This window comes from Coregonus clupeaformis, chromosome 15 (assembly GCF_020615455.1).
Source record: "Coregonus clupeaformis isolate EN_2021a chromosome 15, ASM2061545v1, whole genome shotgun sequence".
Classification (NCBI taxonomy): domain Eukaryota; kingdom Metazoa; phylum Chordata; class Actinopteri; order Salmoniformes; family Salmonidae; genus Coregonus; species Coregonus clupeaformis.
The window spans coordinates 39,320,273-39,392,361 of record NC_059206.1 but is presented as its reverse complement, the minus strand read 5'-3'; the positions used below and the strand labels follow the sequence as shown (position 1 = coordinate 39,392,361).

General features: G+C 44.4%; 2 protein-coding genes across 3 annotated transcripts in view; both read left to right on the top strand.

Annotated features, from left to right (window-relative positions):
- LOC121583311 (glutamine synthetase) overlaps positions 1–10,803 on the top strand; it is a 17,507-nt gene extending 6,704 nt beyond the window's left edge. Inside the window, exons 2-7 of the mRNA XM_041899493.2 lie at positions 608–791; positions 9,104–9,265; positions 9,436–9,582; positions 9,758–9,885; positions 9,989–10,188; positions 10,289–10,803. Coding sequence (XP_041755427.1) covers positions 623–791; positions 9,104–9,265; positions 9,436–9,582; positions 9,758–9,885; positions 9,989–10,188; positions 10,289–10,598 — 1,116 coding nt within the window. The 5' untranslated portion in view covers positions 608–622 and the 3' untranslated portion in view covers positions 10,599–10,803. The remainder of the gene's footprint in view (positions 1–607; positions 792–9,103; positions 9,266–9,435; positions 9,583–9,757; positions 9,886–9,988; positions 10,189–10,288) is intronic.
- A 5,252-nt stretch (positions 10,804–16,055) lies between these two features.
- LOC121582462 (arrestin domain-containing protein 1-like) lies at positions 16,056–71,436 on the top strand. Of its 2 annotated transcripts, XM_041898263.2 has the most exons (8): positions 16,056–16,234; positions 44,444–44,554; positions 50,041–50,091; positions 58,286–58,440; positions 58,795–58,977; positions 59,181–59,357; positions 68,695–69,160; positions 69,355–71,436. In XM_041898263.2, exons 1-8 carry the CDS (start codon positions 16,117–16,119, stop codon positions 69,420–69,422), a joined length of 1,329 nt encoding a protein of 442 aa, XP_041754197.1. In that variant the 5' UTR covers positions 16,056–16,116; the 3' UTR covers positions 69,423–71,436. The 2 variants fall into 2 exon arrangements, with proteins under 2 accessions (XP_041754197.1, XP_041754198.1); XM_041898264.2 differs by lacking the exons at positions 16,056–16,234; positions 44,444–44,554 and adding an exon at positions 47,692–48,100.
- Positions 71,437–72,089: the final 653 nt, after the last annotated feature.

Sequence of the window (72,089 nt, the reverse complement as noted above, 5' to 3'; positions counted from 1 at the left end):
TTTGTTAAAGTGATTTTTGATGAAGACCCATTGACAAAACATTTGTATTTTTATGCCTTTACTTTTTGTACTCTACTGTATGTGTATCCATCACGGCATTCAGATTACTTCAGATTATTCTAATATTTTTAGGGGCTGTGCATTTAGGCTTTTCCTTGTTGTTTGGTTTTGCCACTGATTATCCCCCCCTTTGGCTTTAGTGGTTTGTTTACACAAAGGTAGAGGTGGAAAGGTGACCTATAGTCTTACTGAGACTGTTGTTTTGCCACTGCTGTTTCAGACCAACACACAGCCCTGTATGGTTGAAATGTTGTTGAAAGCATCAGAAATCCACCAGGCTTGGGTGGATCAAAGCATTTATCCGATTAAAGGATTGGAATGAAAATACATTTTGTAAAATAGGAATGTGTTCATGTTCATATGGAATGTGTTGCTCAATTCTAATTTACACAGGGGACAAGTGAATGGAATGGTACATGAACTTGTTCAACACTTGCTGATGACACCGGTTGATGAAACAACCATGAAGAATTACCTGTTGAACTATGTGTCCCTATACAGTGTGTGTTCTCGAGTGTCTGTTTCTCTGTCACTTTGACCCCCTCAGACTCAACACTTAGCCATGGCATCTGTGTCAGTCAGCTCTCGTCTAAACAAGGCCATCCATCAGCACTACATGTCCCTCCCTCAGGGGGACTTGTGTCAGGTCACCTACATCTGGATCGATGGCTCCGGGGAGGCCCTGAGGAACAAGACTCGCACCCTGGACAGAGAGCCCCAGGGAATAGAAGGTAACACATTAAATCAAATGTTATTTGTCACATGCTTCATAAACAACAGGTGTAGACTAGCAGTGAAATGCTTACGGGTCCTTCCCAACAATGCAGAGAGAAAAAAAGAGAAATACTAGAAAAATAATACGAGGAATAAATACACACAGAGTATCGATAACTTGGCTATATAAACAGGGTAAGTACCGAGTCGATGTGCAGGGGTACGAGGTAATTGAGGTAGATATGTTCATATACAGTGAGGGAAAAAAGTATTTGATCCCCTGCTGATTTTGTACGTTATCCCACTGACAAAGACATGATCAGTCTATAATTTTAATGGTAGGTTTACTTGAACATTGAGAGACAGAATAACAACAAAAAAATCCAGAAAACGCATGTCAAAAATGTTATAAATTCATTTGCATTTTAATGAGGGAAATAAGTATTTGACCCCTCTGCAAAACATGACTTAGTACTTGGTGGCAAAACCCTTGTTGGCAATCACAGAGGTCAGACGTTTCTTGTAGTTGGCCACCAGGTTTGCACACATCTCAGGAGGAATTTTGTCCCACTCCTCTTGGCAGATCTTCTCCAAGTCATTAAGGTTTTGAGCCTGACGTTTGGCAACTCGGACCTTCAGCTCCCTCCACAGCTTTTCTATGGGATTAAGGTCTGGAGACTGGCTAGGCCAATCCAGGACCTTAATGTGCTTCTTCTTGAGCCACTCCTTTGTTGCCTTGGCCGTGTGTTTTGGGTCATTGTCATGCTGGAATACCCATCCACGATCCATTTTCAATGCCCTGGCTGAGGGAAGGAGGTTCTCACCCAAGATTTGACGGTACATGGCTCCGTCCATCGTCCCTTTGATGCGGTGAAGTTGTCCTGTCCCCTTAGCAGAAAAACACCCCCAAAGCATAATGTTTCCACCTCCATGTTTGACGGTGGGGATGGTGTTCTTGGGGTCATAGGCAGCATTCCTCCTCCTCCAAACACGACGAGTTGAGTTGATGCCAAAGAGCTCGATTTTGGTCTCATCTGACCACAACACTTTCACCCAGTTCTCCTCTGAATCATTCAGATGTTCATTGGCAAACTTCAGATGGCCTCTATATGTGCTTTCTTGAGCAGGGGGACCTTGCGGGCGCTGCAGGATTTCAGTCCTTCACGGCATAGTGTGTTACCAATTGTTTTCTTGGTGACTAAGGTCCCAGCTGCCTTGAGATCATTGACAAGATCCTCCCGTGTAGTTCTGGGCTGATTCCTCACCATTCTCATGATCATTGCAACTCCACAAGGTGAGATCTTGCATGGAGCCCCAGGCCGAGGGAGATTGACAGTTATTTTGTGTTTCTTCCATTTGCGAATAATCACACCAACTGTTGTCACCTTCTCACCAAGCTGCTTGGCGATGGTCTTGTAGCCCATTCCAGCGTTGTGTAGGTCTAAAATCTTGTCCCTGACATCCTTGGAGAGCTATTTGGTCTTGGCCATGGTGGAGAGTTTGGAATCTGATTGATTGATTGCTTCTGTGGACAGGTGTCTTTTATACAGGTAACAAGCTGAGATTAGGAGCACTGGAGTGTGCTCCTAATCTCAGCTCGTTACCTGTATAAAATACACCTGGGAGCCAGAAATCTTTCTGATTGAGAGGGGGTCAAATACTTATTTCCCTCATTAAAATGCAAATCAATTTATAACATTTTTGACATGCGTTTTTCTGGATTTGTTGTTGTTGTTATTCTGTCTCTCACTGTTCAAATAAACCTACCATTAAAATTATAGACTGATCATTTCTTTGTCAGTGGGCAAACATACAAAATCAGCAGGGGATCAAATACTTTTTTCCCTCACTGTAGGTAGAGATAAAGTGAATAGGCAACAGGATAGATAATAAACAGTAGCAGCAGCGTACAGTATGTGACTAGTCAAAAGAGTGCAAAAAAAGCGTCAATGCAGATAGTCTGGGTAGCTATTTAACTAACTATTTAGCAGTCTTATGGTTTGGGGATAGAAGCTGTTCAGGGTCCTGTTGGTTCCAGATGGTGCATCGGTACCGCTTGCCATGTGGTAGCAGAGAGAACAGTCTATGACTTGGGTGGCTGGAGTCTTTGACAATTTTTAGGGCCTTCCTCTGACAAAAAAGTATGTGGACACCTGCTCGTCGAACATCTCATTCTAAAATCATGAGCGTTAATATGGAGTTGGTCCCGTCTTTACTGCTATAACAGCCTCCACTCTTCTGGGAAGGCTTTAGCGTTAAGATTTCCCTTCACTGGAACTAGCCCGAACCATAAAAACAGCCCCAGACCATTATTCCTCCTCCACCAAACTTTACAGTTGGCAATATGCATTCGGGCAGGTAGCGTTCTCCTGGCATCCACCAAACCCAGATTAGTCAGTTGGACTGCCAGATGGTGAAGGGGGATTGATCACTCCAGAGAACAAGTTTCCACTGCTCCAAAGTCCAATGGCGGCGAGCTTTACACCACTCCAGCCGACACTTAGCATTGCGCATGGATATCTTAGGCTTGTGTGCGGCTGTTTGGCCATGGAAACCCATTTTATGAAGCTCCGGACGAACAGTTATTGTGCTGACGTTGCTTCCAGAGGCAGTTTGGAACTCGGTATTGAATGTTGCAACCGAGAACTATTTTTACGCGTTATGCGCTTCAGCACTTAGCGGTCCCATTCTGTGAGCTTGTGTGAACTACCACTTCACAGCTGAGCCGTTGTTGCTCCTAGACGTTTCCAATTCACAATAACAGCACTTACAGTTGACTCGGGCAGCTCTAGCAGGGCAGACATTTGATGAACTGACTTGTTGGAAAGGTGGCATCTTATGACGGTGCACCATTGAAAGTCACTGAACTCTTCAGTAAGGCCATTCTACTGCCAATGTTTGTCTTTGTAGATTGCATGGCTGTGTGCTCGATTTTATAAATCTGTCAGCAAAGGGTGTGGCTGAAATAGCCGAATCCACTAATTTGAAGGGGTGTCCACATACTTTTGTATATATAGTATAGGTCCTGGATGGCAGGGAGCTCGGCCCCAGTGATGTATTGGGCCTTACGCACTACCCTCTGTAGCACCTTGCGGTCGGATGCCAAGCAGTTGCCATACCAAGCGGTGATGCAGCTGTATAACTTTTTGAGGATCTGAGGGCCCATGCCAAATCTTTTCAGCCTCCTGAGGGGGAAGAGGCTTTGTGTGCCTTCTTCACAACTGTGTTGGTGTGTGTGGACAATCATAGTTCCTTAGTGATGTGGACACCGAGGAACTTGAAGCTCTCAACCCCCTCCACTACAGCCCAGTCGATGTGGATGGGGACATACTCGGCCCTTCGTTGCTTGTAGTCCACGATCAGCCCCTTTGTGTTCATCACGTTAAGGGAGAGGTTGTTGTCCTGGCACCACAATGCCAGGTCACTGACTTCCTCCCTATAGGCTGTCTCATCATCGTCGGTGAACAGCAAACTTAATGATGGTGTTGTAGTCGTGCGCTGCCAGGCAGTCGTGGGTGAACACGGAGTACAGGAGGGGACTAAGCACACACCCCTGAAGGGCCCCCGTGTTGAGTGTCAGCGTGGCGGATGTGTTGTTGCCCCTCACCACTTGGGGGCTGCCCGTCAGGAAGTCCAAGATCCAGTTGCAGAGGGAGGTGTACAGTCCCAGGGTCCTGAGCTTAGTGATGAGCTTGGAGGGCACTATGGTGTTGAACGCTGAGCTATAGTCAATGAACATAATTCTCACAAAGGTGTTCCTCTTGTCCAGGTGGGAGAGGGCAGTGTGGAGTGCAATAGAGATTGCTGAATCCATTGCTCTGTTGGGATGGTATGCAAATTGGAGTGGGTCCAGGGTTTCTGGGATGATGCTGCTGATGTGAGCCATGACCAGCCTTTCAAAGCATTTCATGGCTACAGATGTGAGTGATACAGGGCAATAGTCATTTAGACAGGTTACCTTATCGTTCTTGGGCATAGGGACTATGGTGGTCTGCTTGAAACATGTAGGTATTACAGACTGGGTCAGGGAGAGGTGCTTGCCAGCTGGTCAGCGCATGCTCTGAGTACGCGTCCTGATAATCTGTCTGGCCCTGCGTCCTTATGAATGTTAACCTGTTTAAAGGTCTCAAACCTCGTTCACATTACAAATAAGCATGTTGTGCCGGATATCATGCATTTCAATGGGGACGACCACAACAGAGTGGAAACGCAACGCCCCCCCTTGCGGTTGAAGGCTGCATACTTTGACATTTTTCAAACTTTACGTCGTCTTCAGTTCAGCCAGAGTCCGTCAAAGAACAGGAAGTTACCAAACAACAGAAGAAGATGAAAATATTTGGTTTTCAGTGATGGCTTTATGGGATAGCTAGCAACTTGTAAACAATTACCCATTCCTCCTGGCTGTTAAGCCAATTATATTATATGAATGTTGCCTCCCGTTTAAGTTTATTGTGAAGGTAATGACATTTGGTTTTTGATGATAATTGTTAGGTGGAGGTTGCTAGCTACAATGGTATCTTCAACCTAGCCTAGCTTTTAGCTAGCTAGCTAGCTAGCTGCTCTGCAGTGTAAGCTAGCTTGACATGCTATAACATTAGAGAAACAAGTTGAGGAAAAAGTTACTAAACAAAGCATGTTTTATTATCACCTGAAACAATATATTTATCCTGTCTTGAATGAAAAGGTCATGTTTTGCAATCTCCCAAAATAAATGCGATCTCTGATGAGAGACAGGTTCTTCTCCATCTTGCATTACAAACACTACACTTGTCCATTCAGTAGCGGGACAAGACTCCATGAAGATGACGTATGGCGTAATGAAATACGTCACGATGTAAATTGGGTCATTACATCAGTTACGGAGAGCGAGATTACATAGTCGTCCGGAACAGCTGGTGCTCTCATGCATGGTTCAGAGTTGCTTGCCTCAAAGCTTGAAGATGAATGTCCCCCTCCTTGAAAGCAGCAGCTCTTTAGCTCAGTGCTGATGTTGCCTGTAATCAATGGCTTCTGGTTGGGATATGTACATGTGGTCACTGTGGGGACGACGTTGTCAATGCTTGTAAGAAGGAATCAGGAGGATAGAGTTATGGTCAGATTTGCCAAATGGAGGGCGAGGGAGTGCTTTGTATGCGTTTCTGTGCACATGTGACATGCTGGTAAAAATTAGGTAAGACCGATTTTAGTTTCCCTGCATTCAAAATTCAAAAGGCACTTGCACATCTGAGCTATCTTTGTTGCAGGTGCATGGTAACAATTGAATAACATGAGAGAAATAAGAAACCAGCACTGCTCTTACTAGTATCACTGTTCTTTATTAATCTTTACTCATAAGCCTCAATGACTTCGTCAGAGCTTTTGTGAGTGTTCAGTGCATCGAATGGGGTTGGAGTCAAGGAAAAATAAACGTGTTACCAAATATAACAACGTGCATTTCAGAAATATTCTAATAAAGTATGTACATAAAACGTATTAAACATGTCTGTAAAACCACAATGAGGACATCGACCTATCAAGTAAGTTTTCATAAATCATTGGGTACAGTGCACGATAAAAACTTCAGAGTAGGCTGAAGTGGTTTTAACTACAAGGCATTAGTTCATGTTCACATTTACAACATAACATGCATGGACATTTCATCATTAAGACCTTTTGGGAATAATGTCTGGAGGGTGTATTGCTCAGAAGATTATTTATATCCCCTCCTCTGTCTGATATCTTGACTTTCTCTATGCCACAACATCTAAATGTAGAAATGTCATGTTTTTGGTCATTAAAATGTATTTAATCCCTGTCGTTTCTCCTGATTTAACCTTTATGTTCACTAATTCTCTGTTTGTGAGAACGACAGGTTTTTCCTATATAAAACAACCCACATAGACATTTAATCATGTAGATAACATGGGTGGAGGAGCATGTAATAATGTAATTTATTTGGAACCGTTTTCCTGTATGTGGGTGGCAGAAAAATTGACACTTCATCATATTGTTGCACAGTGCGCAGCCTCTGCATTTATAGCTACCATTCAGAAGAGGGCGTAAAAGAGCCTGGCTCATTTTTCTTTTGTGGCTGGCAGTTGGTATAGACCAGGGTTCTTCAATTCCGGTCCTGGAGGGCCGAAACACTTCTGTTTTTTTATTTCTACCTGGTAGTTAATTGCACTCACCTGGTGTCCCAGGTCTGAATTAGCCCCTGATTAGAAGGAGAGAATGAAAAACAGAGGTGTTTCGGCCCTCCAGGACCGGAATTGAAGAACCCTGGTATAGACCAATTTGCTGCGTAAATTGCGACCTCTCCTAGATACAATAAGTGGTGAGTTCTTAAATTCCGCTGACAAAGCTGGGTCCGATGATAAAACATGCCAGTATTTCTTGACAGCATCTCACACTTTGCGCGAGCTCAAAGTATATGTGGTGGTGAACATTACTGAGTGTTCTTTAGCGCTAGTGGGTATTTTTTGTAGAAGTTCATCTCGTGTTTTCCCTGGTGCCATATTAAGATCTTCAGCCACGCATTGTGGAGGGTAGCCTCTTATTAGAAACCTATTGCGTATTTCCACTGCTTTTTCTAGATAGTCCTCTGTGGAGTGGCATATATGGCGCAGGCTGAAAAACGGGCTTCTTGGAAGTCTATGTAATAGACTATGTAATAGAGAATTTATGTCCCTTTCTTTTCTGTACATAGTTGTAAATAGGGTTCCATTTGATTTCTCAATCCACATATCGAGGTAATGAACAGGTTTAGTGTCACATTCAATTGTGAATTTTAGATTAGGGTCAATGTCATTGAGTAACGTCATAAAGTCTGACAGCTCTTCTCCCGTTCCTCCCCATATGCAAAAAAAAAATTAATATATCGATATCACTTCAGGATTTTATTCAAGAATGGATTTTCATTTTCATTGAAATTTTCTTCAAATAGACCCACATAAAGGTTAGCATAGCTTGGAGCGAATGTGGAGCCCATCGATGTTCCATTCGTTTGGAGACAGTATACATAATCAAACCTGAAATAGTTATGTCAGAACATATTCAGCCAGCTCTAGAAAAAAGTTTGTTAGTGGGTATTTGTTGCTATTTCGGTCTCAGGTAGTGTCGGTCTTCCCCCCGTGTGGGGAATGCTGGTGTACAGACTTTCGACATCTAATGTAAGCAAAAAACAGTCTTCTGTTAATCCCGTTATTGGTGAGATCTTGTTTGTAAAATCTATAGCGTCTTTCACATATGATGGCAAAGTTTGCACATGAGATTTGATAAAGGAGTCTACAAAGTTCGACAATGGTTCTAGCATTGAGCCTATTCCTGCGACCACTGGTCTGCTTGGATAATTGCCTTGTGTTTTTAGATGTATGTAATTTAGGCAAAAGGTACAGGCATGTATGACACATTTGCAGAAAAGGTAGTCATATTCAGGTTTTGAGATAAGGTTGTTTAATGGGGCTTGCTCCAGATTTGAGTTAATATCCCTTTGGAACACCAGTGTGGGATCAACACTCAGTTTTCTATAGAAACGTTAATTACTGAATTGAATCTCTGAATCTCTTTGTATTTTTCATAGTCTAAAACGACCACAGCACCCCCCTTGGCTGCAGGTTTGATAACCAAAGATGAGTCTTTCATTAGTTCATTGAGTGCCTGTTCTTCTGTCCTGGTGAGATTCTTCTGAATATGGTTTGTTTTTCTCATTTACACGGATATGGCTTCTTGTTCGACTAACCTACAATGGGTATTAATCGAGGAGGAGTTAACCATAGGACAGAATGTACTTTTGGGCTTAAAATGAGTAACAGTTCTTTGTTGTCAGTTACCCTGCATTAAAATCCCCCGGCCACTAGCAGTGCTGCCGCTGGATGTGCATTTTCTTGTTTGTTTATGGCCCTATACAGCTTGTTGAGTGCAGTCTTACTGCCAGCATCGGTTTTTGATGGTAAATAGACAGCTACGGAAAACTCCCTTGGTAAATAGTATGGTCTGCAGCTTATCATGAGGTATTCTAACTCAGGCGAGCAAAACATCAAGACTTCCTTAACATTAGAGTTTGCGCATTAGCTGTTGTTAACAAAGAGACACACACCTCCCCCTTAACCTTACCCGCAGCTGCCGTTCGGTCTTGACGATGCATAGAGAAACCAGCTAGATGTATATTATCCATGTCCTTGTTCAGCCACGACTTCGAGAAATATAGGATATTACAGTTCTTCAGGTCCCGTTGATAGAATAGACCAGAACACTGTCAAGCCCAAAACACTAGGCCCATCTCACAGAACATTATATCTCTAGGACAGTGCATTATATTCCATCATGTTAATGTTGGTATTGCTATTGGCAGATATTCCAGAGTGGAACTTTGATGGCTCCAGCACCTACCAGGCCGAGGGATCCAACAGTGACATGTACCTGATCCCAGTGGCAATGTTTAGGGACCCTTTCACACTGGGATCCAACAAACTGGTTATGTGTGAGGTCCTCAAGTACAACCGCTTGCCTGCAGGTAATTGTAAACATAGCAAGAGATTCCTTTCCTACTTCAGTTGACAGACACAGAGACCAACTGGTTTTGGTCTATGATAGACAGCATCTAACTAATTGACTGCTTTGACTGTCTCATATTCCCGTCAGTCAAACTAACCCTACAATATACACCTATTCCCTCCTGTACAGAGAGTAACCTGCGATCAGGTTGTAAGAAGGTGATGGAGGAAGTGAAGCACTATATCCTCTGGTTTGGAATGGAGCAGGAGTACACTCTCCAGGGGATGGATGGTCGCCCCTATGGCTGGCCCCAAAATGGATTCCCAGGACCCCAAGGTGACTGACCCTACTATATTTTACCATGTGTCCTTTAGTAATGTAAATGGTCTTAAGCACTTGGAAAAGCACTACATATATGAAATATATCTCTGTCTATATAAGTCCTAATGTTATCAAATAGGCCTTTGATTTTGGTCCCATCTATCTCTCTCTCTTTCTCTCTCTCTCTCAGGTCCATACTACTGTGGGGTTGGTGCCGACAACACCTATGGAAGAGACATTATGGAGTGTCACTACAAGGCATGTCTCTATTCTGGGGTCAAAATCTGTGGCACCAATGCTGAGGTCATGCCATCTCAGGTAAACTTTGACCTTTTGCTACAATGCTGTAGTCTTTCAGGAAGGTTCTACAGATGGCTATATAATATTTCCTAACTCTCATTCTTTTATCTCCCTCTCTCAGTGGGAGTTCCAGGTGGGTCCGTGTGAGGGGATAGAGATGGGAGACCACCTGTGGATGGCACGCTTCCTGCTGCACCGTGTGTGTGAGGACTTTGGAGTTGTAGCCACTCTGGACCCCAAACCAATGAAGGGGAACTGGAACGGGGCGGGTTGCCACACCAACGTTAGCACCAAGGAGATGAGGGAAGAAGGGGGGCTGCAGTGAGTATTACTGTAAAAACATTATTGCACTGTAAGGTTCTGAAAGGCTGTGTAACTACGAGATTCAGTCCAACACCTAACCTCTCCCCTCTTCTATCAGACATATTGAGCAGGCCATTGAGAAGCTGAGCAAGCGACATGCCCAGCACATACGTGTGTACGACCCTCACGGAGGCCAGGACAACATCAGACGCCTCACAGGCTTACATGAAACCTCCAGCATCCATGACTTCTTTGTCGGGGTGGCCAACCGCGGGGCCAGCATCCGGATCCCACGGCAGGTGGGCGAGGAGGGGAAGGGATACTTTGAAGACCGCCGGCCCTCCGCCAACTGTGACCCTTATGCCGTGACGGGTGCCATCGCAAGCACCTGCCTGCTCGGGGTGGAGGAGGAAGAGGAGAGTACTTAAGAGAGTGACCAGACTCATAGACACATATAATACTGTAGCTGCTGGTTGGGGGAAACTGGCCCTTAGGGTTTACATGATTGTGGGATAGAACTATATTGTAGCCAAATAAATCTATACTTAAGACTGGTTGGGGGCCTCCCGAGTGGTGCAGTGGTCTAAGGCACTGCATTGCAGTGCTAGAGGCGTCACTACAGACCCGGGTTCGATCCCAGGCTGTATCACAACCAGCCGTGATCGGGAGTCCCATAGGGCGGCGCACAATTGGCCCAGTGTCGTCCGGGTTAGGGGAGGGGTTGGCCGGGGGGCTTTACTTGGCTCATCACATTCTAGCGACTCCTTGTGGAGGGCCGGGCACCTGCAGGCTGACCTCTGTCGTCAGTTGAACGGTGTTTCCTCGAACACATTGGTATGGCTGGCTTCCGGGTTAAGCGGGCGGGTGTTAAGAAGCACTGTTTGGCGGGTCATGTTTCGGAGGACGATGTTTTTGAGGACGCATGACTCGATCTTTACCTCCCGAGCCCATTGGAGAGTTGCAGTGATGAGACAAGATTGAAATTGGGGAGAAAAAGAGGGTAAAATACAGAAGAAAATATATATATAATACATTTTTTTAAAGACTACTGGTTGGATGTTTTTTGATTTGCTGACTTTGAAGATTTATTACTTGAATGTAGGTTGAATGTTTATGAAGGTCAATTATAGTTTTCCATCTTTCAGATTGCAGCTGGTCCAATTGGCATATTATTCAGTTTGTTTAATGTTTGAAGTTGAGATTGAATAAAGAGATGCTGAATTGAATACGAGCCGTATGTTCTTTAAATTCACTACTAGGTGGAATCATGATGCAAGTTTTAATTGTCACCCCTCAAACTGGACATGAATGACAATAAATTGAGTATCACAATGAACTAACCTTTGATTGTAAATTATTTGAATATATTGACAACACATGACAACCAGTCAAATAAGACTGTAAATGCATTCATTTAAGTTAGCTATTTCATTACCAACAATTCAGCTATGGTTAAAAAGAACCACAACACATCAGTCCGTACTGTATCTCATCCATTGGCAAAAAAATGAATGGTCATGGAATGGAATGGTATTACTTTAGTTAGGCATCATGAATTTGTCACTATCAGGGCTTGAATTGGGAATTTTGAGGTGGAGGAGCCCTGCTCACTGTCATCTGCCATGTCTCTCCACACTTTCCTCTTGTCCTATGTTGACACCCTGGCTCAACCCTAACCGTAGTTTCATGTTCACACCATTGCTCAGCCTTAATCTTAACCCTAACCCTAGCTTCATGTCCACACCCTGGCTCAACCCTAGCTCTAGCTTCATGTCCACACACCCTGGCACAACCTAACCCTAGCCATAACCCTAACCCTAGCTTCATGTCTACACCCTGTTTCAACCCTTACCATAGCCATAACCCTAACTCTAACCCTGCTGTTTACATATTAGTGTAAACACTATGTCTGTGCTGAATAACATAGCTGAATCTGGGACCAATTTAACAACCGTCATCATGCAGACCATGATGTAAAAACAAAAACTGTGTTATTTTGAATGCAGTTGAACTGACTTTCATAAAACTGAAATTTTATGGGAAAACACTTTTACAGCAGTTTCATTACTGCAGTAAAAGTGTAGTTATTCTATTGCTGTAGTACTGCAGTCAAACTGCAATAAACTGTTATGTTACTGCAGTACTGCTACTGTAGTACAACTGCACATTAAATGCATATAAAATGTGTCACTAGTACTAGTAACGCACAGAATCAAAACATGTGTAGTGTATCTTCTTAAATGCAATATACAAAAGAAAAATAATCGGAAATGTGAAATTCAATAATTACTTTATTCTTAAAATTCCAAGGTCAATTGTAATGACATAAATAAAACATTTAAATGAACATTTTACATTACCTTAAATAACTAATTAAGACAAAGCCGAAAAAAGAGAGATATGAGAGAAAGAGAGAAAAGCAGAGAGAGAGAGAGAGATAGTGTGTTTGTGCGCGCATACATGAGAGAAAGAGAGTTACGGCCTCTGCTTCAAATCCTTGATTTCCTTAACAATAGGACACAGCAGGTCAAGGTGGGACAGTGGATGTCAGACAAGCGCACCACTAGCGTGGAATCTCCTCGAGGCTGTGCGCTTTCTCCGCTGTTGTACATCTTGTACACTAATGACTTTAAAAGCACCTACCCTGGTAGACACCTGATAAAGTTTGCAGACGACACAGCACTTGTCAGTCTATTCCAGGGTGACGAGGAGGAGCACGGGCCAGTCTTGGAGGTATTTTTCACGTGGTGTGACGACTCTCACTTAGTGCTCAATACAACAAAGACCAAAGTGATGCACATCGATTTTAGGAAAAATGTAACACCTTCCCCACCGACTGTTGTTAAGGGACAAGACATAGATGTAGTGGAGCAGTATAAATACCTACTTGACCACAAGATACAATGGGAAATGTGTACTAAGCAGATTTAAAAGAAAGGACAGCAAAGGAAACTTAGCTATTTTAATGTTGATTGTGTTCTATTGTCACTGTTTTACAAGTCATTCATTGAAAGTATCTTAACATATTAACATAATTTGCTGCTACGGAAATGCTAGTGTCTCTCAGAGAAATATGTTAAGAAAAATTGGTAGCTCTGCTAGTAAGGTGCTAGGGGTCAAGCAGACAGGTCTGGAGGTCATTTCTGATATAAGAGCCTTAACAAAAGCCCACTGATGGACCCCAGACATCCTCTTTACCAGGAGTTTGAGCTACTCCCCACTGGGCGACGTTACAGGGTACCAGAGCACAAAAGAAATAGGGCCAAATGATCCTTTGTCCCAGCAGCAGTAAGGCTCCTGAACATTGTGGTTGATAGAGGCCTACAGCTAACATTGTGGTTGATAGAGTGTTCTGTTGTGTATACTGTACAGATGAACCATTGATCGCTCATGAATTACACTTTTTCTACTTGTATTTACTGTCTGTATATGTCCTTTGTCTATTGTATCTCTGATTATGTGTTATGTATGCACAGAGCCGCAACCAAAATTTCCCCACGGGGATAATAAAGTAATGATCTTATCTTATCTTTACACCCTGCCCTCATTGTTCAGCTATGTCCGGATCACTGCCTTCACTTGTCCGAAGTCCACCCCAAATTTCTGAATGACGTGATCTGTAGTGAAACATAATACACACAAAGAACCGCATTAGTAAGCAATCAAAACACTTCTGATTTTTTCTGGTCCACACTATATAGCACAATTAAGGCCAGCATCAAGACAAATTGGATTAATTCATCTTGTGTGAGCTACTGCTGTCTTTTTAAACCTGTGTCAATGATCAGAAATCAAACAGGTCATCAGATAGGGCGTGATGGCTGATATGCTATAGATGCTAGGATTAGGTTTAGGTATTGAGCTGAGGTTAGGGTTAGGGTTCTGGATAGTAAGTAAGAAATGTGTTGATAGTTAGTTGAACATTTAGGCACATTCCAAATAGTGTAAATAACCTTTGTCAGTGTTTAAGCCTTCGTATGTCTACATAGAGCTAAGCCTTTGTCTGTGTATGATCCCATCCCCCTGTGCATTGCTAATGATGACAATGACATACCAATTAAATGCTGTACTTCTCTTTTGGGTAGGGATTCCTTCACAACATCCTTGTCGCATTGGATGCCCTCCTCCCATTCAGCAAATGTGTTGCCAACATTTGGACCAGTGGTTACATTATAAATGGGTTAACCTGATTTGGACCTAGTAGGTGTCTGGATGAGGACGTTCAGTGTAATGTGACGTGGGCTACTGATTTCAAGTCCTGATAGCTGAATGCCTCTATATGCTGATGTTAGTACTTCCATCTACAGTACACCTTCAGTTGCCGTATCATGTGACTATGGACTGCTGCTGGCATCACGTTTACATGGATTGATTTATCCTATGTAGTTGAAAATGGCGCACATTTTGCAAATGGCTCATAAATTCAGTAATAGAGGTGGATTGACTGTCAAAGAAGAGGATTATTTCAGCTGCTTCTACAGGCATCTGAACCTATCTGACTCAGCAACCTGGAGGATATACAGTATACAGTACAACATGCTGCTTCAAAACTGAACACTTATTCAGACAGGTTCAGAGCCATTTCCATGGATACTGGCAGTAACTTAGCAACGACCGTGTCTGTCTGTTGTCATGGAAGCATATGTCTCATTACATGTGATGTACTCTGCTCTCTCTCTCACACACATATGCATGCACGCATGAGCGAGTGTGTGTGTGTGTGCATGAGCGTGTACATGCATGTGTGTGTGTCAATACAATACATGCATCTTTCACCAGCTTGCACTTTAATATATGACCTATTGCAGTACATGCACTATTAAAGCAGTAAAGGATAGATGATGTACCTTAGCTTAATGTGGCACAACCAGCTCCTCATCTGGGAACAAAGTCCCATTCCCACTTTAGCTTGGGAGCTCACTCTCTCCAGTACACTTTCATTATTTTCTCTAAGAGCTGAGAGCTATAAACATCACATTCCTCTGCTCAGAAGCTTAATGGAATCTGGGCTGAATAGGACAAATTGCAGATGTCAGCAGCATGTAGCTACAGGAGATGGGGATTTCCCTGCTGTGTCTCCTTTCTAGTGATGTGGGTGTGGGGATGGATGGATGGATGGATGGATGGATGGATGGATGGATGGATGGATGGATGGATGGATGGATGGATGGATGGAGAGGGGTATCCCACCATCCAGTGTTTGACATATCCTTAGGCTACTACTGAGTGGATGTGGTCTGGGAGCTCAACTCAATCAATGACTGGATGTCTGAGAAAGAGCATGTTGTAGCAGTGGTCTAAGGCACTGCATTGCAGTGCTAGCTGTGCCACTAGAGATCCTGGTTCGAATCCAGGCTCTGTTGTAGCCGGCCGTGACCGGGAGACCCATGGGGCGGCGCACAATTGGCCCAGCGTCGTCCAGGGTAGGGGAGGGAATGGCCGGCAGGGATGTAGCTCAGTTGGTAGAGCATGGTGTTTGCAACGCCAGGGTTGTGGGTTTGATTCCCACAGGGGGACTCACTAAACTGTAAGTCGCTCTGGATAAGAGCGTCTGCTAAATGACGTAAATGTAAATGTAGCAATATAGAATAATGCAAAAAAGTTCAATGTAAACCTGGCTACTACTGTAGTTATAGTGTTACTATAATATATACACTGGAATATGTACTGTGAACACGGCAAGATGACCTAAACACAAATATTTACATTATGTGGTCAGTTATGAAAGAGTACCAACCTTGAATAAATTCAATGTATCCGCATAGAATTGTTTAATAATGGATCAAATATTGTCGTAATGACGTCACTCCTCTTGGAAACTGGGTGGAGAGCGTGCTGCAGGTGGGACTAGAGAGCTCTGTCTTCTCAGCTTCCATTCGGCGGTAGACCGTTACCTCTCGCACAACTAACCGCTTTTTGTTGTGAGACGCGGAGGGTTGCGGAGTCATGGGCAAGCTTAAGGAATTCGATATTACTTTCACCAACAACAAAGTGGTCTACAGCCCTGGCGAATCCATAAGTGGAACTGTGAAAATTACAACTGGTACCTCAATGCAATATAAGGGTAAGATCACATTTGTTTTGTTTTGTGTAGCACTGGCTCAATGAAGCGCATCAGGGTTCGATTTCGGTGGACGAACTGAACGAGAGGGGAGGAACTTTTCCTCTATTTACATGACCTAAACAAAAGATAACGTCCTTAAAGTTTTCTATTGTCCGTTCTATTTGTCTTTTGTCATGCAAAATAGTATTGAAGTAGCCTACATTTATGTTGGATACATATTGCGCATTGGTTCTGGAAAAGTGGGCATGCCTGTTCTTGACTGTGACAGCCGCTGATTTCAGATGTTTACTGCAGTTTTGGTAAGAGATCAAATCAGACAGTAGGCTACATCCTGTAACGTTACCGCATCCTGTTTATTTCTAGTTTAGTATGATCTGTAGCTTAGTGTTCATTGTTTCATATCTGTTGCTAGTTATAATGGAATGTCGTGGAGCAAAACCACAAGCATAGAAAGTCAACAGGTGTGGTTGTGTAGTGATTTTCTCATTTTAATCTGGTCAATTGTTACTAAAAAATGACCGAATATTTTAGGTTTTGCATAGATATGCTGTTTTAGATATGGTAGATGTGGACTAACACTGGATGAACAGTTCTAGAGAAGGTAGGTTAGGTAAAGTGGAGGGCAGCTTGTAAGATTTCCATGGAGGTACACAAAGAATCCATTGTTTATATTGTGTGTGTAGAAGTGATTTTAGACTGGATTAATGTCAGATAATAGGGGAATGCAATCAGTCTATAGCCAGAGACAACTTTCACATAAGGTCTATGTAAATGGAGAACCTGAAGGAATTACCCTTATTCCCAAAGGTAATTCACCTTCCCCTCTTTCACATGATATATGACCATTACATAACATTATTAAACAGTTCCTTGCTTGCAACCAAATTCTGTATACTGTATAGAGTTTTCAGATTTGTGAGATGAAAGTCTCATCTCACTGGCAGATGAGGCTAGTGAGATATCAAGCATATATTAGGAATTGAGACTTTGTCCCTCCACGTTGGCAAGTGTGGTTACTTGAAATGCAAACCCTTCCCAGAATCCCCATTAATGTAGTCTGACTAATGCAAAGTATTTTGCAAGCCTCCATCATCTGACTTCCCAAGTTCCTCTTCAATGTATGTTTGCTTTCTTGGTGAATACTTGCACATGGATCTGATCCAAATTTGAAATCACATTATTCTACATGTGTTATTCCGGTAGCTATTGTTATTAAGTTTGAATAATAATGTTTTCCTGTCTGAATCATGTTGTGTGACATGGTGAATTCAAGCCAACATTTCTTATTGTCCTTGACCGTCTGAGTCTGACACACCTTGGCATGTCTATGTATGTATTAGTGGATTAAGCACCATCCTATGTTTGCAGACCTGTGACAGATTATGTTACAAGAGTTGTACAAGATTTTCTCTGATATGTTACACTTTGAGGTCATATTGGACCTGACTGCGCACTTGACACCAGGCAGGCACTCACCAGGCTCCGGCCCGGTGAGCACACATCCCTATGGTGACTGATGGGACTAGTAAGGGCGAGCTCTGAGGACACAGACACTTGGGGGGTAGTGTTAGTAGGGAGGTGTTGTCATCAGCCTAGCACCCTAACACCCTCATGGCACCCAGCAGTTGTGCTGGCCTAATGACCTACATATCAACAAGGTGAAGATACCTCGTTGCTTCGGCAGTTTTAAGTAGATCGTCTATGAATACACACAAAGCACTCACATTAGACTTCTACTGTGAAACACGTGACCAGACCATGGTATCGCCTCAGTGTGATATATGGTACTTCCTTGCTGAATGAAGACACTTTAGGGTAAGATATTCTGGCCCCATTTCAGGCTCTTTCTCAGCCAAGACATCATACTTTAATGTACAGTTGAAGTCGCAAGTTTACATACACTTAGGTTGGAGTCATTAAAACTCGTTTTTCAACCACTCCATAAATTCCTTGTTAACAAACTATAGTTTTGGCAAGTCGGTTAGGACATCTACTTTGTGCATGACAATTTTTCCAACAATTGTTTACAGACAGATTATTCCACTTATAATTCACTGTATCACAATTCCAGTGGGTCAGAAGTTTACATACACTAAGTTGACTGTGCCTTTAAACAGCTTGGAAAATTCCAGAAAATTATGTCATGGCTTTAGAAGCTTCTGATAGGCTAATTGACATCATTTGAGTCAATTGGAGGTGTACCTGTGGATGTATTTCAAGGCCTACCTTCAAACTCAGTGCCTCTTTGATTGACATCATGGGAAAATCAAAAGAAATCAGCCAAAAATAAAGTAGACCTCCAGAAGTCTGGTTCATCCTTGGGAGCAATTTCCAAACGCCTGTAGGTACCACGTTCATCTGTACAAACAATAGTACGCAAGTATAAACACCATGGGACCATGCAGCTGTCATACCGCTCAGGAAGGAGACATGTTCGGTCTCCTAGAGATGAACGTACTTTGGTGCAAAAAGTGCAAATCAATCCCAGAACAACAGCAAAGGACCCTGTGAAGATGCTGGAGGAAACAGGTACAAAAGTATCTATATCCACAGTAAAACGAGTCCTATATCGACATAACCTGAAAGGTCGCTCAGCAAGGAAGAAGCCACTGCTCCAAAACCGCCATAAAAAAGCCAGACTACGGTTTGCAACTGCACATGGGGACAAAGATCATACTTTTTGGAGAAATGTCCACTGGTCTGATGAAACAAAAATATAACTGTTTGGCCATAATGACCATCGTTATGTTTGGAGGTAAAAGGGGGTAACTTGCAAGCCGAAGAACACCATCCCAACCGTGAAGCACGGGGGTGGCAGCATCATGCTGTGGGGGTGCTTTGCTGCAGGAGGGACTGGTGCACTTCACAAAATAGATGGCATCATGAGGAAGGAAAATTATGTGGATATATTGAAGCAACATCTCAAGACATCAGTCAGGAAGTTAAAGCTTGGTCGCAAATGGGTCTTCCAAATGAACAATGACCCCAAGCGTACTTCCAAAGTTGTGGCAAAATGGCTTAAGGACAACAAAGTCAAGGTATTGGAGTGGCCATCACAAAGCCCTGACCTCAATCCTATCGGAAATTTGTGGGCAGAACTGAAAAAGCGTGTGCGAGCAAGGAGGCCTTCAAACCTGACTCAGTTACACCAGCTCTGTCAGGAGGAATGGGCCAAAATTCACCCAACTTATTGTGGGAAGCTTGTGGAAGGCTACCCGAAACGTTGACCCAAGTTAAAGAATTTAAAAGCAACGCTACCAAATACTAATTGAGTGTATGTAAACTTTTGACCCACTTGGAATATGATGAAAGAAATAGAAGCTGAAATAAGTCATTCTCTCTACTATTATTCTGACATTTCACATTCTTAAAATAAAGAGGTGATCCTAACTGACCTAAGACAGGGAATATTTACTAGGATTAAATGTCAGGAATTGTGAAAAACTGAGTTTAAATGTATTTGCTAAGGTGTATGTAAACTTCCGACTTCAACTGTAAATGCCTGGCTATGTGATCAATGAAATCATCCTTTTAAATGCAATGGCTGCCCTATTTGATTTATGGCATCATCATCCATGAAATGCCTTGGCTCTAAATCCGATCAATGACAGAATGTTTTAAATGCCCTGGCTGTGACCTGAGAAATTGTCTTGATTTGCTTCCAGTAGTAATGCCAGCCATGTTTTTCTAGACAGTGATTGGTGAAACATTACGACCTGATGAATAGGGTCCAGGAGTACTCTGTGTTCCTATCAGAGGCTGTACATTCAGAAGAGTCATATTCCAATCCCCTCACTGTCCCTCTCAAAACACCAGACACATAAACCTTTTTTTTGGGAATCCAACCAAAATCCATTTAGATTAGTGAGAGCAGAAAATGCATGATGTTTTCCTGTGTCCAACCTTAACATTGAGATTCACATTAGGAATGCCAGTGTTAAAATGTATGACAAATGTATCCCATCTTCTCTTGATATGGTTGCTGCTGCCCCACTCTAAAGCAATGATAATACCTCCACTGTCCTTTGTGACAAATGTCAGCACTCTTATCTTATCTCTCCCTCTGAGTTTTTTTCCACAATGGATGTTGCCTATAGAAGCTTGATGCCTCAGAGCGAGAGGAGGGAAAATTGGGTGAAATTATTATCTTTCTTCTTGCCGCACCATTGTCCGTGAGCTGCCTAGTTTCTACACAATCAGCCTGGTCTCCTCTCATTTAGTCAGTCTGCATGAAGTCTGTGAGGCCCTAGGAGACAGTGGGTCCTCAAGAGCTTTTTTAAATTATTCTGCTGATGTGTAGCCAAGTCTATTTCGCTAGCCAGCCCTAGCAAGCCCTGAATCCTGTTGAGGAACATCAGACACTGCATTAACACCAGGTTCTTGTATTTCATTATGTCATCGTCACTATAGGCAACAGAACTGCTGTGAGGATATTTTAGTAAAGGAGATCGATCTGATTGACGTCAAAGGGGTGTGTCTTTTCTGTGGGTAAATATGTGTATGTGTGTGTATCTGGCACTACAGTGTATGCTATATGTGTACCATTATTACATGCATTTCTTCATCATATGAGCTATATGGATTTGCTCCATAGCTGCCTTGTATTTACATTGTGGTCTTAGTGAGGTGTATACAGTTACCCAGTATTGTACTGCAATAAATAGAATAGTAAGTACAGTGGCGTCTGCAGCCCCTGGTGTGTCTGCTATGGTTAGTATGTAGAGCTGGACCTTGGATGATGAGGGAGATTCACTGGCCCACTGTATAATTGATGAAGAGTAGACCCTTAGTCTGTATTTCCATTGATTAGCTAGCAGAGGAAGACAAAACAGAAATAAACACACACAAATAATGCACCTGTTATTACGATTTGTTATTATTTTGTTGTGCATTTCTAGCCATATCCCAAAAATGTTAGGTCTGATTCTTTGCAATTAATTCAGCACAGGTACACATACAGGCTAGCGCAGGTACACCAAGGCTTTAAATTTTTTGTGTGTATTAAACTTAGCATTCATTCAGTGGCAGGGAAACCCGCAGAGTCAATAATAAGAGTGTGACCTTCCCTTTATAGATCTGACGTGGTGGCTGTGAGAGTCAGGGTGTCTATTCTATTCACTGTGCTGTTCTGTGTTGACTGACTGTCTGTCTCTCCTGTAGCTTCCCCTGGGTGAGCAGCATAGTGGGCCCCAGTCTGAATATAGACATCTGATACAGTAAGGTAACACCACTGATGCTGCTGGTATCAACAGAAAACAGGTTGTGGTCAGAATATATCATTGGCTCTTGCAGCTGATCCATCTGACGAGGCCTGAAATCTGCACTTTCAATGTGATGTTAGTAGTGGGGCACTAGCGAGAGTAATACTTAAAACACAGATACAGTTGAAGTTGGAAGTTTACATACACCTTAGCCAAATACATTTAAACTCAGTTTTTCACAATTCCTGACATTTAATCCTAGTAAAAATGTCCTGTCTTAGGTCAGTTAGGATCACCACTTTATTTTAAGAATGTGAAATGTCAGAATAATAGTAGAGAGAATGACTTATTTCATATTTTATTTATTTCATCACATTCCCAGTGGGTCAGAAGTTTACATGCACTCAATTAGTATTTGGTAGCATTGCCTTTAAATTGTTTAACTTGGGTCAAACGTTTCGGGTAGCCTTCCACAAGCTTCCCACAATAAGTTGGGTGCATTTTGGCCCATTCCTCCTGACAGAGCTGGTGTAACTGAGTCAGGTTTGTAGGCCTACTTGCTCACACACGCTTTTTCAGTTCTGCCCACACATTTTCGATAGGATTGAGGTCAGGGCTTTGTGATGGCCACTCCAATACCTTGACTTTGTTGTCCTTAAGCCATTTTGCCACAACTTTGGAAGTATGCTTGGGGTCATTGTCCATTTGGAAGACCCATTTGCGTCCAAGCTTTAACTTCCTGACTGATGTCTTGAGATAATTTTCCTTCCTCATGATACCATCTATTTTGTGAAGTGCACCAGTCCCTCCTGCAGCAAAGCACCCCCACAGCATGATGCTGCCACCCCCGTGCTTCACGGTTGGGATGGTGTTTTTCTGCTTGCAAGCACCCCCTTTTCCCTCCAAACATAACGATGGTCATTATGGCCAAACAGTTCTATTTTTGTTTCATCAGACCAGAGGACATTTCTCCAAAAAGTACGATATTTGTCCCCATGTGCAGTTGCACACCGTAGTCTGGCTTTTTTATGGCGGTTTTGGAGCAGTGGCTTCTTCCTTGATAAGCGGCCTTTCAGGTTATGTCGATATAGGACTTGTTTTACTGTGGATATAGATACTTTTGTACCTGTTTCTTCCATTATCTCCACAAGGTCCTTTGCTGTTGTTCTGGGATTGATTTGCACTTTTCGCACCAAAGTACGTTCATCTCTAGGTGGGGAAATCAGACCTGGACCTATTCAGCCTGTTTGTTTGTAGCTGGCTGATAATGGATCTTGGTTGAGCTTGTAGCAAACAGAAACAGACAAACATTTACTGTAACCCAACACTCATGAACCGTAACAGGAACCACTGCTCTCACTATAGACACTCTTTACCTTTCCATGTCATGTGGCTCAATTGGTAGAGCATGGCACCTGCAATGCCAGGGTTGTGGGTTCGATTCCCACGGGGGACCAGTATAAAAATGTATGAACTCACTACTGTAAGTCGCTCTGGATAAGAGTGTCTGCTGAAATGTAATGACTGACTGGCTTGGTTTAGTTTGCCCTGCAAGACCCACAAGGCTTTCAAACGTGTGTCATTGGGATGGTGAGGTCATGTAATGAGTTTAAACTTTTATGGTTCATTCCCTGGTGAGGAGTGGTTGGCTGGGTAACCACTAACCAGCATTAACCTTGATGACTCCTGTCTCAATCCCACTTCAGCAAACACTCTGGCACCTGTCCCTGCATTCCTGGCTGTAAATTGTAGTGAGTCACAAAGAAGACTTTTCCCCACAGGGCCTGGGTCTCAGTTTCTCCCTGGTCTGTCTAGACTGAGTAGTTTAACTAAATCATGATATAATCATAGATAGGGCTTGCACAATTACGTATAATCATGTAATTTAAGATTATGGATGAAGACCGTCATGAAAATAAAATAACCTCCATAACCATAAAAAAACGAAGCAGCCGGGCATTCGTGCAGTTGAGTCAGTTTCCGCAGTAACATGGAGTCTTTACAACGTGATGAAACTTTGTTGCGCCTGGCTGAGTTTTCATCTATATTTTCCATAGCTGTCTATTTACCACCACAAACCAATGCTGGCATTAAGATTGCACTCAATGAGCTGTATGAGGCCATAACTAAACAGGAAAACGCTCATCCAGAGGCAGCGCTCCTAGTGGCCGGGGACTTTAATGCAGGGAAACTTAAATCCGTTCTACCTCATTTCTACCAGCATGTTAAATGTGCAACCAGAGGAAAAAAAACTCTAGACCACCTTTACTCCACACACAGAGACGCATACAAAGCTCTCCCTCGCCCTCCATTTGGCAAATCTGACCATAACTCTATCCTCCTGATTCCTGCTTATAAGCAAAAACTAAAGCAGGAAGCACCAGTGACTCGGTTAATAAAAAAGTGGTCAGATGACGCAGATGCTAAACTACAGGACTGTTTTGCTAGCACAGACTGGAACATGTTCCGGGATTCTTCAGATAGCTTTGAGGAGTATACCACATCAGTCACTGGCTTCATCAATAAGTGCATCGATGACGTCGTTCCCACAGTGACCGTACGTACATACCCCAACCAGAAGCCATGGATTACAGGCAACATCCGCACTGAGCTAAAGGGTAGAGCTGCCGCTTTCAAGGAGCGGGACTCTAACCCGGACGCTTATAAGAAATCGCGCTATGCCCTCCGACGAACCATCAAACAGGTAAAGAGTCAATACAGGACTAAGATTGAATCGTACTACACCGGCTCTGACGCTTGTTGGATGTGGCAGGGCTTGAAAACTATTACAGACTACAAAGTGAAGCACAGCCGCGAGCTGCCCAGTGACACAAGCCTACCAGACGAGCTAAACCACTTCTATGCTCGCTTCGAGGCAAGCAACACTGAAGCATTCATGAGAGCACCAGCTGTTCCGGATTACTATATGATCACGCTCTCCGTAGCCGATGTGAGTAAGACTTTTAAGCAGGTCAACATTCACAAGGCCGCAGGGCCAGACGGATTACCAGGACGTGTATTCCGAGCATGTGCTGACCAACTGGCAAGTGTCTTCACTGACATTTTCAACATGTCCCTGACTGAGTCTGTAATACCAACATGTTTCAAGCAGACCACCATAGTCCCCGTGCCCAAGGACACTAAGATAACCTGCCTAAATGACTACCGACCCATAGCACTGACAGCTGTAGCCATTAAGTGCTTTGAAAGTCATGGCTCACATCAACACCATTATCCCAGAAACCCTAGACCCACTCCAATTTGCATACCGCCCGAACAGATCCACAGATGATGCAATCTCTATTGCATGCCACTCTGCCCTTTCCCACCTGGACAAGAGGAACACCTACGTGAGAATGCTATTCATTGACTACAGCTCAGCGTTCAACATCATAGTGCCCTCAAAGCTCATCACTAAGCTAAGGATCCTGGGACTAAACACCTCCCTCTGCAACTGGATCCTGCACTTCCTGACGGGCCGCCCCCAGGTGGTAAGGGTAGGTAACAACACATCTGCCACGCTGATCCTCAACACAGGGGCCCCTCAGGGGTGCGTGCTCAGTCTCCCTCCTGTACTCCCTGTTCACCCATGACTGCATGGCCAGGCACGACTCCAACACCATCATTAAGTTTGCCGACGACACAACAGTGGTAGGCCTGATCACCGACAACGATGAGACAGCCTATAGGGAGGAGGTCAGAGACCTGGCTGTGTGGTGCCAGGACAACAACCTCTCCCTCAACGTGACCAAGACAAAGGAGATGATTGTGGACTACAGGAAAAAAGAAGAGGACTGAGCACGCCCCCATTCTCATCAACGGGGCTGTAGTGGAACAGGTTGAGAGCTTCAAGTTCCTTGGTGTCCACATCACCAACGAACTATCATGGTCCAAACACACCAAGACAGTCATGAAGAGGGCACGACAAAGCCTATTCCCCCCTCAGGAGACTGAAAAGATTTGGCATGGGTCCTCAGATCCTCAAAAGGTTCTACAGCTGCACCATCGAGCATCCTGACTGGTTGCATCACCGCCTGGTATGGCAACTGCTCGGCCTCCGACCGCAAGGCACTACAGAGGGTAGTGCGTACAGCCCAGTACATCACTGGGGCCAAGCTTCCTGCCATCCAGGACCTCTATACCAGGCGGTGTCAGAGGAAGGCCCTCAAAATTGTCAAATACTCCAGCCACCCTAGTCATAGACTGTTCTCTCTGCTACCGCACGGCAAGCGGTAACGGAGCGCCAAGTCTAGGTCCAAAAGGCTTCTCAACAGCTTCTACCCACAAGCCATAAGACTCATGAACAGCTAATCATGGCTACCCAGACTATTTGCACTGCCCCCCCCACCCCACCCCATCTTTTTACGCTGCTGCTACTCTGTTAATTATTTATGCATAGTCACTTTAACTTTACCCACATGTACATATTACCTCAACTACCTCAACTAGCCGGTGCCCCCACACATTCACTCTGCACCGCTACCCCCCTGTATATAGCCTCCCTACTGTTATTTTATTTTACTTCTGCTCTTTTTTTCTCAACACTTTTTTGTTGTTGTTGTTTTATTTTACTTTATAATTAAAAAGAAATGCATTGATGGTTAAGGGCTGTAAGTAAGCATAATGTCTACACCTGTTGTATTCGGCGCATATGGCAAATATAATTTGATTTGATTTGAAACAAGCAAGGTGTTGTAGCGAACCTCCCACTACCTCCCCCTTTGGCTTAGACATATGATTGGACCTTTTCTGACCTGCGTACCCCAACTGCCTCATAAACCCCTACTCTATCAGAAGCCCTCGGTGGAAGCCCACCCCTTCCTCACCTGCCACGTTCCTCTCTTTTCTCATCTTCCCTTCGTCTCTTCCGCTCTAAGTTAACTTAGTTCCCTAAAGTTATATTTGCATGGCTAGTCTACTTGGCTGCACTGGAGACATTGGTTTTTAGTTGATTTCCTTTCCCTGTGTCTCTCTTCTGCAATGATCTGACAGACTTAGTGTTAGCAATAAGCTGATGCCCATCATTTGACTGGGTTTAACTTGTTAAATTGTTACAGATCAGTGCAGACAGGTAGCTAGTCTAAAGATCAGACTCTTCCTGGGTGGGGATGGATGAGCCACCTACCACTGATACACTGCGACAGGAACATTGGTATCCTGCTTTGAGATACAGATTACATTTTTATTGTCATTATCTACCCACCAGCTAGAGTTTCCAGTTAGGGTGTGCTGTTATCTGTTGACACAATGTCACAGGCGATAGCCTGTTTTATTGTTTATTAGTACTGTATAAGCTCACGAAACTAACTGATTTCCTCGAACTGATTTCCTTTAACCCTCATGATGACAAGGATGCAAACATTGATCAAGCATTGGAATTATTATCTTGAAAGGTCAGGGTTCAAGTGAACCCAGCCTTGGAGACAGAGGCCCTTGTAGACAGAAGGTGTGGGCTGGAGACTAGAAAGGTTGTGTTGTGGGTGGTGGGAGGCTGGAAGCACCTATGGAATGTCACACATTCCACAGTACCACTCTCTACTGCTGGACACAGAATGGAAGGTTTGATGGGTCTGAGCTGACTACCCAACACACAAGTCCACTGAGTGTACAACCTCTATCACCTGAGACAGGTCAGCAAGCCAGCAGCTGTGTGTGTGTGTGTGTGTGAAGGGAATGTGTTGGTTACCATGCCACTAACGCTTAAGATCAGTGGCCACTGGAGAGAGGGGGTTTCTACCCTCCTTCCTTGCCTCTCCACCTGTAATAGTCTAGGTTCGTTCCCAGGTGCCCTTTCTCACTTTAACCCTCCCCCTCTCCTCTCAAAACAAAGGCTCCTCTGGCCTCTGGAGTTTTTCCATGTCCCTCTAGTTTACATCATCTCACACAACAGTTTATGCTACTCGTATTCAGTTGTTTGGTAATGGAATCATGTTGGAAATACATTTATCAGGTCACAGATGTCTCTATTTGACCTAGTTTGCTGTATGTCAGATCAAGTGGAAACAGTATTTAAGGATTTATCACAAAATCACCCAAACTGACCTGGTTATTTCCTATTTGTGCACATGGGTAAGTAACAACATTCATTTCACCCGTGTTTGAACTGCTCAGGATGCTAAGAAATGTTCTGAAGTAGATAAACAAATGACTTCGATGAGTCTTTGAAAACAGCCCTTAACATAGAAACACATTGATGTGCATAGATTTCACAGATTTTCACAAATTACAATCTAATCCTTCCACACAAATTCAGCAGATCCTCCAACTCAATAATGTGTACTATAATTAGGATTTGATTGAATCCAATTTTTTGCATGTGGTCATTTCCATGTAAAAGGACCCATGAGCACAAACATGTGAAGTTCAAATTGGGTGTCGAATGATAGCTAAGTGTTTATATTTTTGAGAAATCTATGCTAAAAATCCAAAAAATATGGTGTGATGTCACGAGAGGCTGTGTCCTGGAGGGACGTTACATCCCCCTGAGGTGGCTGCAAACCCAGACAGCTATGGCTCCATCTGCTGGTATGGTTGGGAACTCCACCCCTCTATGGCCAATCTTCCCACGCAGCTGAAACCAATCAGGAGCTGATGAGCTGAAGGTTTGGGAAGGGAAGAGACACAGTCTCCAACCTGGGCTCTCTGGAGGACAAGAGTGCTGCACGTCCACTTCCATGAGGAATATAAGGATTTGGAGATACTTACCTTTGGGAAATACTCACCTTTGGATATATGCACCTGTGGAAATACGTGTGGGACATTTGGAAGGCGTTTTGCTGGGTTGGCCACTAGCTGCAACGTGGACTACAGTAAGGCTGGGGAAAAGTTATTTGAGCGAGGGAGAGTTATGATTTTGGATGTGGAAGAGACATCCCTGAACTGTTAACCCTTGAAGAGCCACCAGGAGAACAGAGTTGTGTTATACTTTCGTTAGTTTCCCAAGACTTAATAAAATCCTTGTTTTGGTTGAACCTGGTCTCCTTGCACTACTTGAGCAATCCCGCTGAAAGCTGTGTAGCCTCTCGTGGCGTCACAGATGGTGGAGAATACAGGCACGCTCAAGCGTTAATAGTGCATGTCAGAGGAGGATACCGAAGGTTTGATCACCCAGTTTTCCAAGTTGGCCGTAGGCTCCCCGCCCGACTGAAATGGAGGACATATTGAAAGCCCCTTGTTGCTGGCCAGCAAGCCCAGATGCAAGCAACGTGGCTCTCTTGGAGGAGCAAAAGAAAGCCAACCTTCTGAAGGCAGAGGAATTGCAGTTGCAGAGAGACAGAGGTGGTCCAAAATACCCGCCCAATAAAGGCAAGTGACTTTATATCTAAGATGGGAGCTACCGATGACATTGAGGCATACCTGCATGCATTTTGAGGCCCACGGCCACTAGGGAAGCCTGGCCCAAGCAACAGTGGGTTGGTCTGTTAGCCCCCTTTCTAACCGGGGAATCGCTGAATGCTGTCCGGGACCTGGGCCCTGACCAGGTTACTGACCTATGATGCCCTGAAGTCTGAGAGTCCTCAGCAGATATGGACTCACGAAGTTTGGTATGGCCCAGCGCTTTCACAGCTGGACCTTCCAACCAGACCAACCTCCTCGGGCGCAGATGCATGAACTTGTCCGAATCGCAAGGGGAAATGGCTGGATCCGCAGAGGAATACAGCAGCGGCGGTGGTGGAGGCCGTTGTGGTGGATCGTTACCTCACGCGCCCTGCCTTATGAGGCAAAAGCGGTTCATCAGTCAACAGGCCTTGACCACGGCTGATCTGACCGTGGAAGCTGTGGAAAAGTTCCAGGCCACAGCGGAGATGCTGAATGCTTCCCGAAAAGACCCCAGGAGTGCGGCCCCACCACAAATGGGAAGAACCCGTCCAAAGGACCCCAAGGTCTCGAACCCAGCCACGTCAGGACTTATCCCGGCTCCGGGGGAGCCAGAAACCAGGCGGGTCCAAGAAGAGTACACCAGGAGGGGGAAACTCGACAGTGTTACCGGTGTGGGGAGATGGGACATATCTCCTGGCAGTGTGGGAAACCAGCCGAGTGAACCTATGCCCACTGCGGAGTCCTCCAGCTCAGCACCCACACACCGTTTTGCCTCGCTCTTGGGAGAGTCGTAGATGGCGGCCCAGATCGACCCCCCCACCTGCCCGGTAACTGTGAATCACCATGATGTGGAGGGCCTTACTGGATTCTGGTAGCCGGGCCACCCTGGTGCGTAAGGATTTGGTGGGCCCAACGTGTCTGACCCCGGGAAAGTCCTCCCAGTTTCCTGTGTCCATGGGGACACCAGAGAATACCCCATTACTGAACTTACAATGACCAGCACACGGGGAACCATACACACGACGGCGTGGGGGTGGTTGATTCCCTCCCCGTCCCTGTCCTAATTGGACGCCGAGACTGCCCAGCCTTTTACCCACTCTGGAGAGAGTCTCAGGAGAGGATAACCCGAGTACCTCGGAAGCGGAGAGGCAAGACTCATCCTGGGAAGGCTCCGGTGCAATCCTCCGAGTTACTCACTCCCGCCCGGACTCTGATAGGGATGGCAGGTGCCCAGACCGACACAGAGACGGAGCTACAGAATCTGGACAAAAGAACTGTCTGGTCTGAAGGGGACCGCTGAGAGGTATCGTTTGTTAAAGCAACAGTTAGACATGAAGACAGAAGAGTTAGATATCCTCCAGGCTAAACTCCAACAGAGCTCCTTCCCTAAGCAACAGGAGGAGCTGGAGAGAGCTGCGCAGGACCATCGAGGAGTGTGAGGAGACCCTGCGCAGTAGTAAGGAGGTCCAGAAGAAGGCAGAGGAGAAGTACAAGGTGTTGGAGAGACAAGATGCAAGAATGCGGAGGCAGAGAGAGAGAAGGAACTGAAAGCTGCTCGACAGAAGCTAAACTCTGCTAAACAAGGCTGATGCGTTCAGTAAGAAACTCAAGGAGAGACAACAGGAGGCTGAGTCCCTGGTCCTAGAGTGGAGGAGTTGAAGAGAGAGCAGGCTGGCAAGCACCACGGCAATGCGGACGCCCTCTCCGGCGTGATGCCTTCTTCGCTGCCTTTACCCGACGAGGACGTCGGTCCCGAGGAGGGGGATGTGTGATGTCACGAGAGGCTGTGTCCTGGAGGGCGTTACATCCCCTGAGGTGGCTGCAAACCCAGACAGCTATGGCTCCATCTGCTGGTATGGTTGGGAACTCCCACCCCTCTATGGCCAATCTTCCCACGAGCTGAAACCAATCAGGAGCTGATGAGCTGAAGGTTTGGGAAGGGAAGAGACACAGTCTCCAACCTGGGCTCTCTGGAGGACAAGAGTGCTGCACGTCCACTTCCATGAGGAATATAAGGATTTGGAGATACTTACCTTTGGGAAATACTCACCTTTGGATATATGCACCTGTGGAAATACGTGTGGGACATTTGGAAGGACGTTTGCTGGGTTGGCCACTAGCTGCAACGTGGACTACAGTAAGGCTGGGAAAAGTTATTTGAGCGAGGAGAGTTATGATTTTGGATGTGGAAGAGACATCCCTGAACTGTTAACCCTTAAAGAGCCACCAGAGAACAGAGTTGTGTTATACTTTTTTAGTTTCCCAAGACCTTTAATAAAATCCTTGTTTTGGTTGAACCTGGTCTCCTTGCACTACTTGAGCATCCCCCAATAAGCAAAAGCTCTGATTTCTGGTCTAACAGATGGAAAAGGGGTCTTAGAAAACATCTACCAGAAAAAGTCTTAAAATATATTAGAAATACATCAAAACACAATAATGTTGAAGTAAAGACTCCTGCCAACTAATATTAACACTTATATTTAGTTTTTGAAACATTTTTCTGCCTTCTGTAAGTTTAAGAAACATTGCCTTGTGCCTTGAAATTCCGTTACCAAAAACCCACATATCTTTATAATATCATATATAATATCAAAACCCACATACATTTAATTTCTCTCCCTCATGAGGGAGAATAATGAAAGTTCACAGAAGTAAGAAGTAAAGGTAGACCTATACATTAGTTAGTGTTTTTATTGATATCAATTTTGTTTATGAATTATTAATGGAATTGAATTGGCTACAATGGGAAATCATAGTCACAAACCACAGTTGGGTTCACAAATTTGGACAGCACAGTAGAGTGCAGTACAGAAAAGTAGAGTTCAGTAGTACTGTATAGTAGTGTACAGTACAGTACACAGTAGAGCACACTAGAGTTGAGTACACTATAATATACTGTACTGAACTCTACTGTACTTTGATTGGTTCAGATTTGGTCCGTCTTGTTTGGGGGCAGAGCTCATTAAAATCGCTAGTGTGTAGAACAATACCCAAATATCCAAAGGAGAATATTGCATATTTGTACTTTGTGTACCTATTTAGCATACAACACCATGAAGAGAATGGCATTCATATCCATAATTATGTATTTCTGTATAGTACAGATTAGGGACCCATGATGAAATTCCATTAACACAATTCTATTACTGGTTGTAAATCCATTTCACTTACTGTAGTTCAATAATCAAAGCAGATTTTTTCAAAGTCAATGTGTCATGTCATAGCTGACACCCCATTATTTCTGCAGACATTGTTGCATCTTTAATTCAGAGCAGATATGTAACAGGCTTTTTGGAAAACGTGGACACAAAGCTGAGGGAGATTTTACCTAAATTCTGTTACCGAACTTTGCATCTGCACAGTTCTTCCAGTAAATGTGTTTTTGTAAAATGTTCAGTGTAAATTGTTAGAAGTTGTAACATATACACCGGTAGTCAGAAAGCAGGTGCAGAAGGTGAGTTTAATATGGAACAGATACAAAATAACAAACATGGGACGCGTACTGAACGTGAGAGAAAACCAATAACACCTCATGACAACTGAGGGCTAAATAAAGGGGGAGTAATCAGGGTAGTGATGAAGTCCAAGTGTGTCTAATAATGGGGTGCAGGTGTGCGTAATGATGGGTTGCCAGGACCAGTAGTTAATAGACCGGTGACGTTGAGCACCGGAGCGGGAGTAGACGTGACAGAAGTAGTCCTTGTGCATAGAGTTGTATGGTTTGTTAAACTTTGAAATCAATTTTTTTTTTGGCATACATCTTAAGTGAAAAATCTGATTCTCTAACTTCATTCATACTGGACACAGGGACATAAAAATGGTATCCACAAGTTTATCTGACTCTGGGGAAGTACAGTTGAAGTCGGAAGTTTACATACACCTTAGCCAAATGCATTTAAACTCAGTTTTTCACAATTCCTGACATTTAATCCTAGTAAAAATTCCCTGTCTTAGGTCAGTTAGGATCACCATTTTATTTTAAGAATGTGAAATGTCAGAATAATAGTAGAGAGAATTATTTATTTCAGCTTTTATTTATTTCATCACATTCCCAGTGGGTCAGAAGTTTACATGCACTCAATTAGTATTTGGTAGCATTGCCTTTAAATTGTTTCACTTGGGTTAAACGTTTCGGGTTTCTGTTGTTCTGGGATTGATTTGCACTTTTCGCATCAAAGTACGTTCATCTCTAGGAGACAGAATGCGTCGCCTTCCTGAGCAGTATGACGGCTGCGTGGTCCCATGGTGTTTATACTTGTGTACTATTGTTTGTACAGATGAACGTGGTACCTTCAGGCGTTTGGAAATTGCTCCCAAGGATGAACCAGACTTCTGGAGGTCTACAATTTTGTTTCTGAGGTCTTGGCTGATTTATTTTGAGTTTCCCATGATGTCAAGCAAAGAGGCACTGAGTTTGAAGGTAGATCTTGAAATACATCCACAGGTACACCTCCAATTGACTCAAATTATGTCAATTAGCCGATCAGAAGCTTCTAAAGCCATGACATCATTTTCTGGAATTTTCCAAGCTGTTTAAAGGCACAGTCAACTTAGTGTATGTAAACTTCTGACCCACTGGAATTGTGATACAGTGAATTATAAGTGAAATAATCTGTCTGTAAACAGTTGTTGGAAAAATGACTTGTGTCATGCACAAAGTAGATGTCCTAACCAACTTGCCAAAACTATAGTTTGTTAACAAGAAATGTGTGGAGTGGTTGAAAAACAAGTTTTAATGACTCCAACCTAAGTGTATGTAAACTTCCGACTTCAACTGTAGATAAATGGCCTCATTGCCAAAACCGCGAAGTATCCCTTTATCATCAAAGAGAAAAGCAGATAATGGCAATCAGTCAAAATACATTTTTTTATAAACTGTGCCTTTTGGTGGCTGATTTTACATTAGGAATACTGGGGCATATACTCATCCTTCTGTGGCTTATCTGTATGTATACAATCAAAGCAGATGTCCCCATATTGCAAATGCATTTATATTGACCTAATTCTGACAAATAGCCCCCATATGCAGGGGTGAAAGTAAGCCGGAATGGTCCGGTGGGGTATACAGTACGCAGTGCCGGTAAAACATGAGCCTATCACAATAATGAAAACATATATTCCAAGACAACTGTAGGCTATTACACTTTTTATTATTACCACATGTAAGTCACATGAAAAATATGCGAATAGACTTGAAAACTTGTGGATTATGCTCCACAATGCGTTGTGGTTCAACGATAACACTGACATTTTGCCAAGGCAGAGATGAGTGGCCGAGACGGAGACCCACGAGGACAGCAGTGTACATATCAATTCAGGTTACAAGACTTGTGTAGGCCCAAACAATACCGAATGTCATTCATAACACTTTTGGGTGTTTTGTAAGTGATGTCTCTTTGCAGTTATCAAATGGCACTGTATGAATGCCGGAATTATTTTAGAGTGGAGTAGCCTAATAGTTGGAATAGTAACTGAAGTCTGAATACGGACTGTAGCCTATTATAATATTAACTCTAGCAGAATTAGGTGTTCCTCGCAAAATTATAGACCAAGTGTTAAGTTTGTCTTGGAAACAGGAGTGGAGAAATACGATTTATTTCTTTCAGCATCTTGAGAGAATGCAAATGCGAGTTTAGGGACATGTTGTGTAGCCTAAACATGCAATTTCTTTCAGCAACATAAAAGCTGACAGTATTTAATTTTCAACCACATAAAATATGCATCCAAGACAAACTGAAATACTATCAGAAACATGTTTGATCTTTGTCACAGCTTTTAATTTCCTGATGTCATTTTGAAATCGCCCTGGTCCTTAAACGTCCTTGCTCCGTCAGAAAAGCAGAAATGAAAGAGAAAACTTTACCTGTGTCAACTAGATTGTTGATGATGCATTGATCATTCTATCGCTTTATGACATTATTCTGGTGAGCAAGGCTTTACTTATACTGAACAAAAATATAAACGCAACATGTAACAATTTCAAAGATTTTACTGAGTTACAGTTCATGTAAGGAAATCAGTCAATTGAAATAAATAAATTAGGCCCTAATCTATGGATTTCACATGACTGGGCAGGGGTGCAGCCATGGGTGGGCTTTGGAGGGCATAGGCTCACCCACTTGGCAGCCAGGCCCACCCACTGGGGAGCCAGGCCCAACCAATCATAATTAGTTTTTCCTCACAAAAGGGCTTTATTACAGACAGAAATACTCCTTAGTTTCATCAACTGTCCGAGTGGCTGGTCTCAGATTATCCCGATGGTAAAGAAGCCAGATATGGAGGTCCTGGGCTGGCATGGTTACACGTGGTCTGCGGTTGTGAGGCCAGTTGGATGTACTGCCAAATTCTCTAAAACAACGTTGGAGGCAGCTTATGGTAGAGAAATGCACATTCAGTTCTCTGGCAACAGCTCTGGTGGACATTCCTGCAGTCAGCATGCCAATTGCACGCGCCATCAAAACTTAAGACATCTGTGACATTGTGTTGTGTGACAAAACTGCACATGTTGAACTTGGTACTTCATACAGTTAGAACCAAGTATATGTTATTTTCCAAATCACATAAAAATATATCTGGTGATTTATGATTCATTGCATTTTGTATCAGAAAGTAGGCCAGCCCTCTTGAAGTCTCGTAGATCGATGCATTGCACTCTTTTTGTCTATAAAGCCCTCTTGCATAAGCATCCGCCATACCTTACCTCTTTGTTAACCTTCAGACGTATCAGTTACCAGTGTGTGCAAAGCTGTCATCAAGGCAAAGGGTGGCTACTTTGAAGAATCTCAAATCTAAAATATATTTTGATTTGTTTAACACTTTTTTGGTTACTACATAATTCCATATGTGTTATTTCATAGTTTTGATGTCTTCACTATTATTCTACAATGTATAAAATAGTAAAAACCCTGAATGAGTAGGTATGTCCAAACGTTTGACTGATACTGTAGATATGTACAGTATAGTGTAATTGTTGTTTATTGATGTGTTCATGCAGGGCTCATCTGCAAAAGAGACTGTGGTCTCAGCATTACTCCCTGCTTAAATAAAGGTTAAATAAAATAAAAATAAATTGTTTGAACTGCAGGATGGTTGGAGGAAATATACAAGACCTCTACAAGGTCTAAAAAGGAGGCCAAGGGTGTCTGGGACATGGTATGTGCTGGCAGTGGTGGTGACTCGGTGAGATGACCTGTGGGCTAGACTGTGGTTCAGACAGAGGATGTATGGTAGGGAAATGTGTTGAGGGGAACTTCAGGCCAAACTCTTACAGTAATGTACTGTATCTGTCTGTCCTGCACTGGTGAATGTGAGACTGACTGGACAAAGGAGAATACAGACAAAGCAGCTTCTTATAATAAATAAGCATAAACAGCCCTCTATTGAGATTATAGTGGTCAGTAAGTGCTCTCCCTCTCGCTTCACTCCTCACTCTGACTCCTGACTGGCCATCACAGAAGGAGCAGAACAGATATCTCTCTTCTTAATCAGACGCTGCTGGTCTCTGCTGATTTCCACTGATATCATCAAGCGCTCTTTGGGGATAACCAAACTCTAGCTGGTCTGGTGGTATGCTGTTCATTGCTGCAGCTTGACAGAGGCAGGGTAAACTGTGATCAGACGGCACGCGGCCCTCCTAAGGTCATGAGGCCTGACTGCGCCTGAGCCTAATTGGCGAAGGGGGGATGTTTTGGGTCTGGGTATGGTGCTACTGCAGGAGCACACAGAGAGAAAACGATAACCCTGTAGCATTATGTAACCTCCCCCAGGCTAAGCCTCTTATGCACACAAAACACACACGCATTCACGCACATACACACGCTTTGAATGCAAACACAATGATTCGTCACCCTACTATACTAATAGGAAATGGTGTATGTAAAATACCTTAAGGCACTATCAACCATCTGGTAGTACCTTTTACGCTGAATAAAGATGCTCTTGGTTACTCTCACCCAGGCTTATCCAGGAGGAATTGCACTTTACATGCAAATCCTAACTATTGGACATGTCTTTTAAAAGAAACTACCCCACGTCTTGTGCGACCTTAGCTGAACCGACAGCTCCTGCAGTCCTGTCAGTGCAGGACTCACTTACAGGCATTTGAACTACTAGATCATTAGATCAACTGTCTGTGTGCTCTTTGAGTGTTACTGAGAGACAGTGAAAGGGAGAGGGAGTAGGAGGGAGAGAGATTCGGGGAAAGCGAGAGACTCTCTACTTGTTTGCAGCGCTTTAAGATTTAATGAGAATAGTGAGCGTGGCATTGGATTACTGGAGTGTCTGGATGAGATGAGTTGAGAATGCCTACAGTAAGTATGGGTGATCTCTGCACTGCTAATAGGCCTAATTTAAAACAGGAGACTACCAAGGTTTTCATTGGTGTACCTTTAAATGTGTCATATGCTGTGCATACAAACATTACAGTAATCTCACAAGGGAGTATCAAGGCTTCAGAAGCTTTCCTGTAGTATGTTACACTGTTATGAGCACAGCAAACACCACTATGAGTGTAGTAAACACCTCTGTAACTAGGGGGAGTCAGCATCGATTTGGCTCTGTGAAAGGTTCCACCCTTTTTATCTAAGGGTGCTTTATCTTAAAGCAACTTATGTGCATGCGTCTATTCACTTGTGTGCTGGTGTGTAATGCTACTGTTGACATCAGGTTCCTCTGAGACCATCCATGGAATGTTCCTCCTGGTTTCCCAACCGATTCAGCAGACCTTCTTAATCTGCTCATTAATACTCCTGGCCCAGTTGTGATGAAACCCCAGCCTCTGGACAGACACAATCCTCCCCTTGTCTGAGCCAATGTGTCCGGCTGTCTGCCTGCTCCTTGTTTTGGCTGGAGGATAAAGAGATACCTCTGTCTGTATTGTTCTCTTAAAGGCCAGACCTTAAACAAACCCGCTGTAGCTCCTCTGTTTTCAGCCCCACCAGTTGAAACCCTACTCATGGTGCACGTAAACAAGGAAATATTGTTATCAGCCCAAAGTCTGTCTATCCGCCTCCCTGCCAGTTCCTCCTGCCTGGCTCACACGCTGACTCATTGTTGCCATGCAGTGATGTCACTAGGGGTCATGTTCTCTAACTGAATTTCTTCATATCTTGATTGGTTGCACAGTAAAGGCTAAGGCAACCCTCTATCTGTTACCAGGGAGTTTCCCCCCCCCCCCATTAAAGATATTTGGATTGCCCTCCTAGGCATTTAACAAAAGATGAACTAGGCCTATAACATTAAGCAAATGTTTAAACAGCCATATCCATTCACAGGAGCTATAATATCTTAAGTTAGAAATAACACAGACATATTATAAATAGTATTGCAAAATTGCATAACAGTTTCTGTGAAAGTGTGCGCTAAAGATAGGCATTCCTGTGGGAAGAGGATAAAGGTTGGAATGTCAGGTATAAATAGATCCTTCATACAAAGACAAAAAAAGGGATTTCAAACCTACACAAAGAAGTGTGAGAAAAAGAAAGAGTGAAAATGCAGACTATTTGAAGCTCTTGACCGAGAGTGGTTTGTCAAAGGTCCTGATCATATTAATACTCCCAGTATTGGAGAGATGGAGCAGCCTATGCTGTCTGATCCTTCTGGGATTAGCTGTAATAAATGAAGGTGGTGTTCTCCACGCCTACAGCACTGTTTCTCTGACACACTTATTGAACTGTGGAAGGCTGAAGAGGCCTTGGAAAGACTCCAGTGTATTGGAGTGAACACACACACTCAACAAGACACTGAGTCAGAGCTTGTTCTAGTCTCGTCGCTCCCACCCAGGAATGCATTCAATGATCATTATTCGTGCTTGTTTGACACGCAGAGCTTGTAATACTTCATGGGTAGTCTGGTGAGAGATGACTTAAAGCTGCTAAACTCCTGTTCACATTACTATGTGTGAGTGATCCCTGTGGGCACTGCTTGTAGGTGTGTGAAGGCATATAGTTCTGTGGACAGTGTACATGCTGTCACTCACTGTAATGTGATGCCTAGTATGCCACATAGCCTGTTCATTAGACACGTGTAACTTCCTGGCATTGCAAACCTCTGAGGGCAAAGGCTTGAATTGCTTAAATGCTTGAAATGCTACACTGTAAAACAAATATCTTGTTGTTTTTACAGTAACTTACTGGCAACCAGTTACTGTAAAATAAGGTACTGTATGTTACTGTAAATTCCAAAGAAACTTTGGTTTAACAGCACTTTACTGTAACAGTAATGTACTGTTAAACCAAAGTTTCTTTGGGATTTACAGTAACATATTGTACCTTTTGTACAGTAATTTACAGGTAACAGGCTTCCAGTAAGTTACCGTAAAAACATCACAATGTTTTTACAGTGTAGGTTAGTGATGGGGGGAAAATGTATGCAGTTACATATCGGGATATCATTTTTTTACAATATATCATATCGTTTTGACAATATCACAGTATTATTTTTGCGGTAGTTGGCTGTACCTGCACCAAGTATTTTCCCTTCATAGCTTGTTCTCCATCTTCTTTTTAAATAGGGAGCCCATTTGTTTTCAGTACTTTTATTTCCATGACTGATTAAAACTTTTTTTCTCTATGGCTCTCTCTTGTCCCTCTGCAGCAGACATATGGTGAGTAATATGTTTGTAACATGGAATCACAATAGAAATTACAGTATCGAATAGCAATACATATAGAATCATGATAACATCGTATCTATCGTGAGGTCCCTGGCAATTCCCAGCCCTAGTGTAGTTCCGAATACAGTAGCTGGATTTTGTAGTTTGTATTGAAGATGAAGATGAACAGAGAGGGGGGAGTTGGAAGCTTTATTACTCTTGAAAGATCCAGAAGGAAATCAAACCCTGTTTTTTAGGAGCTTGGATCTGTCTTAGGTCCCCTTGGCTTGGTGTTGGAATAGTGCTTCAAGTCTTAGGAAGGCTTCAACACTGCCTGATGTGAATCTAGGCGTCCGACATCCGCTACATATTGACACACATTGTGGTCTCTGCCTCAGTGCCTTGTTCTCCTGTGTCATGATGCCATCAGACAGACTCACACAACAGCTCCATCTGGTTCAGAGTGGCACTGGAGAGACCGATCCATTATCCAGCTGCAGCCATCCAGCTTCTCTGCCAACCTGCCGCTTCTCTTACCACAGAGCTATTCACTATTCAACCTAACTGCTGCCTGCCAGTCTGTCTGCTGTGGTTGTGGGGTTAGCACATTAGAGAAAGCTAACTAGCTAACTCTACTGTCGAGCGATTACCCAACCTTTTACTGCCATTTACTATATATGTCTCTACAAGGGTTTGTAAATACTGGCCAGTTGCTGCTGCTAGTTATGTTTGTGTACAGTGTACACATATTTCATGCCCCTCCCCTTCACAAATGTGACACCGACCGGCTCGATTCGGTCATATGCAGCAACATTTGAAATTGTGTTTTTTACATTGGATAAAAGTAGCGATTCAGAGCTAGAAAATGGTATCATACACTGCAGTTGAGGAACAATGGAAAATTAATTCTGCTTTGAATGTTGATAAACTGGGAACCCCACTTTTGAGAAAATGGCTCTTGAATGTTTTGGTACACCTACTGGAGAGCTCTTCTTTGTCTACACCCATTCCGCATTGTTCACATCCTCTTAAGCCTGGCGGGTAGGAGTGTTGGGCCAGTAACCAAAAGGTTGCTGGATCGAATCCCCGAGCTGACAAGGTATAAATCTGTATTTCTGCCCCTGAGCAAGGCACTGTTCCCTGGGCGCCGTGGATGTCGATTAAGGCAGCTCCCCGCACCTCTCTGATTCAGAGGGGTTGGGTTAAATGCGGAAGACACATTTCAGTTGAATGCATTCAGTTGTACAACTGACTAGGTATCCCCCTTTTACCACCCATCTCTTTAAAGATTCACATGTGAGGCCATGTGCTAAACAGAGTAAGGTAGTGTAGAAAACAACCAAAGATTTCAAGACTAAAAGTGGTGAAAATACTCTTTATCTAGTCCTTGGCCTATACCCTAATCTGACTTTGGTGCAGGTCATGTTGTTCTTCGCATTACCGGTAAACACACACTATATCAATTAAAATATATGTTTATTTGTCACATGCACAGGATACAGAAGGTGTAAACTGTACAGTGAAATGGTTACTTGCATATTTGATTCTTACCCAGACACACTTGTCTAAATTGATGGTTCATGTAAAAGAAATGCTATAACCGCCCCCCAGCCACATCTAGCAAAGTGGATGGGTCACTATTGTCTAGACGTACACAAGTTCATGAAATACAATGGATGACCGTAATCACCCCCAGACACACCTGGCTAACTTGATGGGTCATGTAATCATCTGGTGAGGTGCAGTCTTTTGTTTAGACATGTAGCTTGCTAGCTAGCTAGCTAAACAATGAACCTAATGGTGCTTTCAAGACAACTGATAACTTGGAAAAATACGAGGTCAAATCATGACGTCAGTGATATTCAGGTCGGAAAGTCGGGGCTCTAGAAAGAGGCCTGAGTTCCCAAGTTGGAATTCCGAGTTGGATGACTGTTCAAAATGATTTTTCCCTGTCGGAGCAATTTTTTTTCCAGGTTCCCAGTTGTCTTGAACGCACTGAAGTCTGAGGTCGGAGATTTCTGAGTTACATGTTCCGAGTTCCCAGTTGTTTTGAATTCGGCAATAATCCCAACCCATACTACTAGCAATACAAACTGATTGTCATAGCTAGCCACCATGCATGAATCTGCAGGCAGCTAAAGCTAACCAACTAGGTTCAATGTTAGCAAGCTAGCTAACATTAGGCTATAATTAGCAATGCAAATGTATTTCTGAGATACAAATAATATTGCTACACAGATCATACACGTAAGTTAGCTAGCGAGCCAGCCAGCTAACTTTAGCTAGCTAGCTCATAGTACGCTTTAACTTGCAATGAAAACGACTTTATGACAAAATTAGAAACATATATTATCTGAAAATGTAGCTAGCTAGACTCTCTTACCCGTATACATGGATGAACGCTTCTCCCTCTCTGGCACGGATGCCATGGTTACCCTTAGTTTGAAGATGTAATCCGGAGACAGGTGTTTTATACAACAGCCTTCTGTGTTCTCTTTTCGACTCCCTCCGCATATTTGCAATCAAACGGCAGAATTTTCTCCATCTACTTAGCTATCATACTCTGCTTCCACCGGGCATTCCAGTGATTTCAAAATTCAGTCAACTTCTTCTGTGACAACAACACTGTTGATCGCCGTTTCAGAAAACTCTACAATGTACAATGTCAATGTCTGGTTCAATGAAAATGTTTTGACATAAATCAGGGATTTCCTCATCGTCTGATTCATTTTCAGAGTCAGAGAGAGTCAGCATGGCACGATCGTCCTCCAGAAGTTGGAGAGCTGTAGCAACACTTTTGCAGTTCTTCATTACATCGTTAAAGAAAGACACAGTAGAAAGGATTACCTGCACATACTGAGCAGCTCATGTTATAGACAGAAGCATGCTACATGGCAGACCAATCTGAACTCATCTCTCGGCATGTGCAGCCCATCCATTATCTCAGCCAATCATGGCTAGCGGGAAGGTTCCTGTCTTTTTCCGTGGCTAAACCAACTAGGCGCGTAATTTCAATTTTTTATTCGTATTTATAGATGGCATACAAGTTTGTTATTAAGGCACATTAAAGTTCACATGTTCCAGAAAGCATTTCTGCCCAAAAATGCATTTTTATAAAAATGTATGTTTACGTTCAAATACCTTTCCTGTGAAGTAGTGGCGTGCGACAAACGTCTAGTTTCCTGAAACGAGTCACAAATGTGTTGATATCAAACCGGGGGTGGGGGTGTAGAGGGAAGTGTGTAAACCCATTATGCTGAATGGGGCAGATGGCTTGAGAAACAGATTGCATGGTTTATTTAATGCCCACATGATGGGCCGTTAGTTTAAAGGGCACTGGTCTTTTCTGTGTACTGTGAATTTTGCTGTTGTTCTCCCAAACCAGAACAAACAGGCTCTGCCAGTGGAGGGGAGCCATCTGCTACTTGTGTGTGTCTCTGGTGCCAAAGCTGGCTTCTGCATGGTTGTGAGCCTGTGGTCGCTCGGTCACACAGTCCATAACTGCACAGTGTCATATGGCACCATTTCCGTCCCCTGCATAGATCGCTCTTCTCTATATCTGACCTCTCTCTCCCTCCCGCCATTTCTAACATTATGAGGCCATGAGGGAACATGATGCTATGGGAATGCAGGTTTCTATAAGAGAGGAGGATTATGACCTTGTGTGAACATCGTGTTCCACTGCACATTATCAAAAGGTTTCAGTTCCTCCTTAGAAAGAGAGAGGGGGAGGGACGAAGGGGGAGGAGAGAGAGAGAGAGATAGCATGTGCTGTAGTTGTGTTTGGTGAATTGGGCTTTAGAAAATCTCCCAGGCTTACCCAACTTGTTACATAATCATCTCAACACTCAAACATGGCTGAACACAGCAGGCTGATGATGGGTTTAACAGTAGTTAAACAGTACATTTTGTTTTCCAGGATGTTTTTTTCTAACCATCATTGGACACAAAATGGTCGCCATTCGACAGTGGTTTCACAACAATATTGGCGAACACTGATACTGTTTCTCCTCTGTTTCCTCCACCTTCTCCATCTGTTGATATCTACACAACACAATCAAGTGTCTGTTTTGTATGATTATTTACGACCAAGAGAGAATTGAGCCCAGCAGCAGCAGCCGCCGATAATGATCAAAGTAAGGCATCATGCTTTGTGAGGGTCTGTGGTGTGCCTCGGGTAAGGTCATTATGATGCTAATAAGTCTGCGGCATTCACTGTGTTTTTCTCTCCAACGGTATGCAACACAACACAAAGGCCCTTAAACCACACAGAGCCTCTCCATACATCACCCCACTAGGCACAGATGTCAATTCAACGTCTATTCCACATTGGTTCTGTGTAATTTCATTGAAATTACGTGGAAGCAACGTTGATTCAACCAGTGTGTGCCCAGTGGGACGTCATATGTGTTGTGACTGCTGTGTGCATTCTGATCACACTAACCCTCTGGTTAATTCTCAGTGAAGGAGATAGGAGCTTATCACAGGACATCAGATTAGTAGTGGCCACATGTATGCTACATCATGAAACATGATGAAATCCCCTGGTACACATCTAGGTTGACCTTTACTTATATAATGATAATATTACCCAGAAAACTTCTGGTTCATCTGAAGTTTGATGTAGATGTAGAGTCTGCCTGTCCCAATGGGGCAAGGCTGGCTGGCTCGCCCCATAAAGGCTAGCTATTGGATTTGATTTGCATTAGCGTCTCAGTAACATAATCGATAGCCCCATCAAACAGGTGAGCGGTGAGGCTAATCAGGTCTGTGATTCAGATAACTCTACAAACCCATCACTATTGAATGTTGAGTGCTGCTATTTTTATACCAAGGGTATTCTCTCTGAAGTGTCTAATGTTGAACATGGGGCTTCTAGTCAACAGCAAAACATATTTATAGACACCAGTCATTGAAAACTCCGGTGTTCAGTGTTTGTAACATCCATACAGTATATGGGCTCTGTTTTTTATACCAGCTCATTACTTAGATAAAAAAACTAATAGTGGAAACTACCATTTTAGAGAAATATAGACGATAGACTAAGTTAGTAAACTGTATACGGTTGATTGACTCTTTTCTTTCTTTCCATTCCAGCCATTAAGGTGAACTGCCTGGGATCATGTGGGGTCTCCAACAAAATGAACGACATGTCATGGACACTGGAAGAGCAATACTTCAATAGCACACTGTCTATAGCTGACAAAGGTGAGGACTATGGAAGCCATTTTGGGGCTACTGATACAACATGTATTGAGTATAAGGTATAGAATGAGAATCTAAATAGAGGCTCTTGAGTGGCCGTGTTGCAGCCCTCTTCATCTCTGTTGAATTATAAAATGTATGATAATGTAGCTTTCTACCTCAATAAGATTTTTGTCCTCGAGCGGTTTTGCACTTTTTATATTGGTGATCATTCTGAGGGATAATTAAAATGTTCCACAGCCCTTGCGACAAAACTAGTGAAACTGCCATCAGCTAAAGTAATAGTTTCCTGCACTAAATGTTCTGTCTGCCCTCTCTGATGAGAGACATGGCTGTGCCTAACAATTACTGTACTATTCTTAGATCAAAGAACAAACATTTCAGATAGATGAAAACAGAGCTGAAATCCAAGCACTGACTGTGCATTTGCTTACAAATAGGCAGAGGCAGGCACAAAACATAACACTAGCATTTCAAGTGATTGTAGACTTTTTAACATGCATGCATACAGACATGTTGCAGGTCCTTTTTAAAGTGGCATCTTATTTGTTTTCATTTAATTGGATATGAGGAGATTTGTACAATTCTCTTTGTAGAATGCCAATGTGTGTGCAGATAACATACCCAACATCCATCACGTGAACAGCCCAAGAGATTAGAATCATCACTGGATGTGTTTGAGTTATTAATTACAGCTCTTAAGTCTCACAACACATCTGACACACACACATACACACACACTCCAAAACTGGGGAGTCATAAATCATTTATTTCACATCCTCTCATCTCAGTGGGGTTTTTTCATATCCCATTTTTCCTCCAACAATGGGCTCTGCCAGCCACACATGTATGGGAGTTATGGGGATGAGGCAACATAAGACATCTATTAGGGTTAATGCCCCTCCCCATGCTATGCTACTTTTGTTCATGTTCAGTGACCCTAAGAGATATTCTACAGATGGTAGAGTGGTGTGTGTGTGTGGCTGTAGTAAGCTGTCAGTGTCATCTTTAGCCCATCCAAACTGTGAAGAGGTGGTTGCATCTCATATTTCTCACAGTAGTCAGTCAGTGCCTATTTCCTGTACAAGACTCTAAAAAGCCACAGACAGATCTCTATTGCTGGCTTTGTTTTTGTTTTTTACTTACTTGGGGTGAAAAGAGAAACTTTTGAATATAGCTTCAAAAAGAATATGCCGCTGCTTTATACTGTTGCATAGCTCGAAAGCTGTAGGCCTGCTCGACAATCTTGAAATACAGGAGACGACTCTGTCTCTCAGCTGGTAGATCCGATTTGAAATACAGCCCCAACATCCCTTTTGAGGTTTCTCTGTACCGTACCTTCTCTCAGCAGCATGTGAAGAGCTGAGAGAGAGAAGGTGGAAGGATTTGGCTACTACATGAGGCACCCGCAGAGTTGTGTTCAAAGCCTGACACCGTTGCTGGTCGTTGCAAAGAGATGCTTCCTCTAGCAGTAATAAAGTGATGCAAAAGAACACACGTGGAAAAGTCTGAGCGCTTCCCCTTTAGGAAACGGAGACGAACAGAATATGCATTGACGCATTGATGCAGTGAACGAACGCTGCTATCTGGAAAAATGGAATTGCACTGTCAGCTTACAGGGGAAATGAATGACCTGAGAGGCTTTAATGTTCTCAGTTTGAATAAGATGGAAAGAGCCTTGTAGGCCGTTTATGTACTTGTTTGTTTTTGTTTGATATAGTTAGACAGGTGAATGATGGATATAATTAAGTACTTAGTGCAGCTGTAGCATGGTTGATTTTCTGTGGTGTGACTTACTGCCTCCACAGTATCACAAGTGATAGATCATTAAAAAAAAGTTATTAACACTATTATTCACATGTTATCAGACACTCAGAGTGACGTCAGACAGTGCCTGTGTATCTACCTGTTGTATAATTCCCTTCCAGTATTAGTACCCATAGATCAGATGAAATGTGCGAGGGAAATCGACCCTTTGATGTTAGTCTGTAAATTCAACACTCAATCTTGGGTTGATTTAGAGCTAGCCTTGCTTGTACTATAGGTCATTGATTAACTTTGCAGGGAAATGTCCACAAAATATATATATACAGTGCCAGTCAAAAGTTTGGACACACCTACTCATTCAAGGGTTTTTCTTTATTTTAACTATTTTCAACATTGTATAATAATAGTGAAAACATCAAAGCTATGAAATAACACATATGGAATCATGTAGTAACCAAAAAAGTGTTAAACAAATCCAAATATATTTTATATTTGAGATTCTTCAAAGCAGCCACCCTTTGCCTTGATGACAGCTTTGCACACTCTTGGCATTCTCTCAACCAGCAACAGTCTTGAAGGAGTTCCCACATATGCTGAGCACTTGTTGGCTGCTTTTCCTTCACTCTGCAGTCCAACTCATCCCAAACCATCTCAATTGGGTTAAGGTCGGGGGATTGTGGAGGCCAGGTCATCTGATGCAGCACTCCATCACTCTCCTTCTTGGTCAAATAGCCCTTACACAGCCTGGAGGTGTGTTGGGTCATTGTCCTGTTGAAAAACATATGATAGTTAACTCTGGGTCTTACCTTCCTGTGGCGGTCCTCATGAGAGCCAGTTTCATCATAGCGCTTGATGGTTTTTACAACTGCACTTGAAGAAACTTTCAAAGTTCTTGAAATTGACTGACATCATGTCTTAAAGTAATGATGGACTGTTTTTTCTCTTTGCTTATTTGAGCGATTCTTGCCATAATATGGACTTGGTATTTTACCAAATAGGGCTATCTTCTGTATACCAACCCTACCTTGTCACAACACAACTGATTGGCTCAAACACATTAAGAAGGAAAGAAACTCTTCAAATTAACTTTTAACAAGGCACATCTGTTAATTGAAATGCATTCCAGGTGACTACCTCATGAAGCTGGTTGAGAGCATGCCAAGAGTGTGCAACGCTGTCATCAAGGCAAAGGGTGGCTACTTTGAAGATTCTCAAATATAAAATATATTTGGATTTGTTTAACACTTTATTGGTTACTACATGATTCCATATGTGTTATTTCATAGCTTTGATGTCTTCACTATTATTCTACAATGTAGAAAATAGTAAAAAATAAAGACAAACCCTGGAATGAATAGGTGTGTCCAAACTTTTGACTGGTACTGTATATTTCTTATATATTTTCCCCTAACCCATTCCTTTTTTGTTATGTTTACCTGCCTACAAGACACAATGTAGTGTGCGTAGATTAGTTTTATGTCAGTTTTGCCTGTTAAACTATCTGCTTAGCTACGTTATTATGATTCACATATAGCAAGCTGATAGTTATGAAGTAAAACGTTTTCTTTGTGTATATCTTGTTTAATCTCTATTGTTGGCTTTGTCCTGGCTGGAAGAAGGTTCAGTGAATGGAAGCAGCGTAAGGTAATACAGTAGGGGGAGTGTGAGTGCTTTTCAAATATAATGGTTTATGCGTTCTCCACACTCTTGTCCTCACAAGAACGTACTCAAGAGAACGTCCTCGGAGAATGCACTTGGAGCATGAGAGTGTGACGCGCAGTGGTATGCATTTTAAGAAACAGCCGATGTCTCTTGGTCTATAGTTGAACAATGCTGTCCGTTTGTCACAGAAACTGAATCTACTAAAGGCGTAGGGCTTCACCTAGGGGTCTGCATGGTTACCCACTGGGCTGTTCACACATATTGTACAGTTAGGGAAAAAAGTATTTGATCCCCTGCTGATTTTGTACGTTTGCCCACTGACAAATAAATTATCAGTCTATAATTTTAATGGTAGGTTTATTTGAACAGCAAGAGACAGAATAACAACAACAAAATCTAGAAAAAAGCATGTAAAAAATGTTATAAATTGATTTGCATTTTAATAAGGGAAAAAAGTATTTGACCCCTCTGCAAAACATGACTTAGTACTTGGAGGCAAAACCCTTGTTGGCAATCACAGAGGTCAGACGTTTCTTGTAGTTGGCCACCAGGTTTGCACACATCTCAGGAGGGATTTTGTCCCACTCCTCTTTGCAGATCTTCTCCAAGTCATTAAGGTTTCGAGGCTGACGTTTGGCAACTCGAACCTTCAGCTCCCTCCACAGATTTTCTATGGGATTAAGGTCTGGAGACTGGCTAGGCCACTCCAGGACCTTAATGTGCTTCTTCTTGAGCCACTCCTTTGTTGCCTTGGCCGTGTGTTTTGGGTCATTGTCATGCTGGAATACCCATCCACGACACATTTTCAATGCCCTGGCTGAGGGAAGGAGGTTCTCACCCAAGATTTGACGGTACATGGCCCCGTCCATCGTCCCTTTGATGCGATGAAGTTGTCCTGTCCCTTTAGCAGAAAAACACCCCCAAAGCATAATGTTTCCACCTCCATGTTTGACGTGGGGATGGTGTTCTTGGGGTCATAGGCAGCATTCCTCCTCCTCCAAACACGGCGAGTTGAGTTGATGCCAAAGAGCTCGATTTTGGTCTACCACAATCACTTTCACCCAGTTCTCCTCTGAATCATTCAGATGTTCATTGGCAAACTTCAGATGGGCCTGTATATGTGCTTTCTTGAGCAGGGGGACCTTGCGGGCGCTGCAGGATTTCAGTCCTTCACGGCGTAGTGTGTTACCAATTGTTTTCTTGGTGACTATGGTCCCAGCTGCCTTGAGATCATTGACAAGATCCTCCCGTGTAGTTCTGGGCTGATTCCTCACCATTCTCATGATCATTGCAACTCCACGAGGTGAGATCTTGCATGGAGCCTCAGGCCGAGGGAGATTGACAGTTCTTTTGTGTTTCTTCCATTTGCGAATAATCGCAACAACTGTTCTAACCAAGCTGCTTGGCGATGGTCTTGTAGCCCATTCCAGCCTTGTGTAGGTCTACAATCTTGTCCCTGACATCCTTGGAGAGCTCTTTGGTATTGGCCATGGTGGAGAGTTTGGAATCTGATTGATTGATTGCTTCTGTGGACAGGTGTCTTTTATACAGGTAACAAGCTGAGATTAGGAGCACTCTCTTTAAGAGTGTGCTCCTAATCTCAGCTCGTTACCTGTATAAAAGACACCTGGGAGCCAGAAATCTTTCTGATTGAGAGGGGGTCAAATACTTATTTCCCTCATTAAAATGAAAAAATCAATTTATAACATTTTTGACATTATTTTTTTTGTTATTTTTTTTGTTATTCTGTCTCTCACTGTTCAAATAAACCTACCATTAAAATGATAGACTGATAATTTTTTTGTCAGTGGGCAAACGTCCAAAATCAGCACGGGATCAAATACTTTTTTCCCTCACTGTACATACACACCTTGGTGCTGAAATGTCACAGTGGGCTGACCTAGAAAAGCAGAGTTAAAAACAAAATCGCTTATTGTTAAATTTTCGACACCATTGTGAGAGCTGTTGAAAACTTACACTGGCCACCAGTCAGTCTGTCTTGCTCTCTGTGTCTGTGTCTGTGTCTGTCTGTCTGACCAAGCGATCTCTCTCTCTTACAGGTATCCTGGCAGCTGGCGAGCACAGCTTCCCTTTTCAATTTCTCATTCCAGGTATGTTTGGAATTAGTCTGGAAAACCTGTTAAACTCCATTCCACCATGTCAACCACACTGAGGTCCATAAAAGAATTAAACATTTTTACAGTATAGCAGAAATGTTGTTAGTGACGTTGAAGGAAACTGGTATAACCACTGATAACCACTGATAACGTGACGTTTCTGAACAGGCACAGTGTTTGTTGTCTTTGTAGTATTGCCTAATGCCCTTGGCTCTTTGTCTAACAATGAAACAATTGGACAGGATATAATATATTATTGTGAATGAAGTAAGAACATTCAGTAGAGTTTGTTCAGGTAAATAAAGAGATGCCTTTTCATATCACAGGTAGGGCACACTATTGACTCTGTCTCTGCCCTTGTGCTTTATGCACTTCACCTTAAAGGGGGGATGAACTTCCTGATTTAGCCTAGGTTTCAATTCTCCTCATTAGGAAATGCGACTGAGAATGAGATTTGGGTTTTGGAGGCGTGCTTTGATGTGGGTGTCTCTTGTGTGTACGGTCGAACGGGGGAAGTGTTTGTACTTTCACTCTGCCAAAACAGTACACAGTTACAGTCACTCACCCTTCTAGATAACTTGAAACAGTCTAACCAGGTCTTGTGTCTGGAAGTAGCCTAGACTAGCTAGCAAGCTAGCCAACTTCTTTACCCAATTAGCTTCAGCCAGCCAGTGTGCGACTGTGGCAAAGTTGGTTTGACTTTGGATACTCTATCTGTCACGCCCTGACTCAGAGGACGCTTATATGTTGAGTCAGGGTGTGTATATTCCTTGTTGTGATTTTCTATGTTGTATTTTCTATGTTTAGATCTAGTATATCTAGATCTATGTTGGCCGGTGTGGTTCCCAATCAGAGGCAGCTGTCGCTCATTGTCTCTGATTGGGGACCATACTTAGGCAGCCTATTGGCACTAGTGGGTTGTGGGAACTTGTTCTGTATAAGGTTTGTTGGTTTACCTTTGGACTTCACGTGTCGTTAGTTTATTGTTTTGTCGTGTGTTTATTCGTGTAATAAACATGTATGCATATCACGCTGCGCCTTGGTCTGACCCATCCTTCTACGAGCGTGACAGAAGATCCCACCAGACCTGGACCAAGCAGTGTGCCGAGGAGGAGCAGAGAGGATGGACTTGGCAGGAGATGAGAGAGGATCTGGCAAGAAAGATGGAGGCCCTGATCAGGGTGGAGAGGCAATCCCAATAATTTTTTTGGGGGGGGCACACGGTGTGGACGACGAGGCAGCAGGAGGCCGTGACAGGGCGGATCGGCTGGTTAGGAGAGGAGGCCACCAGATTACGGGGGCTATTGGTTCAGAGGGAGCAGAAGGAAGGTGTAGAGGCACGGCGAGAGGAGCTGGGTAGGCAGCAGAAGGAGCGGGGGTTAATAAAGGAACCCAGTCCCGCTCCTTGCACCAAGCAAGTGGTGCGTGTCGCCAGCCCGGCCCGGCCTGGTCCTGCCCCTCGCACCAAGCCAGTGGTGCGCGTCGCCAGCCCGGTCCGGCCTGTTCCTGCTCCTCGCACCAAGCCAGTGGTGCGCGTCGCCAGCCCGGCCCGGCTTGTTCCTGCCCCTCGCACCAAGCCAGTGGTGCGCGTCGCCAGCCCGGTCCGGCCTATCCTGTCCCTCGCACCAAGCCAGTGGTGCACGTCGCCAGTCCGGGCTGCTCCCCGCACCAAGCCAGTGGTGCGTATCGCCAGCCCGGTCCGGCCTGTTCCTGCTCCTCGCACCAAGCCAGTGGTGCGTGTGTCCAGTCCGGCACGGCCCGTGCCTGTTCCACCGGTGCCCGGTCCGGCTCCGGTCAGCTGCTCCACTCCGGAGCCAGAGCAATCCGCTTCACCGGGCTCCAGTCCAGCTCCGGTCAGCGGCTCCACTCCGGAGCCAGAGCAGTCCGCTCCACCGGTGCCTGATCCAGCTCCGGTCAGCTGCTCCACTCCGGAGCCAGAGCAGTCCGCTCCACCGGGCTCCAGTCCGGAGCCTGAGCAGTCCACTCCACCGGTGCCTGGTCCAGCTCCGGTCAGCGGCTCCAGTCCAGACCCAGACGTCAGCCCCTCTCCAGTTTCGGGGTCTCCCACACCAGGGTCCAGACAGGGCTTGGAGTATAGTGGGAGGAAGGAGAGGGGAAGCAACGCGCCGAGGTCTAGACCAGACCAGGGGCGCAACAGGGAGGCGAAGAGTGAGAGGTCGTCACGCCCTGAGCCGGATCCGCCTCCGAGGCGGAATGCCCACCTGGCCCCTACCCTGTTATGTTTATGTTGTGCGGTCGGAGTCCGCACCTTTGGGGGGGGGTACTGTCACGCCCTGACTCAGGGGACGCTTATATGTTGAGTCAGGGTGTGTATATTCCTTGTTGTGTTTGTTTTATGTTGTAGGATCTAGTATTCTAGATCTATGTTGGACGGTGTGGTTCCCAATCAGAGGCAGCTATCGCTCGTTGTCTCTGATTGGGGACCATACTTAGGCAGCCTATTGGCACTAGTGGGTTGTGGGATCTTGTTCTGTATAAGGTATGTTGTTTGTGTACCTTGGACTTCACGTGTCGTTAGTTTGTTGTTTTTGTCGTTGTTTATTCGGTTCAAATAAACATGTATGCATATCACGCTGCGCCTTGGTCTGACCCGTCTATGAACGAACGTGACACTATCTCTGGGTATAGTTAGAGACCATCAATGAATTACACAATGTAAATGGGACAATATTTTCATTTTGCCCACTTTTTAGTTGTCTCATTAAATGCTTTCAATATTTGTATATGAATTTCTACAATATATAGTTGGTTTGAGGTTTTTAAGTCATTGAAATTTTCTCCCATGTGCATTGTGTAATTTACTGATGGTCCTTAACTAGCCCCCATAGGGATATCGAATGTCAAATCAAATTGGCCATGGGTATTACGATCGGTGCACTCCGAATTGATGATTACTTGGGTGCTGCCAGCTGTGGGCATGTGGAAGGATTGAAATAAACCCAACCCAAGGAAGACTTTTACGGTACCCTTCATTCCGTGACATATTTTTTTCTTCATAATTATCTCGCAAATCACCCTTTTGGACGAGACTGACTTTATGACCAGAATTATCCTATTTACACTTTGTAGTAGCTTTTGACTCATATTGACGCCACGTAGGCCGTTTTCAAAAGGAGAAGTTGCTTATTACGTCAGTTTCCCTTTAATTCTAAGTGCTTTAGTCAGCCAATACCCCTTGTGTCAGACAATACAGTTGAAGTCGGAAGTTTACATACACTTAGGTTGAAGTCATTAAAACTCGTTTTTTAACCACTCCACAAATTTCAAGTTAACAAACTATAGTTTTGGCAAGTTGGTTAGGTCATCTACTTTGTGCATGACACAAGTAATTTTTCCAACAATAGTTTACAAACAGATTATTTCACTTATAATTCACTGTATCACAATTCCAGCTTTCAACTAAGTTGAAAGTGCCTTTAAATAGCTTGGAAAATTCCAGAAAATGATGGCATGGCTTTAGAAGCTTCTGATAGGCTAATTGACATAATTTGAGTCAATTGGAGGTGTACCTGTGGATGTATTTCAAGGACGACCTTCAAACTCAGTGCCTCTTTGCTTGACATCATGGGAAAATCAAAAGAAATCAGCCAACCTCCACAAGTCTTGGTTCATCCTTGGGAGCAATTTCCAAACGCCTGAAGGTACCACGTTCATCTGTACAAACAATAGTATGCAAGTACAGTGGGGGAAAAAAGTATTTAGTCAGCCACCAATTGTGCAAGTTCTCCCACTTAAAAAGATGAGAGAGGCCTGTAATTTTCATCATAGGTACACGTCAACTATGACAGACAAAATGAGAAAAAAAAATCCTGAAAATCACATTGTAGGATTTTTTATGAATTTATTTGCAAATTATGGTGGAAAATAAGTATTTGGTCAATAACAAAAGTTTCTCAATAATTTGTTATATACCCTTTGTTGGCAATGACACAGGTCAAACGTTTTCTGTAAGTCTTCACAAGGTTTTCACACACTGTTGCTGGTATTTTGGCCCATTCCTCCATGCAGATCTCCTCTAGAGCAGTGATGTTTTGGGGCTGTCGCTGGGCAACACAGACTTTCAACTCCCTCCAAAGATTTTCTATGGGGTTGAGATCTGGAGACTGGCTAGGCCACTCCAGGACCTTGAAATGCTTCTTACGAAGCCACTCCTTCGGCGGTGTGTTTGGGATCATTGTCATGCTGAAAGACCCAGCCACGTTTCATCTTCAATGCCCTTGCTGATGGAAGGAGGTTTTCACTCAAAATCTCACGATACATGGCCCCATTCATTCTTTCCTTTACGGATCAGTCGTCCTGGTCCCTTTGCAGAAAAACAGCCCCAAAGCATGATGTTTCCACCCCATGCTTCACAGTAGGTATGGTGTTCTTTGGATACAACTCAGCATTCTTTGTCCTCCAAACACGACGAGTTGAGTTTTTACCAAAAAGTTATATTTTGGTTTCATCTGACCATATGACATTCTCCCAATCCTCTTCTGGATCATCCAAATGCACTCTAGCAAACTTCAGACGGGCCTGGACATGTACTGGCTTAAGCAGGGGGACACGTCTGGCACTGCAGGATTTGAGTCCCTGGCGGCGTAGTGTGTTACTGATGGTAGGCTTTGTTACTTTGGTCCCAGCTCTCTGCAGGTCATTCACTAGGTCCCCCCGTGTGGTTCTGGGATTTTTGCTCACCGTTCTTGTGATCATTTTGACCCACGGGGTGAGATCTTGCGTGGAGCCCCAGATCGAGGGAGATTATCAGTGGTCTTGTATGTCTTCCATTTCCTAATAATTGCTCCCACAGTTGATTTCTTCAAACCAAGCTGCTTACCTATTGCAGATTCAGTCTTCCCAGCCTGGTGCAGGTCTACAATTTTGTTTCTGGTGTCCTTTGACAGCTCTTTGGTCTTGGCCATAGTGGAGTTTGGAGTGTGACTGTTTGAGGTTGTGGACAGGTGTCTTTTATACTGATAACAAGTTCAAACAGGTGCCATTAATACAGGTAACGAGTGGAGGACAGAGGAGCCTCTTAAAGAAGAAGTTACAGGTCTGTGAGAGCCAGAAATCTTGCTTGTTTGTAGGTGACCAAATACTTATTTTCCACCATAATTTGAAAATAAATTTATAAAAAATCCTACAATGTGATTTTCTGGATTTTTTTTCCTCAATTTGTCTGTCATAGTTCACGTGTACCTATGATGAAAATTACAGGCCTCTCTCATCTTTTTAAGTGGGAGAACTTGCACAATTGGTGGCTGACTAAATACTTTTTTCCCCCACTGTATAAACACCATAGGACCACGCAGCCGTCATACCGCTCAGGAAGGAGACGCGTTCTGTCTCCTAGAGATGAACGTACTTTGGTGCGAAAAGTGCAAATCAATCCCAGAACAACAGCAAAGGACCTTGTGAAGATGCTGGAGGAAACAGGTACAAAAATATCTATATCCACAGTAAAACGAGTCCTATATCGACATAACGTGAAAGGCCGCTCAGCAAGGAAGAAGCCACTGCTCCAAAACCGCCATAAAAATGCCAGACTACGGTTTGCAACTGCACATGGGGACAAAGATCGTACTTTTTGGAGAAATGTCCTCTGGTCTGATGAAACAAAAATAGAAATGTTTGGCCATAATGACCATCGTTATGTTTGGAGGAAAAAGGGGGATGCTTGCAAGCAGAAGAACACCATCCCAACCGTGAAGCAAGGGGGTGGCACCATCATGCTGTGGGAGTGCTTTGCTGCAGGAGGGACTGGTGCACTTCACAAAATAGATGGCATCATGAGGAAGGAAAATTTTGTGGATATATCTCAAGACATCAGTCAGGAAGTTAAAGCTTGGTCGCAAATGGGTCTTCCAAATGGACAATGACCCGAAGCATACTTCCAAAGTTATGGCAAAATGGCTTAAGGACAACAAAGTAAAGGTATTGGAGTGGCCATCACAAAGCCCTGACCTTAATCCTATAGAAAACTTGTGGGCAGAACTGAAAAGGCGTGTGCGAGCAAGGAGGCCTACAAACCTGACTCAGTTACACCAGCTCTGTCAGGAGGAATAGGCCAAAATTTACCCAACTTATTGTGGGAAGCTTGTGGAAGGCCCAAGTTTGACCCAAGTTAAACAATTTAAAGGCAATGCTACCAAATACTAATTAAGTGTATGTAAACTTCTGACCCACTGGGAATGTGATGAAATAACTAAAAGCTGAAATAAATAATTCTCTCTACTATTATTCTGACATTTCACATTCTTAAAATAAAGTGGTGATCTTAACTGACCTAAAACAGGGAAGTTTTACTGGGATTAAATGTCAGGAATTGTGAAAAACTGAGTTTAAATGTATTTGGCTAAGGTGTATGTAAACTTCTGACTTCAACTGTATCTCCTGTCTAAGTGGGTGATATATGTCAAAGTTGGCCATGTAAGTCACCGCTGGCCAAGGACTAACACAAAGGCAGAGCAAACAAGTGCCAGTATCCTAGAGGGCCATATCGTGTCGCCACAGACACGCCCTTGTGTCATAACACATGACATTTAGAATGCTATTCCTTGTTCTCCGGAATTCTTTTGACTGTACTGTGAACTTGAGTACATGCAGGTGTGAGGGCACAGACAGTGCAGTGTCTGTCCATTAGGCTACACTCTGTCTGGGCTCGGTGGGGTGAGGAGGGATGTCCATATATAGTCCTTTAGTCCTGTCAGTGTTTAATTGCTCCTTGTGGGCCCCCTGCCATCCCCCCGCTGTTCCTCCCGCCCTCGTCGTCTACAGAACAGGCAGAAGACATGATAATTACAGAGCTGATGATGGGATCATCCAGGCAGACTCACTGAGCCCCGTGACCCAGTGACAGTGCCCCCTGCTGGTTGTTGGGGTCAGGGGCTGACAGGGGATGCTTTAACATCTAGGCTCTAGAGCTCCTGCAAATAGGATGCTACATTAAAACTGCTGTTCATGCTGTGAGGATTGGTGGATGTACTTAAACACTGACAAGTGAAGACTTAAAAACAAGAGCCCTTGGTTCTGTGGAGGAGGCTGGAGAAGAGGAAGTGGTAGAATAGCTTTTTGTCAGGCCCATAGACTCAGTCAGACAAGTGCCCCTGGTGCTGGGTTCCCTCTGGCCATGAGCCTGTGTCTGTGTCTGTTCTGCCAAGCCTTTTATATCCAGCCTGCTGCTCCTCACTAATCCTTATTGACAGCAGGAAATGACCCTGTGCAGCACCCACTACTGACATTCTCATTTAAATGAGGAGGAGTGCAGAATTGGAATGGAAAATATTGAGAAGTCCAGAGACCTGTTTGTTCTGTATACACCATATTGAATCATCTATTTATTCCAATGATTCATAGGAATATCCAATAATGTGTTTAGTTAAAAGGCCAAAGGGTAAATCATAGCATGACATTGGACACAATACATTCCAATTAGAATATGTCAGCACCTGTCGTGCTTTAAGACATGAGCTGAAAACAGAAGATGGACATTTATATTACCCAGTATGAACTTTGTAAATGTATTCGGATTGAGGATATAGACGTTTTTCTCCAAAAATCTGATACATCCTGTCTCATATCTATCTCTGTTTGTCCTGAACTTCATCCTGTAATTCTCCGTTCCTTCTCTCCATCCAACCTCTCAGAGTTGTTATTTTTGTCTTTCCCTTCTTCAGTTTCCTTTCCTCATTCCCTTCATCTCCTCCTCTATCTTCTGTCCTTTCTGGAGTCTGTAAATAAACTGTGTCCTCCTCCTGTCTTCTTAGGAGGGGATTTGTACAGCTCAGACAGATCAGCACAGACACTTGGTGACAGCTCTGCTAGGAGCCCTGAGTATCTGTCCCCCTGATCTGATCTATCTGCCTCTCACTGCTCAGACCAAGCACTGACTGGCCCTTCTCTGATAAAGTACACACACTGACCAGCCACCATTTTAGACTACCATTCTGTTTTAGTCAGAATCTCGTATTCTCATTTATAGGTTTCACCTGCAGACAGCACAGGCTTTATGAAAGAAATTAAACAGCTTTGGTTTATGTCGCTGCTGTAGTAGTTAATAATTACAGCAGTTTATGTCGCTGCTGTAATTATTTATCTCCATTAGTACATTTTTATATACAATCTTAAACTTTCTGTGGTCAATCTTGCACTGTCTAATAGCTGTATTTCTCTCTGCCCAACCAAGTGGCTGCCCCGACCTCCTTTGAAGGGCCCTTTGGGAAGATTGTTTACCGTGTGAGAACCGTCATAGACACACCTCGCTTCTCCAAGGACTACAAGGCCCAGAGGCCCTTCTACCTACTCAACCTGCTCAACCTCAACCAAGTGCCCGACATTGAGGTAAAGACCAGTCAACACCGTCTCAAAAATATAATTAAATTGTGTTGTTATGCAGTCGGAATTACTAATATAGTACTTGGCTACAGACTGTCTACTGGAACAGTAGATACTGTCTGAAGAGGACAGTGGACCACCCGTAGAGTGCCCACTTATTTGATCATGTCTTATTTAGTTTGATAGTTATGGGATTTGATTTCAGCGTAATGAGCGCAGTACAAACACTATCTCGTCTTTAATTAAAGATTACGGGAGGTCTCCTCCTTTCCCCCAGCTCTAATTTCTCTCTTTCTTTGCTCTGTTCATTTGTCCGTTGGAATGGCTTGTTTTATCCTTCCTATGACTGCTTCTCCCCAGCAACCCAGTTATGCTGTGACCACTAAGAAGTTCAGCTACCTCCTGGTGAAGACGGGCACCCTCATGCTGAAGGCTTGCAGTGACCAGAGAGGATACACACCAGGCCAGATCATCAGACTAGCCACTGAGATCCACAACAAGTCAGGCAAGGACACAGGTTGTGTGCTGGCCAGCCTCATACAGGTACCCGACGACCTCTTTAATGTCTCATGTGCTGTTGTTCCTTTGACTATTTTGTCCTGCAAAACAGATAGTCTTACTGGTTTATGGGCAAATGCTGATATACTGTATGTTGTCTCTAAGAAGTGATGTGATGCTTTGCTCTGTATTGTCTGGTCTGTATGTTGGTCTGATGGGCTTCATTCTGATGACTCTCTCCTGATCAGAAAGTGACTTATAAGACCAAACGGGCTGTGTTCGACCTGCGGACCATAGCAGAGGTAGAGGGGGCGGGAGTGAAGGCGGGGAAACACGCTGAGTGGCGGGAGCAAATCATCGTACCGCCCCTCCCCCAGTCTGCCCTGGCCGGCTGCAGCCTTATAGAGATCGATTACTTCATCCAGGTTAGTAACACCCTCAATGAAGTGCAGTTTTTGGGATCCACTCAATTAATAGTGTTGTTCACAAGTGGTACTTCAGACTTGTAGCAGTTGTAGTTGTAATATAAACCAGACACTTTTCCTCATACAGTATCATACTGCTGTAATCCTCTTATTAACCCAATGCACCTGTGATGTAGTATGCTGTAAGTAATTCATGCTCAGTCTCAGAGGTCTCTTTACTGAGTTCAGGGATTATAACTATGGTAATCTCTTGTTCCTAATACAGTATGGCAAAGCTATTTTTGTCAGTACTTAAAGGCCCAGTGCAGTCAAAAACGTGATTTTCCTGTGTTTTATATCTATTTCCACACTATGAGGTTGGAAAAATACTGTGAAATTGTGAAAATGATGTAGGGCTGACCCCATTTAGTCGACTGGTCGATTGTTTGGTCGATAGGCTGATGGTCGATCGAGATTAATTTTGTTGAGCAGTAGCAAAAAAACAAAAAAAACATGGTGTACAAGACACCTGTCTGATTGGTGGACTGATCCATTGTGGAGGCTGTGGGGATGGCACAGTCCATCAGTCTAAGACATGTGCTACTGAAATTGTACAGTATCTCACAAAAGTGAGTACACCCCTCACATTTTTGCAAATATTTGAGTATATCTTTTCATGTGACAACACTGAAGAAATGACACTTTGCTACAATGTAAAGTAGTGAGTGTACAGCTTGTATAACCGTGTACATTTGCTGTCCCCTCAAAATAACTAAACACACAGCCATTCATGTCTAAACCGCTGGCAACAAAAGTGAGTACACCCCTAAGTGAAAATGTCGAAATTGGGCCCAAAGTGTCAATATTTTGTGTGGCCACCATCACTTTCCATCACTGCCTTAACCCTCTTGGGCATGGAGTTCACCAGAGCTTCACAGGTTGCCACTGGAGTCCTCTTCCACTCCTCCATGACGACATCACGGAGCTGGTGGATGTTAGAGACCTTGCACTCCTCCACCTTCTGTTTCAGGATGCCCCACAGATGCTCAATAGGGTTTAGGTCTGGAGACATGCTTGGCCAGTCCATCACCTTTACCCTCCGCTTCTTTAGCAAGGCAGTGGTCGTCTTGGAGGCTTCCTTCTGGGACGACAGCCATGCAGACCAATTTGATGCAGTGTGCGGCGTATGGTCTGAGCACTGACAGGCTGACCCCCCACCCCTTCAACCTCTGCAGCAATGCTGGCAGCACTCATACGTCTATTTCCCAAAGACAACCTCTGGATATGACGCTGAGCACGTGCACTCAACTTCTTTGGTCAACCATGGCGAGGCCTGTTCTGAGTGGAACCTGTCCTGTTAAACCGCTGTATGGTCTTGGCCACCGTGCTGCAGCTCAGTTTCAGGGTCTTGGCAATCTTCTTATAGCCCAGGCCATCTTTATGTAGAGCAACAATTCTTTTTTTCAGATCCTCAGAGAGTTCTTTGCCATGAGGTGCCGTGTTGAATTTCCAGTAACCAGTATGAGGGAGTGTGAGAGCGATGATTTAACACACCTGCTCCCCATTCACACCTGAGACCTTGTAACACTAACGAGTCACATGACACCGGGGAGGGAAAATGGCTAATTGGGCCCAATTTGGACATTTCCACTTAGGGGTGTACTTACTTTTGTTGCCAGCGGTTTAGACATTAATGGCTGTGTGTTGAGTTATTGTGAGGGGACAGCAAATTTACACTGTTATACAAGCTGTACACTCACTACTTTACATTGTAGCAAAGTGTCATTTCTTCAGTGTTGTCACATGAAAAGATATACTCAAATATTTACAAAAATGTGAGGGGTATACTCACTTTTGTGAGATACTGTATATGGTTATATTATGTAAGAACAATGGTGCAACACAAATAAAGATTATATTATTTTATGACAAATGCACTTTCTCTTGCGTTGAATACTGTCCGCGGTTCTGAAACACATCAATGCTCTGTTGAATTGCCGCCTTTTCCTAGACCATGTTGCTATGTGCATAATAGCAAAGTTAACCAGCATATTGGTGTTGAGAACAATGCGGCGGAGGCAGCAGCAGAGTTAGGAGACGAGAAAACAACCCTTGCCTTAATTGTCTAAGAAAAGTGAGAGAGGAAACTCCAAATTAATTAGGTCTATAATCAATCGCCTAACTGTTAAATGTGCTTGGCTTTATAAACCATCCATATATATCTACAGAAATAAGACAGATCCTGCTTCTGTTGCCTGTTTGAGTGTTTGGTTGATAGCCTACTGATTCAGTGAGCACCAAGCCTCACACAACAATTTCACAAATTCCGCAGTTTTTAATTTCTGCTCTGCTGTAATAAAGGCTTTACACTTTATTTTGTTAGACCAGCCTGTCTGGTGTTGTTTATAATTATTTAGTGTTGTTTACACTGTTCCAAATTGTCAGAAAAACATTATTTATAATAATAATAACCCTCCTTTTTCCTTGATCTCCTTATTGTTATTATTATTATTATGATCATCATTATAATAATAAGTAATGTCATTATCATTAGTAGGCTTAGTATAGCAGCCTTGTATAACGACTAAGAGTGCATCCTGTTTAGTCTTAATACCATAATTTACTTAGGCCTATATTTCAATACTTATATAGTCTGTGTCAGGGCGTGCTGTAGGTGCAATAGTGGAATCAAACGCAGGACTCAGAACGATATTCCAAAGGCTTGTATTACTGCCCAAACTAAGGCAAAAGGACAACTTTGCCCGAAGGCAAAAATACGCACGAAGGCGAAAAGTAACAGCGCACAAACAGGTGCGACAAATAGTAACTGCGCACAAACAGGTGCGAAAATACTCCAGCGTAGTGGAGAGAAGCTCAACCGAGCAATACACACAACTGACGGAAAATAATTACACACAACACTAGACAAACACAACGAGAAACTTATAGGACACTAATTACGCCAAAACAGAAACAGGTGTGGAAACAAACAGACAAAAGCAAACGAACATGAAACATAGAGCGGTGGCAGCTAGAATTCGGAGACGACGAACGCCGAAACCTGCCCGAACAAGGGAGAGAGGCAGCCTCGGCCGAAACCGTGACAGTACCCCCCCTTGACGCGCGGCTCCAGACGCGCCCCCGACTCCGGCCTCGGGGACGACCAGGAGGACGCGGAGCAGGGCGCGTCGGATGCCCCCGATGGAATTCCGTCAGGAGCGACGGGTCCAAAACGTCTCTCCTCGGCACCCAGCACCGCTCCTCCGGACCGTACCCCTCCCACTCCACTAGATACTGGAGACCCCCCATCCGACGTCTCGAATCCAAGATGGATCTCACGGAGTACGCCGGTGCCCCCTCGATGTCCAACGGGGCGGAGGAGTCTCCAAGATCTCATCTTCTTGGAGTGGGCCCGCTACCACCGGCCTGAGAAGGGACACATGGAACGAGGGGTTAATACACTTATACTCCACAGGTAGCTGTAATCTATAACATACCTCGTTCAACCTTCTCAGGACTTTAAATGGCCCTACAAACCGCCGACCCAGTTTCCGACAGGGCAGGCGGAGGGGCAGGTTTCTGGTAGAGAGCCAGACTCGATCACCAGGTGCGTACACCGGTGCCTCACTGCGGTGGAGATCAGCGCTCGCCTTCTGACGTCGGAGGGCCCGCTGCAGGTGGACGTGTGCAGCGTTCCAAGTCTCCTCCGAGCGCCGCGCCCACTCATCCACCGCAGGAGCCTCGATCTGGCTCTGCTGCCAGGGTGCCAGAACCGGCTGGTAACCTAACACACATTGAAATGGAGTTAGGTTAGTGGAGGAATGGCGTAGGGAATTCTGGGCCATCTCGGCCCAGGGAACGTACCTTGACCACTCCTCCGGCCGGTCCCGGCAGTATGTTCTGAGAAACCTACCCACATCCTGGTTTACGCGTTCCACCTGCCCATTACTCTCCGGGTGGTAACCCGAGGTGAGGCTTACCGAGACCCCCAACCGCTCCATAAACGCTCTCCAGACTCTGGAGGTGAATTGGGGACCCCGATCAGCCACAATGTCCTCGGGTACCCCGTAGTGCCGGAACACATGGGTAAACAGTGCCTCGGCAGTTTGTAGGGCAGTAGGAAGACCCGGCATGGGGAGCAAACGACAGGCCTTAGAGAACCGGTCCACAACGACCAGGATGGTAGTATTCCCTTGGGAGAGGGGAAGGTCTGTTATAAAGTCCACTGAGAGGTGGGACCATGGTCGTTGTGGAACGGGCAGGGGTAGCAACTTACCCCTAGGTAGATGTCTAGGCGCCTTACACTGGGCGCACACCGAGCAGGAGGAAACATAAACCCTCACATCCCTTGCCAACGTGGGCCACCAGTACTTGGCACTAAGACAGTGCACTGTCCGGCCGATACCCGGATGTCCAGAGGAGGGTGACGTGTGAGCCCAATAGATCAATCGATCCCGAACCTCGAGCGGAACGTACTTCCGACCCTCCGGGCACTGTGGTGGACTAGGGTCGGTGCGTAACGCCCGCTCGAGTTCAGAATCGACCTCCCACACTACCGGTGCCACCAGACACGACTCAGGCAGTATGGGAGTGGGCTCCACGGACCTCTCCTCCGTGTCATACCGCCGAGACAGCGCATCTGCCTTGCCATTCTGTGACCCAGGGATGTACGTGATCTTAAAAGTAAACCTGGTCAAGAACATACTCCATCTTGCCTGGCGAGGGTTCAGCCTCCTCGCCGCCCGGATGTACTCCAGGTTACGGTGGTCCGTCAAAATGAGGAAAGGGTGTTGAGCCCCCCTCAAGCCAGTGCCTCCACACCTTTAGAGCCTGTACCACGGCTAACAGCTCCCTGTCCCCTACGTCATAGTTCCGCTCCGCCGGACTGAGCTTCTTGGAATAAAAAGCACAGGGGCGGAGTTTAGGTGGCGCGCCAGACCGTTGTGACAGCACGGCTCCTAAACCGGCCTCCGACGCGTCCACCTCTACCTGGAACGGCAAAGAGGGATCCGGATGCGCCAGCACCGGGGCCGAGGTAAACAGGTCCTTCAGCCTCCCAAACGCCCTGTCCGCCTCGGCCGACCACTGCAGACGCACCGGACCCCCCTTCAACAGAGACGTGATGGGAGCTGCCACCTGTCCAAAACCCCGGATAAACCTCCTGTAGTAATTTGCAAACCCCAAAAACTGCTGCACCTCCTTCACAGTAGTTGGTGTTTGCCAATTACGCACGGCCGACACCCGGTCTACCTCCATCTTCACCCCTGACGCAGACAACTGATAACCCAAAAAGGGAGACCGACTCCTGGAAAAACAGACACTTCTCTGCCTTCACATACAGGTCGTGCTCCACCAGCCTCCGCAACACTCTACGCACCAGGGCCACATGCTCGACACGGGTAGGCGAGTACACGAGAATGTCATCAATGTACACCACCACTCCCTGCCCCTGCATGTCCCTGAAGATCTCATCCACGAATGATTGGAAAACTGACGGAGCGTTCATCAACCCGTATGGCATGACCAGATACTCGTAATGGCCCGAGGTGGTACTAAAGGCTGTTTTCCATTCATCACCCTCCCTGATGCGCACCAAGTTGTACGCGCTCCTGAGATCTAATTTCGTGAAGAAACGCGCCCCATGCAACGACTCAGTCATGGTCGCAATCAGCGGGAGTGGATAACTATACTTCACCGTAATCTGATTGAGACCACGGTAATTGATGCACGGGCGCAAACCACCATCCTTTTTCTTCACAAAAAAGAAACTCGAGGACGCAGGGGAAGTGGAAGGCCGTATGTATCCTTGTCTCAGAGATTCGTCTATGTAAATCTCCATAGCTTTCTTCTCCTCCTGAGACAGAGGATACACATGGCTCCGTGGGAGCGCAGCTCCTGCCTGGAGGTCTATCGCACAATCCCCCTGCCTATGGGGTGGCAACCGCGTCGCCCTCGCCTTACTAAACGCAATAGCCAAATCCCCATACTCAGGTGGAACGTGCAATGCGGGCACCTGGTTTGGACTCTCCACCGAGGTAGCCCCTACGGAAACGCCCAAACATCTACCCACACACTGAGCAGACCACTCCATCAGAGCCCTCTCCTGCCACGAAATAGCTGGGTTATGGGTACTCAACCAGGGCATGCCCAGCACCACCGGATACGCAGGAGAGTCAATCAGGAACAGCTGAATCATCTCCTGATGATCCCCCTGCGCACACATCCTAAGTGGCGCCGTGACTTCCCTGATCAAGCCCGTACCCAACGGACGACTATCTAGGGCATGAACGGGGAAAGGAACATCAACAGGAATAAGGGGAATCCCTAACGCTAAACAAAACTTTTTATCAATAAAATTCCCAGCCGCGCCTGAATCTACCAGCGCCTTATGCTGGGAATGAGGTGCCACCTGTGGAAAACTGACAGGTATACAAAAATGGGCAACAGTGAGCTCTGGGTGAGTGGGGCGCCTACTCACCTGGAGGGAATCCCCAGTGCGGGACCTGTCGTCATCTCCCCCAGGAGGCCATCCCCAGCACCTAGCCGCGGTGTGTCCTCCCCGACCACAGTTGGTGCAGTGGATGGACCCCCTAGCCTGCCGACTCCTCCTCTCTCTAGCGCCAGCGCCCCCGAGCTCCATAGGACACGGCTCGGAGGCGCTGGAGGGTGAAATGGACGGACCCTCCGCAGGGACGTCCGCGGGTAGCCAGCAGGTTATCCAGCCTGATGGACATGTCGACCAGCTGGTCGAAAGAGAGGCTGGTGTCCCTACAAGCTAGCTCCCGACGGACGTCCTCTCGTAGGCTACATCTGTATAGATCGATGAGGGCCCGATCATTCCACCCTGCATCTGCCGCTAGAGTACGGAATTCGAGAGCGAATTCCTGGGCACTCCTCCTCCCCTGCCGGAGGAAGACCAGACGCTCCCCGCCGCTTTCCCCTCCGGGGGATGGTCAAATACCGCCCTGAAGCGGCGGGAGAACTCGTCGTGAGGTAATCGTCGTGGCGTCGATCTTCCTCCACTCCGCGTTGGCCCACTCCAACGCTTTTCCGGCCAGGCAGGAGATCAGGGCGGACACGCTCTCATGCCCCGAAGGTGCCGGGTGCACTGTGGCCAGGTATAGCTCCACCTGGAGTAGGAATCCCTGACACCCAGCCGCGGTTCCGTCGTAGGCCCTCGGGAGAGATAGTCGGACTCCTCGAGGTTCCGGCGCTGGAATGGGCGGGCTGGCCGATGGTGCTGGCAGGGAGGGGAGGCGGTGGAGGCGTACCCCAGCCTCGGATGGTGGAAATCACCTCCTGCAGGGCGGTCCCCATCTGCTGGATCTGATCTCGTTGGTCCCGAACCTGGGCCTCCAGTCTCGTCTGGGCTGCTTCGGCCCCTGCTGATTCCATTGGTGGTGTGTAATTCTGTCAGGGCGTGCTGTAGGTGCAATAGTGGAATCAAACGCAGGACTCAGAACGATATTCCAAAGGCTTGTATTACTGCCCAAACTAAGGCAAAAGGACAACTTTGCCCGAAGGCAAAAATACGCACGAAGGCGAAAAGTAACAGCGCACAAACAGGTGCGACAAATAGTAACTGCGCACAAACAGGTGCGAAAATACTCCAGCGTAGTGGAGAGAAGCTCAACCGAGCAATACACACAACTGACGGAAAATAATTACACACAACACTAGACAAACACAACGAGAAACTTATAGGACACTAATTACGCCAAAACAGAAACAGGTGTGGAAACAAACAGACAAAAGCAAACGAACATGAAACATAGAGCGGTGGCAGCTAGAATTCCGGAGACGACGAACGCCGAAACCTGCCCGAACAAGGGAGAGAGGCAGCCTCGGCCGAAACCGTGACAGTCTGCTGTATCAATCAATCATTTATGTCATCACACAGCATATGAGTCATTCATGATGTGAAATGCAATCAAGCATTTTAGTTTTAAAATAAAATAACAAAGCAACCATTGAATAATTAGCGTAAACAATAAATAGGCTTAAACAATTCCATTTCAGAAATTGCATTCTTGAATGAATGTGACTGTTTTTAGTCTTTGCTGGAATAAAGGCTTTACTTTTCTTTATGACAACAGACACTCTGGTATGCTTATCATTTATTTAGTGTTCTTTACATTGTTCCAAACAGTCTGAAAAAGTATATTGTAAACTAACAGCACCTGCAGTGCTTGCTCCATATCTTATTTTTCTTGATCTCCAGTATTTTCCACAACTAGTCAAATTTATTCCACACATCTTCCCCTTTACCTCCTGAGCAACCAGTAAACATTCCCCTGCTTTGAGTTTATTTATCACATCCTCTGCATTTATTTTGCGGTCACGTGTTACGATGTTCAGAGTTTGTTATAACCAATTTATTGATGTGATTATGATATGCTATAGGTCAGGCCCTATTGGTCACGTGCATATGAAGCATACATGTGTCACATAAAGAGAGCAAGGGTTGAGGGACTGTTTTTCCTAAACAAATTAGGGATTTCGGTAACAACTTTTCAGTCAGAAATGGCTGTAATTATGTTGCAGCTCCAGCAACACGGACAGCGTGATACACACTGTTGAAGTTCTATGGTGGTCGCTGCAGCAGGGAGGAGAGATTGACAACGGGTGTTAGTCACAGTCACTTGCTGTCTTTTTTTTAACACAGTGCAGCAATTCTGAGACAGGTGGCACAATCAAATCAATTGCGGTCGGACTCCCTCTAGTCATTTGTGTGTCTTAATGATTTCATCAAACAGTTTGCTTAAAGCATCAGACAAGCTCAGTGCATATAGTTGATTTGATTAAAACACATAGGATGTGTCTATATATGGAAAAATACACATTAAAAAATGTTGTCCAATCGATTGGTCGAACGAACAGACGACTCTTGGTCGAGCAAGATTTTTTTGTTGTTGGGGACAGCCCTAAAATTATGAAAATGCCCTTTTACTGTAAGAGCTGTTTGAAAAGACCACCTGAAGTTTCAGCCAGTTTTGGTGGGATGGAGTTTTGGCATGCCTGGTGACATCACCAGGCGGTAAATTAGTTGATAGACCAATAAGAAAGAGAGTTCCAAACCTCTCTGCCAATAACAGCTAGTTTTCAGTTTTCCCCTCCACACTCAGAACACTCCCAGACAGTCCTAGCAAAATTCTTCCTTAAGAAATTGCTCTTTGCTAAGAAGCTGTTTTTGTTTCTTTTTTACCATTTTAATTTAAAACAATCACAAAGGTACTTAATTCTTACCCATAAATGGTTTGATATTGAGATAAGAATAGCTGCATTGGAGCTTTAAAGGATCATCTTGGGATGACAGGATATATAAACACATTTACATTGTGTCTTGTGACCGCTGCAGGTATCACTAAAGTCCCCAGAGACAGTTGTCACTTTACCCATCTACATCGGGAACATCGCTGTCAACTTGATCCCGTCACGACCTATGCCCTCAACTCCAGCCCCAACAACCATCAGCCCCAACACCGGTCCAGGAGGGGTTACCCCGAGCGCACCCCCGGCTGAGGAGGACTTGGAGGAGGTGTTGGGTGCAGGGGGTTCAGTCAGCGAGGAGATCCCCACAAAGAGTCACTCCCAGCAGGACCAATCTGGCCAGCCCCCCACCATGTCCCCCAGTGCATTCAGCTACGCTCCCGGTGTAGCTTCCCCCAACAGCCAGCAACCTGCCGATGACACCTCGGCGCATCTGTTCTGTGTGTCTACTGGGGCCACCATCCCCTTCTTCACAGAGGGAAACGCCACCCCAGTACCCACGTCCTGTCCTCTCATACTCCCCCCTGAGTACAGCACCTGGGACTACCCACATGGTGAGTCGTCGTCGTCCCCCCTCCCCTAATACAGCACCCCTGTGCATGACAAACTATCCCAGTCAAAGATGAGCTGACCTGTCTGGAGTTTATTCTATAAATCCCCTCTGTGTCAGTATGATGATCAATGATTACTGAACAATGGCCTACTATATAATCTGACTGTTTCTCTGGTTTGTCTGTGTATTTTACAGAGCCCCCTCCCACATATGAGGAGAGCTGCAGCAGCAACAACTCCAGCTTCAACAACAGCAGGCCTTAGAGGAGTGGGGACTGAGCATAATGGAGCTCACAACCACAATTACACTCCCAAAAGGACAAATAGGATACTGCAACCCTTTCTCCAAGTGGACAGAACATGCTCTCCTCCTAAGTATTACTTTAAAATATATATTTTTAAAGGGATCATATCAGATTTTATATTATAGTTACATCTACCCTTCTCCCTGATTTAAAGGACCTGATGTTATATAGATAGAATGAGAGTGCAAATTCCCTGTGCCTAATAGGAGCACATCAGAGACAACTTATAGTAGGTATGATATTCCATAATTGGAGTCTATTAGAGACTAAACGTAGTGGGTAATACAAATTGTGAATATTCTTGCATTGTGATGACTTGAAATTGTTGTAGGCCTGCTTTTGTGTCTCCTTTTTCATCCTTCAAACACAACCAAGATCTGGCCTTTATTGTAGTTTCTTTCCAAATGTGCACACTACTGTAATTTCGAACCACTTCCACCGCAGTGGCTCCCTCTTTTGATGAGTAGAGTAGGGGTGGCCTAGCTGGACATGAGGGCCTAAGCATGTCTACCCCCTGGTGGCCATCAACGGAAGAGAATGGAGCCTATTGGAAAAGCTTCAGACCACTAAAGGATTGGAGTTCAATGATGCCTGCTGAGGAAGGACATATTCCATCAACCTGTGATCTACTGACAAGGGGCTTCTGGAATGTGCATCTTATCTTGTCACACCTCATCATCTTGAAACAGACAAGCGGGACAATGTACTCTTGGGTGTGTAGGGGAACTGACGTAGCAAGGTTTGATATGCATTTATGACATCTGATGCAAACAGCAACTTTTCTTTCACCTTTTTTACCCTGGCACATTTTTTACCCTGGATAAATGGAGATGATCTGTTGATTTTCCATATGTGGCCTTAACTCCTTTTGTTCTACCTACATTAGTATGTGGTGATGAAGACAGTTGTCTTCAGGGTTTCTGTTGCTTTTGAAATGGCAGTCAATGCAGATAAAAAATATGTTGGTGTGAAAACCAACAGCGTTAAATGTTCAAGCACAAGACAGCACTTTTTGACAGTTTGAAAACTGTGCATGTATATGTTTTTGTTTGTGAATGTGTATGTAGTTGTACCAGTTTGTGTGTGAATGTGTATGTAGTTGTACCAGTTTGTGTGTGGCTGATTGCCCCTCCTGTCTTTGGTAGTTGATAGCGTTGGACATCTCAGTTTGAGAGCCAGACATCAGGCAACATCATCCACTCTGTGTTTGTATGAGTGTTTGTTTTGTATGTCTGTCTTGTTTCCGTCTCAATTACAGCATCCTTTTTTATGTATAGGCCAACCTCATTGTGGCTTATGTTTCGTACAACTCTGTGAATACAACCTTTAGCACCTGCTGTGGGAATACATGTAACGCAATTCCTCCTCAAATGGTAGCCAATAGTACAGTCACAGCCTTTAATACCAGAAAATAAATTGCAGATTATATTGGGAATTGATCTGCGGTTCAGACCACTGCTCTATACTAATAAGGTATCAGATCTGAAAGAACCATAGAAATTACACCTCTACTGTACATTTGAGTCATTTAGCAGACGCTCTTATCCAGAGCGACTTACAGTTAGTGAGTGCATACATTTTCATACTGGCCCCCATGGGAATCGAACCTACAACCCTGGCGTTGCAAGCGCCATGCTCTACCAACTGAGCTACAAGATTGCTATGGCAGCTTGGTTCTCGAGTCATTTCATGCTGCCTTTATCAATCCTGCCCCATTGTTTGTATTTCTCTTTACGAAAGTACTATAGCTTTATAAACTCCTACATGTTTTTCATTGTACTTTCTTTTCCCCTCACAAATGGGTGTGTGGTTTCGTATTTTTCTATTTGTAAAGAGATTTCTGGTGCATATGGTAGCCATTTGAGAGAGAAAAAATATTCTGAAAAATAGTAGCATCCTGGTCAATCAATGTAAAAATTAAACTTGTTATAAATCCAAATTGTACAGTATACCAATAAAATGATCATCTGCCATATAATTTGTACTGGTTTTGTAAAGGAAAGTGGTTTGTTGGGCCCTATATATAAGAAACCTGTCCCGAAGGGCAAAGTTATGATGCTGTAAAAGTGGTTGGATGGAGAATAAAAGGTGACCTCAGGTGCCGTCAAAAGAAATGGGTCTATCACCCACGTGCGCTCTGCCTGTGACTTTTTCCATCCTATAGGCCTCATGCTACAGAAACAGGAGACAGTCTCCTGCTCCTATGAGTCGTTCCGATTCGTAAAAGGCTACTTACATGTCTTGGTGTGACTATTATACACTATACTTTAGCTGCCTTCCTTATAATGATTTGACAATGGAATGGGCGAAAGAGTGTGACCAGTAGCCAAGATAATGGGCGCAACAGGGGAGAGCGTGAGAGGAGCATGGAGGAACCAGCCTTTTGAGTGATCGTCTCCGGGCTCACCACCTCACTGTTTACTGCTGCATCGCTCTTCCTCTGTTGCCATAGAAACTGCTTAGCCCGAATCCATCAGCCTCCCTGTGTCACACAAGGATATGGACCACAGAGCTTATGTCTGTTTGCATACCTGCCTTGGCAACATAATATCACATAATTTCCCATAATCTGTGCGCTATCACTACATAATATTCCATGCTGATTTTGTTCAGCTGTTATGATACA

Excerpts from the sequence above, each read along its gene's own strand:
- LOC121582462 (XM_041898263.2), top strand. The coding sequence starts at position 16,117 with ATGGGCAAGCTTAAGGAATTCGATATTACTTTCACCAACAACAAAGTG. Across the intron at positions 58,978-59,180 it reads TGCTGGCCAGCCTCATACAG|AAAGTGACTTATAAGACCAA; the intron begins GTACCCGACGAC and ends TCTCCTGATCAG. Across the intron at positions 59,358-68,694 it reads AGATCGATTACTTCATCCAG|GTATCACTAAAGTCCCCAGA; the intron begins GTTAGTAACACC and ends TGACCGCTGCAG.